We start from the raw sequence: 60,948 nt of genomic DNA on the forward strand, positions 1-60,948 counted from the left end.
AAATTGTAAATAAGGATGGTATATGATTATTAAAATCACCTAAATTAACTGTATGCGAATCATAAAGTTTAGTATTATTTGCAGCGAAATAAACAGTAGTTTTACAAACCGACTGGATGTGTTCAAGTTTACCACGTTTAAAGCCTTTAGCATAATGAAAGACACATGAATTACGTTAGTGAAATTTACTAAAGGATAAGTAGTCATGAACTCTATGCTCAACTCCGCAACCTGCTTTGCAATTCTTTGATAAATCATTTTTCCATGAGAATGGGAACCATTGTTAAACAGATGCAAGTTTGAGCGACGTCGAGAATGTACTTCATTTGAAGACTAAGCAAAGTGGTGGGGATTTTCACTGACTAGAAATCAAGCTCATTTACTGCCTCATGGTTAATACATGTTGTTTAAATTTCTTGAAATGAACTTTTTGGTTTCTGAAATTACTCTCTTTCTAAATTCGGAATATTTATCACAGCAATCAACTGACCAAAAAGTTGAGTTTCCAAAAATCGCACTTCGCAACCTGTTGGTCGTTCGAGTATAAATTCTTTAACTTTCTGATCATTTTGTCGAATCATTTGATAAAACGATGGTCTCTCTCTTCATTCAACGCTAGTACACTGCACATGACTAATTAGTAATTCCTTGAGAGATTTATGTGACAATGAAATTTGTTTTCTCCGGAAAAGCCATATTCTTTTGCAAGTTATGTTTCTTTGCTGATAAAAGTCAGGAAATAAGCCATGAATTTGTCATCTTTAATATCTTTCCTAGTCACCAACCAGATTTTCAACTGCTCCATATAGTCTTCAAAGTCATCTCCACTTGAATTAATATCCAACTGTTCAACATTTTACTGCATCGTGATTCAAATATGATAATTAGAAGTATTCGGAACAATATACTAACCAAGAATTCCCGAAATAGTGCAATTAAAGGCAGGTAGAAATAGATGAACACAAATCTGAATTACTTAATTGCAATTGTTACACTTCGTGGAAGAGCAAAAGCCACACACCTGCAGTCTCCAACCAACTCTGTCCTCCACAACACTTCCCACTTGTTTTCGGTTGTTATTCATCCTTTTCATGTTTGCTTCCGATTCTCGACGCAGTGTGTTCTTTGGTTTTCCTCTTTTCCGTTTCCCTTCAGGATTCCAAGTTAGCATTTGCATCATGATGCAGTTTGATCATTTCTTCAATGTATTTCCTATCCACCTCCAACATATTCTCCTAGTTTCTTCTTCAGTTGGTAGCTGATTTGTTCTCCACACACTAGGCTGTTGCTGATGGTGTCCGATCAACCGACATTGAGTATCTTGTGTAGACAGTTGTTTAGGAATACTTGTGCCTTTTCGATGATGGTTGTGGTAGTTCTCCACGTTTCAGCTCCATACAACAGAACTGTCTTCACGTTTGTATTGAACATTCTGATTTTGATATTGATTGACAGTGGTTTTGAGCTCCCTATGTTCTTCAGTTGTAGGAATGCTTTGCTTGCTTTGCCATTCGTTGTGTTTATGTCTGCATTAGATCCTCTTTATTCATCGATGATGCTGACCAGATACGTGAAAGTTTCCACATCTGCTCTATCCAGTGTGATTGTGTTGGTGTTCTCCATGTTGTAATTGAGGATGTTGTTTTTGTACTTTTGTAATGCCTGTCTGCTGAAGTGAAATATTTGACTTGACCTTTATAAGGGAAAGCATGATTTTATTTTTCTTGATTTGAGAATTATATAATTCAGAATCAAGTGTTATATGAATATAAAAGTCTAGTTCACAATGTATACTATCTAACCTAAGCACTAAGTCAATAAAATGTAATCTCAATAAAACGATTATATCACGATGATCCTTCTAATGCAAATCTAGTTAATTGCAAATTTTTTCCTCACCTGGACTTGACCCAAGTATTTGTTTGTGTTTTAGATACAGTGTAGAATACAGACAACTGGAAGACAGTAGTTAATCATTTTTCTGGCGTGCACAAATTTATTTCAGTTACTGAATCAACAAAACGTTTACTCACGTTTTCAAAACTGGCACTTTAATTTGAGCCTTAATAAAACATAACTCTTAATATTACTCACAATTTCTAATAGTCAGGATACTGATACCACGTTACTTACCATGTTGTTTATCACTGACCGATGTTGAATTCAAACGACGAGATGAATTACAACACTCGTGTATGATTTGTTCTATTTACTACTAACAAACTTAATAAATTTGTTCACAGTGAAACCTGAAATCACTACTCAAAATTGGCAATCCAAAACTTCACCAGTTTAGGTAACTGTTATTACTCGGTATTTATCCTAGGGTAAATTCTAATAAAGAACTATTGAGATTTTTCTAATGCGAACGGGAACTACTGTAAACTCAACAGTACGGGAAATGAACCGCACAACAATTTGACAATAATTACCAACTCAGGAAGAAGACAGGAGTTTGGTATTCAACGAAGTCAAATATGAAGTGAAAAAACTCTGTATATATAGAAACATATGGCATTAGACAACAGAAAAGTTAATAAACTAAGAGTGATAGCAACAAATCAACAAACAGCAAAAATCAGTACGGAACTGTAAATCAGAACAAATATGTTTTGGAGTTATGCTTACAGGAAGTAATTAACATTTACTAACGAAAGCCAGACAGCCTAAGATCTCCTTAGAAGTAAGGTGAAATGCAAATGACTAACTTTTTTCTGCCTGCCAAAAGTAGAATATACCATAATGAAGAAACAGAAAGTACTATCAATCACTATGAATCGTGGATACATTTCGTATTTAAATGTACCTAAAGGTTTTCCAATGGGAGGTTCTGTGGTTACTACTATTTATCTTCTGGAATCTTCTTTTCTATATTACAAATGAAGCCCTCCTAACACATATACAAAAAATACCTTCATAATTTCCACGTTTTTATATTATACATAAAAACTTTATTTGAAATAATCTCAGAGATCGAAATTTAACGTTTTGAGGAATCTTTATAGAGTACCCATACAGTCGGTATTTAAAGCGCTTTACAAACTGGGGAAAGTCGAAATGGTTGATATTTAAAAGTTTCATTTAGATTTACTATGTCGTTGTTGCTATTGTTTAGTTTCGTAAAGTACTACTTAGAGCTAATTATCAGTATAGGGTTGAGGTGATTGTTTGGTTTCACTGAGATCATGAACCGATCATTGTTAGACCATCGCTTATTGGTTCGTGATCGCACTGAAACTTGGCAATCAAAAGAAGAGTTCAGAAAGAGAGTGACCGTGAAAACAGTGAATTAAAATTACAAACCTTTGAACCGTTTTATTTTCCCAAAATGAGGCAAAATCAGTCATACTACTGAAGAGTAGTTTACCTAGTAACACAAAATAATTAATAACTAACCAGACTAGTGCAAACTGACAAAATAAAGTCCGGAATAAAAGAACACAATCGATAATAATTTAGAGTAGGTTTTCATAAACTCTGAACAATGACCAGAATTGTTAGGGACAAAAAGTTCCCGGCTTTTTTGGTTAAGGTGAAAATTCAGTCTCATTTATACTTGTTCTGATTAGGTTTAGAAATATTTTAGAGTGATGAAAACTGTTTGAAATTACGGGAATGCTTTTGGTTGTATTATGTTCTACAGGCTGAGTGGCTTAATTGAGATGCTTTGGTTGTTGTTCTGGAAACCATCACTCCTGTTTGCTTCACATCAAAGTAAGCTCGTTAATTAATCCACGAGAACCAACTCATTTTGTCTGCGAGTGATTTTGTTGGGAGGTTTTGTCATCCATGTTTGTCTTTGTGTTCCAGTCGAGTATTTTATTATGTTGGCCACCGACGACATGATTGAGTGAACTTTCCCGCATAGACTTGTAAATAGGGTCCATTTTGGTATGTCTGTTGATTAAGCATTGTCTTGAATGCTATAATTCCAGAAATTCTCTGGCATTCCTTAAATCCTTTCGATTCAGAAATTCGACTCTTTCCCAATAAAATTCGTGTCCGCAATTGTCGGAGTGAGTTGATATGAGTGATAACCTATCACATCGTTTTACTTCTAGTTTGTGTTTGTGTATATGTATATGTAATGTTCGTGGAAATTGGAACGGTTTATTTTGAAAATTATATAACATTTGTCTAATTTTCCTGTTGTATATTTTGGTGTACACAAAATGAAATAAATTGCTTTTGCTTGTAAGTGACTTTGTTCCGAAGGGTTTTAAAATCTTTTTGCTTATTTCTGAGACTTTTCACACACACCCGGTGAAGCAAATTTTTCGGATTTCTGGGGATAACTTCGTTCTGATGTGTTAGTTTCCTAGACATCTTCTGATAAATTTACAAGGATAGACATTTTGTCAGACGAACACAAGATGGGTTTCAATGATATTTGTGCGATGTCGATGCTAAATTGTGTTCTGACTCTTCTGAATGATACTTGTATATAGTTCCATTTTGGCATTGTTTAGTTGTCGCTATTGTAATTTAGTACCTTATCAGTACGGTTTTGTCCCCATTATTTATTTTAAAATGTGTTTTTAAATTTCTCATGTTTATTCTGTTGAATGATATACCCAAGAATGGAATTTTATTTGCTGATTCTTCCTCTCTTTTAAAATTCATGTCTTCGAAGATACTAATCATTTTGTGGGTGTTTTATAGTTGGTGTCTCTTGAGAATAACAAATGTGTCATCCATATGACGTACCCAAAGTTTTGATTTGATTATTAGTAGAGAGGTAGCTTCGAGTCTTCGGATAACATCTGCGATTAGTCCTGATATAGGTGATCTCAAATAGTACAACCGTATTCCGGAAATCAATCTAGAATCTTATCATCGACTATAAAATGTTAAAGGATCACTTATATATGATTTAAAAGTGTTCGCTTTACTTTATTTAGAAGAAGAGTAAACGAGAATAACTATTTTTGCAAAAACATAGTAGCAATTTTCCACTCAAAGTATTATCAAATACATCCTCACACTTACAACACATGATTACTTGAAATTGATAATATTTTCTAATGAAGTAAATATGTTAAGGAAAATAACTTCCGATTACTTAGTTGTCAATAATCTTTGGTTGAACACATATCTAAATTTAAGTCTTTGGAGATATTTTTTTTCTCGTCGTTACAAAGTACTGGTGAATGTTTGAGGAGATCCTTTAGAATAGTAAATGTCACTAATTAATGACGCCTTATTTGCGGATTACCTAGTGTTGGAGCCATTATTAAACTGAATAACTCAGAAAAACTGTCGGTTATTGGAGCTTGCGCATTTTTTTAGTAGCATATGACAAGTTCAAGGGGAAACACAGTTCCAGCATCAGATGTACAAACCTAGTAATTACGTAAAGCACTTCAAGATTATCCAAATACATTTTTTATTGGTCACTTATTCAGTAAATAGTCTTCGGATAGGGTATAAGAAACTAATTGCCTACGTACAGTTCTTTTGTTTTGTTCTCGATAATTGACCAATTAAACTCTTCTACTTACTTTATTTTGAATACAAATTTATTTGTTGATTTACTGTTTCACGAACTAACACTTTCCGAAAGAATTTAACAAATAAGACATAACTAACCGTCCAGTTAGTCTGGTTCACGTGCGAAAAACTTATTCTGACTGGGACTGAACCCCGTCCAGATCGGTGAACTTTGTTGCTACTTACAGTCAAAATATAAAACACCGAAACACAACAGTGATCACAAGTGGGATGACTTAGAATCGTTTTCAGGAAACATGATACTTTTTCATATACGAACCTCAGTAAGTCGAAACTAAAACCGTGATCAACAGGCGTAAATTTAGTCAGTCTTACCCGTTGTGATGATTAATATGATCACTAATAACAGTTTACTAGTGAAGAACTGTGTTTGGTTATATTCATCTCACTGATAAAATGAAATAACTGATGATGATTGTGTAAGCGTTAGTTTACATGACAATATCTTTAGTAAAAAGTCTCAGAAATTTGTGTTTACCACCTATCCGACGTAATACTCACGATCGTGTGAGGAATAAATAGACCATCACTGCTTTAATCGATATTTGTATGCGACATTGAAAGCATTGAATCAGAAAACGATTGCTTTCTATTAACCATTAACATTACATACTCAGAATGAATCCAATCAATCTAAGGAATTTCTAAGAAACCGTTGACGAAAATGTTGTGCAAATATACGAGCCATATGTTCAAGTTTCTTGATACTTTTTAATAAATTAGGAGTCACAAATTTCATTTCGTTGGAGTTTGAAGCTATAAAGATTGTCTTTTACATAATATCGTGTAGACTAAAGTTATACATTTGTTATAATAGCTAGATGTATAGATAAAATCAAATCAGAATGATGAACAATAACATAGAGTATCGGCTAAAATCAGAATTATGTTCAGACGTACTAAATGTTGCACGTGTACATTTTTTTAGAACAGGATTTGACCCCGATGAGAGTTACAAAACTCCTCTGAAAAGATAGAATTGGATATTGCTGTATCCACTAGCTTTCCTAATTTCCTATTTTCCTATTTTTAGTGACTCTAAGTGAATACTAACCGTCAACGTTTCTGCTCGCCAAGACGCATAGCTATTGAAATTTAAAAAGTTATTACATTCCCCCTGATAATCTGATCTAAGCTTCTTTAGAGTAGTCGAAAATGAATTAATAAAGACATATGAGACATAAGAGAACTGACGAAATTTTTCTAGTCGCATAGTTATAGTATTTAGATATGAATACAGAGACAAATATGGAAAACGACTTATTATTCTTCAGTGTTGTTAACTGTTTTCATTTTTTTTTGCTATCGTGCTCTCTCATAACTGTTCTTTATATTCTTAGATAACTATTATTAATATTCGACTTCTAAACAAAAAGAAAAAAAAATAAGCCAAAGTGTTTCTGAATTAAACATTGTCTAATCATGTTTTCTATGGACTCAAACTCCCGAGTTCTGAGAAAACTGTTTGTCTATATTTTGGCGAATATTCATATAAACGTTAATATTTATGCATAATATCAGTCATTTTTGTAGGAACTTGCAAATAAGACATCGTAAAACTTCGAAAGTTACTGTCTTTTTTTCCATGTCATTGATTTTCTCACTAAAAGTTCGTATGAATTTTGTTAACTAAACTATTTTCAGGCCGAATTATTTTTTAACCTTTTGTATTTCTATCTCTTTACTTCTTTATCCATTTATTTTTTTATCTGGGTGCTGACCTTGACCATTTCACATTTAAATGAACTCTATAAACAATGAACTAGTTTTATTTCTAATCGTCCTATGGACTTGATTAGATTGATCGGAATCCGCTTCTAGGCGAATTAGGTTAGAAATTAAAACGGTATTATTAGGTTAGGGACGAAGAAATATCTTGGTTTTTGATGTAGTACAGTATTTTAATTAGTTATCTATCCAGATTCGCTTTATCGGCTTAAAAAATAATTATTGCAAGGAATCGATTAGTCAGACGATCCTTTTCACAGGGGCCTGGTGAAAAATAGGAAATTCCATTCACTCCTGTACAAAAAACATGTTTAGAAAATACTAGACAGTCTCTTGAGCATATGTCATTCCGGATGAAGATTTATTCTCATTTACACCTTTGTAAAGGGGATACAGAAGTGAGGAAAATTCCTCTTAGAAGCGCGTTACTTTACTGTTGTATCTTTCTATTTGGGATATGAATCATTGGTAGGTTGAATTACTCAACCTAATACTTGAATAAAAAGCCCATGAATGTTGTGTCAGCCTTATGTTAATTGAAACAGATTGAAATATATACCAAACACTTCTCTCATCCCTATATTAGTTTTGGCCCTATAAAAAAGCAAAACACAAAGTTCACCTCCACATCATACATACAAAATTATCTATTTTATTTACCTAATTGGTTTGTTGATATTGGTTCTCCGAAACGCTCCCTGTGGTGGTAATTCATGATAGCTAACACATAAATAAAGTCTTTTTTCACTTAGTAAGCATCCAAGCCTATGTTTACTTAGTGTAGATCCATATGTTCTTCTGAATGGATAAACAAATTCCTATTCTTACTAAAACGTAGACTCAAAGATTATTTTAAAATTATATCGATTTTATTACCCCATACACTAAGCCTCACTTTCAACGTTACCAAATAGTTTGTTTAAGTAGTTTGTGAGAAATTGGTTAGCGTGAAGATAGTTTCTTCTATAAACATTAAAAATTCATTTTCAACATTTTAGTGAATAACAATTCGGCAATGTGAATAACTAAGTTAAATATTAATGTGAAGTTCAAAAAGTTAAATGTTTAGTGAGTGGAAACACACACGTGATATCTCTGTAGTTAGGCATTTTGAAATTTCAAGATTCAGTGGGCTAATTAAAAATGGAGTGAGTTAGTGCGTGTACTACCGTGGGATTCATTTGGTTAAACGATGGATTGGCAAGGTCCAGAAATGTATTGGATTGAGAATAATTGAGATCACGAACCGATCAATGTTAGACCACCGTTTATCGATTCATGATCACAATGAAACTTAATAACCTCCACAACCCTATACTGATAATTATCATGTGCTTGCTAGTGACTAACTGTGAGAGGTAATTTTCGAAGTTCTAGTAAGAAGCCGTGACCAGTGGAGTTCAACCTTGTTGGGTGTGAGATAGTTACCCACCGAAGACAATGGAAGAAAATTTAACATTCATCAAGTTCTATTATTCTTTACTAGAATTCTTTTTAAAATACCATTTCTGTATTGAAATACAGGTTAAATCACAAGGTAATACGGTAGAACTTCAGTCTTCTGTTAAGATAAGATATAACACGAGATCATGTCTCCTTCAGTGTGATATCGGTTCGGTATAATATTTGCATGATGTTTGTCCAGTACAGCATTCTATTAATTTAGTGTGATATTCGTTTGGTATAACATGGAGTATTTAATTTATAATAATTTTAGTGAAAAGCTCATTTTGTACTCCAATTATTTAGGTCACCTATGATATTCGTTGGTCAAACACCATATGCTGAGTATGATCAGTTACCTGGCAGTTGTCGTGTGCTTGTAATCTCCAACTCTCATCAGCTTTGTCTTCTTTTTTACTTTGTATCAGCTACCTTCTGTAACCGGTGATTAAACTGTTGTCATAAATATTGACATTTTCATTCCATTTTTTAACAGTCAACTTGAATTGTAATATTCTGAACAACTGCAATGTATTTTTTGAACTAAAGCCAACACACTTCTACCCTTAGTCGTTGCGACTTCCTTTTATTATCATAGTTTACGTCATGGATTAATCTAGTAAACTAGTAAAAAACTATATATATATATATATATATATATATATATATATATGTAACTCCGCCTGGAGTCCCTCCGGGAGCTACTGCCGGTTTCAAGCCCGGATAAAGGAGGAGGGTTGAGCATGGGGTTAGCGACCCCATCCCGTAGAAAACTAACTCGCTAAAAAACTACAACCAGAAAAAATTATTCAAACCTTTTAAACTCTGCCCTGGGAGTCAGTGTTTTCATTTAGAAGAGTTATGACGCCTCATGATGAAAACCGAGTTCCTTAGGAAGTTACGAGGCCGATGCCCCATCTGACAACCAGAGCAACCATTTATTTAGGTACATGGAAGGTTCGTACAATGTGGGACACCGGGAGAGCTTTACAAATTGCTGCAGAAATGAGAAGATACAGTCTAGAGGTGCTTGGGATCAGTGAAACACATTGGACGCAAGTTGGACAACAACGACTAACTTCAGGAGAGCTCCTGTTATACTCCGGCCATGAAGAAGAAAATGCCCCACATACACAAGGAGTTGTATTGATGCTGTCCAAACAAGCACAAAATGCACGTATAGGATGGGAATCTCATGGACCAGGGATCATCAAAGCCTCATTCAAAACAAAGAAAGAGGGCATTACAATGAACGTCATCCAATGCTATGCACCTACCAACGACCACAATGAAGACGCTAAAGATCAATTCTACAATAGGCTGCAGTCAATCATCGAGAAGTGCCCAACAAAGGACCTGACCATTCTGATGGGAGATTTAAATGCCAAGGTTGGGACGGACAACACTGGATATGAAGACATCATGGGACGACACGGATTGGGAGAAAGGGACGAAAATGGTGAGAGATTTGCAAACCTATGTGCCTTCAATAAACTGGTCATAGGCGGCACCATATTCTCACATAAACGCATACACAAAACCACATGGACTTCACCGGATCACACTACACAAAATCAAATCGACCATATCTACATCAACAAAAACTTTAGGAGGACGATGGAAGACGTGAGAACCAAGAGAGAAGCTGATATAGCATCAGATCATCACTTGCTGGTCGCCAAGATGAAATTGAAACTCAAGAAGCACTGGACAACGGGGCGGACAATATCACAAAAGTTCAATACATCCTTTCTTCGGGATACTGACAAACTCAACGAATTCAAGATAGTCCTCAGCAATAAGTTCCAGGCCTTTCATGATCTACTCAATGGAGAAGGAACTACTATGGAGAGCAACTGGAAGGGGATTGAAGAAGCAATCACTCCAACATGCCATGAGGTTCTGGGCCACAAGAAGCACCATCACAAGGAATGGGTCACTGTTGATACACTGGATATGATTCAAAAAAGGAGGAACAAGAAAACAGCAATCAGTACCAGCCGAACAAGAGCAGAAAAAGCCAAGGCACAAGCTGAATACACAAAAGTAAACAAACAAGTGAAGAGGAGCATCAGAACCGACAAACGTAAATATGTGGAAGATCTAGCAATGACGGCGGAAAAGGCTGCAAGAGAAGGAAACATGAGACAACTGTATGACATAACAAAGAAACTGTCTGGACATCGCCGCAAATCAGAACGATCAGTGAAAATCAAGGAAGGCGAGGTAATCACCAATATTGAAGAAAAACGAAACAGGTGGGTAGAACACTTCAAAGAATTCTTGAATCGACCAGCCCCACTGAACCCACCCAATATCGAAGCAGCACCCACGGACCTCCCAATCGATGTTGGCCCACTAACAATTGAAGAAATCAGCATGGCCATCAGGCAAATCAAGAGTGGCAAAGCAGCAGGACCAGACAACATTCCAGCAGAGGCACTAAAAGCAGACGTAGCGGCAACTGCAAGGATACTCCACATTCTCTTCAATAAGATTTGGGATGAGGAAGAAGTGCCAACAAACTGGAAAGAAGGACTTCTGATTAAAATACCGAAGAAAGGCGATCTCAGCAAGTGTGATAACTACAGGTGCATCACTCTTCTCTGAATACCGGAAAAGTCTTCAACAGGGTATTGTTAAACAGGATGAAGGACTGTGTAGACGCACAACTTCGTGACCAACAGGCAGGATTCCGTAAGGATAGATCGTGTACAGACCAAATCGCAACTCTACGGATCATTGTGGAACAATCAATTGGATTGAATTCATCACTCTACATCAACTTCATTGACTACGAAAAGGCATTTGATAGCGTGGACAGAACAACACTATGGAAACTTCTTCGACACCACGGCGTGCCTCAGAAGATAGTCAATATCATACAGAATTCCTATGATGGATTAAACTGCAAAATTGTGCATGGAGGACAATTGACAGACTCGTTCGAGGTAAAGACCGGTGTCAGGCAAGGTTGGTTACTCTCACCCTTTCTCTTTCTCCTGGTGGTCGACTGGATCATGAAGACATCAACATCTGAAGGGCAACACGGGATACAATGGACATCTAGGATGCAGTTGGACGATCCAGACTTTGAAGATGATCTGGCCCTCCTATCCCAAACGCAACAACAGATGCAGGAGAAGACGAACAGTGTAGCAGCAGCCTCAGCAGCAGTAGGTCTCAATATACACAAAGGGAAAAGCAAGATTCTCCGATACAGCACAGCATGCACCAATCTAATCACAATTGACGGAGAGGCTTTGGGAGATGTAAAAGCCTTTACATATTTGGGCAGCATCATTGATGAACAGGGTGGATCTGATGCAGATGTAAAAGGCGCGGATCGGAAAAGCAGGAGCAGCATATTTACAACTGAAGAACATCTGGAACTCAAAGAAACTGTCAACCAACACCAAGGTCAGGATTTTCAATACAAATGTCAAGATAGCTCTACTGTATAGAGCGGAAACCTGGAGAACTACAAAAGCCACCATCCAGAAAATACAGGTGTTTATTAACAGTTGTCTACGCAAAATACTTCGGATCTGTTGGCCGGACACTATTAGCAACAACCTACTGTTACTTACTTACTTACGCCTGTTACTCCTCGTGAAGGAACATAGGCCGCTCACCAGCATTCGCCATCCAACCCTGTCCTGGGCAATCCTTTCCAGCTCTCCAGTTGTTATTCATCTTTTTCATGTCTGCTTCTATTTCCCGACGTATTGTGTTCTTTGGCCTTCCTCTTTTCCGCTTACCTTCAGGATTCCAAATTAGGGCTTGTCTCGTGATGCAGTTTGATGATTTGCGTAATGTATGTCCTATCCATTTCCATCGTCTTTTCCTAATTTCCTTTTCAGCTGGAAGCTGGTTTGTTCTCTCCCACAAAAGGCTGTTGCTGATGGTATCCAGCCAATGGGTGTTGAGTATCTTGCGTAGACAGCTATTTATAAATACTTGTACGTTCTTGATGGTGGTTGTAGCAGTTCTCCAAGTTTCAGCTCCGTACAGTAGAACTGCCTTGACATTCGTATTGAAGATTCTCACACTGATATTGGTTGAAAGTTGTTTTGAGTTCCATATGTTCTTCAATTGTAGGAATGCGACCCTTGCTTTGCCAATCCTCGCCTTTACGTCTGCATCTGATCCTCCTTGTTCATCGATGATGCTTCCCAGGTATGTGAAGGATTCTACATCTTCCAGGGTTTCGCCAACAAGAGTGATTGGATTGCTTTTCTCCGTGTTGAATTTGAGGACCTTGGTTTTCCCCTTGTGTATGCTGAGGCCTACTGATGTAGAGATTGCTGCTACACTGGCTGTCTTTATCTGCATTTGTTCATGTGTATGAGGTAGGAGGGCCAGGTCATCTGCATACAGATTTGCAAATCTTTCTCCATTTTCGTTTCTCTCACCCAGTCCATGTCGTTCCATAATATCTTCATATCCAGTGTTGTCTATTCCGACTTTGGCATTTATATCTCCCATTAGAATGGTGGGATCCTTTCTTGGGCACTTCTCTATGATTGATTGCAGCCGCTCATAGAATTGGTCTTTAATGTCTTCGTTGCTATCATTGGTGGGTGCATAACATTGGATAATATTCATTAAGATCCCCTCCTTCTTTGTTTTGAATGATGCTTTGATGATTCTGGATCCGTGAGATTCCCATCCTACAAGTGTATTTCGTGCTACTCTGGACATCATTAGAGCAACTCCCTGGGTGTGTGGATCATTTTCCTCTTCGTGACCGGAATATAGCAGCATCTCTCCCGCAGCTAGCCTTTTCTGTCCAGCTTGAGTCCAATGGGTTTCGCCGATTCCCGGTACTGTCAATTTGTATCTCCTCATTTCCGTTGCTATTTGACTGGTCTTCTCGGTCTCCCACATTGTTCGGACGTTCCATGTACCTATAAAAATTGTTGCTCTGGTTGTTAGAAGGGGCATCGGCCTCGTGATTCCCGAAGGAACTCGGCTTTCACCATGAAGCGTCATAATTGTTCTAAATGAAGACCTAACTTTCAGGGCAGAGTTTAAATGGTTTGAATTATTTTTTCTGGTAAGCGTTTTTTAGCGAGTTAGTTTTCTACGGGATGGGGACGCTAACCCCATGCTCAACCTTCCTCCTTTATCCGGACTTGGGACAGGCAGTAACTCTGGAAGAGCTACAGGCGGAGTTAACAACAACCTACTGTGGGAGAAAACAAACCAGATCTCAGTGGAGGAAGAAATCAGGAAGAAGCGCTGGAAGCGGATAGGACACACATTGAGGAAAGCACCCACCTGCGTCACAAGACAAGCTCTCACATAGAATCCTCAGGGCCAAAGGAGAAGAGGAAGACCAAAGAACACATTACTCCGGGAAATGGAAATAGACATGAGAAAAATGAACAAGAATTGGATGGAACTAGAAAAGAAGGCCCAGTACAGAGTGGGTTGGAGAACGCTGGTCGGCGGCCTATGCCCCATTGGGAGTAACAGGCGTAAGTATATATATATATATATATATATATAATTTGATGATTATGCTTATCTGTTTTATTACTGTGATCATACAGAATAAAGGTGATATGATTCATACACACATTTAATATATTATATGATACTTAAGTTGATAAACTTCTGGAAACGATGGTGTATCGAAAAACTGTTTCTACTTATATATCCCCGAATGTACATTTGACTCTTGAAATAAGACTACGAACAGTCGAATTTCATATCCAGTATATTGTTTTTGAGTCGGATTAAAATTTATCGGCTTGGTTTCAACAATACGTATCATTCATTCTTGCCAGCCTGATATACTTTGTAGATCATTCGTGATTTCCGGAATTTTTTATTGTTAAGTCCACCTAGTGTAAGAGTTCTTACAAGTGAATTCCACTAGTCTTATTTTTAAAATCTTTTGAATTATTTCTCACGTTGTATATGAAAATGTCTTTAGCATTGAATTGCTTTACCTTCTTTACTTTACTTGCTCCGACTTTAGTAAATAGTTTCAAATAATTCTATTCTCTGTATACAATGACAAGCTGTCAGCCTCTTCCTCTTTGTCATGTAATACTTGGCGACATCATAGCAAATGGAATCAAGCTTGTTACAAACCTTATCATACATTAATCAATCGCAACTTATTTAAGGTATTTCGATATGAACGAAAACTATGAATCTGAATACGATTGTATGAACTTACCTAGAAAAGAAAAACAAATTTATTCACTGTGAATATATTGTTTCATTACCTATGTAATTCCTTTGATTACGTCATAAAACAAAACTGTATCAAATAATGAGTTTTGATGTTTAAAAATGTTAATCGTATGGTAAGTAGGTTTGAAGATTTCTGTTGGAAAATTCAAAAAATGTAAACTTCATAAATTAAACTACATTAACGATGACCAAGCTTATATTTGTAAACTAAACATATGCATAACGCCAATAATATGTAATAAGAACTAATGCAGATTAAAGACAGTCGATTTCAAAATGGTCCCCCGAAATTATCTATCTTCAATTGTTATTGTTATGACTATTAATAATACTACAACCAATCTTGTTGATTTTCGAATAAACTCTGTAAAAGAAAACTATCACAGAGAATTAAACAAAAGTGTTTTTCCATCTTGTAGTTCGATTCCTACGCAATAACTCACTTCAACTCTATTTACTAATAAAAAAATGGAACGAGTGTTCTTATGATTTGTTAAAATACATATATTTGATTTATCTATGACGTACCGCATAATTTCCTCTATCTGATTATAATGTATTTCGAATACAGAGATTAAAATCCGGGCAATAATTATATGATCAGATAGCTCAGATTGTATTCACTGTGTTGCATTTATCCACATGTCCCTGCGTGTTATAAGTGTCATAAACTAATAAACAGCTGAGTGGTGTGACGAGATAGCTGTTGGGAATGGGATGATCTGTAACTTCGGATTTCACTCTTGCTTGTATATGCTCACTTGTGATCACATGACTGTACGCAAGATTGCTTTCAATTTCTTTCATGTGTTCCATCTAAGCAACGTTGTTACAGTTTTTGAAGGAATTATGTAAAAAATGGTTACTGTGGCTGGTCAGTCTAAGAATTTGGAAAATTTGTCTACCTAATTGTATTACAATACTTTGACTAATATTCAGCCAGTATGTAAAACGAATTATATTTTGAGTTTTATTATTTTACAGAATTGTCTTTTTCCTTTTAATAAGAAAGTCAAAACAAATGAATGTTTATTGATGAAGTTATACAGATCTATTGAGATTGATACTTTCTCTTCCAGACTATATGTTAATGGACCATATTATACGTTGCGTATCGATTTGAGACCAATTCGTGTTGTTTGTTCTTCATTACCGTAAAATGAGATAAAAGTCATCACTTAATTAAATTCACATTAGAAACAAAGGTGAACGCGGAATTTCATTTTCCTGATGTGCTGTTAAAAAGGTCAGTTGGTTCCTTTTCATTTTCTCTCAACCTTATTCACAATATCTACAAATAGGCGATTTAAAATTATCACTATCCATTCATAATAATTTCTGTAACCATCAGTTTTTGTGCTCTGTCACCGTGCGGTTAAGATATATGCAAATAATTAAAATTATTTCTCATTCCCTATTTGACCCATATTTATTCTGATTATGAATCTCATAATTCTACTTGATGTATAAGCTGATTCAAATTAATATTGAATGAATCATATCAGCATTAACAATTTTATTTTAATTTTAAACCTGGCCAATTTTCAGATTACTAATTTACATATATAATTGTAAAACCTGAAGAAAATTTATTGAAAGGGATATTTTTCGTTCATACATTAGTCTTTTAATTAAAACTCAACAAACCCAGTTCCCAGCCAATTAACGTACGAATTTCACCGAAAATTGCTATTTTTATTTATAGGGAACCAACTATTGTTTTAGATTTAAAGAATTTATTATCAAGCTGCGCAATCGTATATATATTTATTTACGCCTGTTACACCTCGTGGAAGAGCAAAAGCCACACACCTGCAGTCTCCAACCAACTCTGTCCTCCACAACACTTCCCACTTGTTTTCGGTTGTTATTCATCCTTTTCATGTTTGCTTCCGATTCTCGACGCAGTGTGTTCTTTGGTTTTCCTCTTTTCCGTTTCCCTTCAGGATTCCAAGTTAGCATTTGCATCATGATGCAGTTTGATCATTTCTTCAATGTATTTCCTATCCACCTCCAACATATTCTCCTAATTCATTGTGATTCGCTCCTCCTTTGTTTTTTAAGGATCCTTTTGTGATTTTGGATCTGTGAGGTTACCATCCTATAAGTGTGTTTTGTGCTTCTTTGGACATCATCAAAGCAACTCCCTAAGTAGGTGGAGTACGTTCCTCTTCGCGACCGGAGTACAATAGCATCTCTCCCGTACCTAGCCTTTTCTGTCCAGCTCGGGTTCAATAGGTTTCACTTATTCCGAGAACAGCCTGGTTGTATTTCTTCATTTTCGTAACTATTTGACTGATCCTCCCGGTCTTCTAAGTTGTCCGAACATTCCATGTACCTATATTGACTGTTGTTCTGGTTGTTAGAAGGGGCACCGGTCTTGTGACTTATGAAGAGGTTTGACTTTCATTATATATATATATATATATATATATAAATTTTGTTAAAATATTTTTTCTTTAATATTGGATGCAACACATTTCAGTCGTACGTATATACACATACACATGGATGGTTAAAAATATCCGTATACAAATAGACAAACAAACACGTACGTTAACCACCATCTGGTTAAATAATAATTATTAGATTTACATACATATTATTTATAAATATCTTATATAAAGGCCATGACTTATTGATTGGCTCGTTTTAGGTAATGACTTAAACGACATTCATATAAGAGAGAGCGAGAGAGAAAACGAAAAACTACGGATTTTTATTTTAAAACTTACGTCTTTATGAATAAAATTGTCTTGCTTTTATCAGTAGTAAGTAACATTTTGGTTTTTACAACATAAACATGAGATTAAAATCGATCACAAACACACACACACACACACGCACACAAGAAGTGATGATTAGGGCGTACTACGAAAATCATTATTGTTTGTTGTACAACTCAAAAATATATTCATCATAATTAATATTTTGAGATCGATCAACGATTATTTAGCGTTTAAATTTATGCTTGAAAAAAAATCAATCAAGCAGTGTATGTAAATTATGCTTGATTGTTGTCGTAAAGTATAAAAATTAAAGAAACGATTTATTTATGCTTAATCGCCATAGTTTAATTGTTATGGTAAATTCTCTGTCCGTTTACAATCTGAGTTTTATTTATTTAGTTGTATGTATGACAATTCACTAACTGTTTTCATTTCATTTGTTTTTATTGAATAGGACAATAAGACAATCAAATCTTTTCAAAAATTGTTAGAAAAAATATATGTTGATATTTCATTCGAAAAGCTTGGAAAAATTAAAACACATAGGAAGACTGTGTATGATTTAGAAACTCGGCTTAAATGTTTTATTCTTTCTTATTTCATACTTTGGAGTTGAGCATTGGGCTCAGTGTTGGACCTAGTAGACTCATTTCCCTATGAGTTATAATGAAATCCTTAACTTAGCTTTATATCAAGACATTACTTCATCTGTACAAGTAGTTGAAGAATTTGCGAGTAGTGACCACTTTACTCACAAACAGTTACTTTGTCTGTTATTTAATACTGCTTATCATACATAATTTATTAGGGACAATTATGTATTTACAAAACTTATGACTATATATATATATATATATATATATATATATATATATATATATATATATATATATTCCGTCAATAATTCTGTATTTGAAAATCGCTTTGTATACACATTATTAACAAATCTGTCTCAAATGTTCATTCAGAACAATTTACCAGTTAAGTCTTTCTAAATAAGGTATCTTCTTTTTAAAAAGCGCTTCTTCTCCTTTTGTTTCATTGTGAAGATGCCTGAAAATTGGCATGGATTGTTTTAACACTTTGAAATGAATTACTGTAATAATGTCCCTTAAAAGATGATTACATGGTGATGTTTGAATAAGTTTCATGTAGCTTCCTAACTCATTCCTTTTGTGGTGATGAATTCATTTACAAAATGTACGTGGGAAATACATGATGAATAACATAACAGCATGGACACAGACTTCTATCCAACAACTTTTCTAAATAGATTTCTTTCCATTTATAGCTTATTTTCTTATCAAGAGGTTGAAAATGATTGCATTTTGACTTTTTGTTTCCTGACGCTAATTCATAATTCCGAATACCTGTTCTACATAACAGTTCATTGTCCCTAAGTTACTAGGTTTTTGTCTATTAATAATACAACACTCTTTGATGATAGTAGTTATATACGAATTTCAATGGCAACACTGATTCATTTATGAATGATCATACTGATCTAACCCATCACTATATAGATTACCCAAATTATTGAAGTGTGGTAGACTTTATACTCGTTTTTAGAATAAATATAAACCATTACTATTATAAATAGATAATGTGGGAATATGGGATAAACTGATTACCTTTCTAAGGCCCTACTGTTAGAAAACGTAACTAGCTAGTAATTCGGATAAAATGTGACTTGGATTCAAACTACTGAAGCGTTTGATATTTGAAGACTGAAAAATTGTCTAACTGACAATAGGATCTCAAAATTCATCCTACAGAACTCACAGGTGAAATGATATTCGGATGACATTTTAAATGATAACATGCGAAGCATCTTCCGATTCCAAACTTGACGATATTTCCCAATGAATAAACTAGAACACAGATACACAAGATTTTCCAAAAAATTACTACAGTGAAATGTGTCCTAACATTTATTTTACTGTAAAACCAAACTTCCGAACCATCCTCTAACTATTGATGGAAATTTTCTGGTGGAATCTTTAACATTTTAGATGGTTTAGTTATGATATCGAACATCATAATTTAGCAACTTACATTGGATACACCCATCTGGAAATTACAATGATGCTATATCACATCAAATTCGAAGTTGTTCTGGCCACTTAAATTATAGATAGAAAAAAAGTGTTGATCATTAAATTTAAAGGTTGAATGATTTTTACACATTTTCAACACCATAATTTCGTACTAAAACTAAAATCACAAAACTATACAAATAAATGAGAACAGAAGGAAATGTGTTAGAAATATTGACTATTAAATCCGGTTTCCATTAACATGTACAATAGTATGCCTGAAAGATGGAGATGAACTAAACTAATCAAATAATCTTTTGCAACACTATACAATAACAACAGAAACCAATTAGTTTATGTAACAATAATTATCTATTCTCATAGTCACGTCACCATTTCGGATATTTCAATAAGGAACGAATAACAATCTTAGTGACATAGTATGAATTGATCTATTCAGACAATTCTCTCCTTCTATTACCAATCTAAATGCAACATTATTAATTCATTCATTAAACGGATGAACTTATCTCTGATGATGTTTACGCGAAACGTTTCATCGAATTTGAGGACAACATAAAAGTGGATTAGTTAACTCTGATAAATGTAGAATAATTCTGGCAATTGTTCATCAAATCGACTATTGACAATTTCAAGTGGAGAAGGTCATGAAAATAAGCTTTAGAAAGAAAATCTATGTCCTAGATTACGTAGTAGCAATTATAAAATGGTTTGAGTTTCACAGTAAAATGAATGAGAATCCGATAATCAATGAAAGTGAATTTGTAATTGAAGGTATGAGATAATATATCAATGCAACTAATTATGAAGACTGAGATCCCAAGGTCAATAAAACACTGGTCGAAGTATCCCCTTGAATTCATAAAATTCGCTTTAATTTTATGATATTCAAGAGTTTGTAAAGTAATCCAAGTTTACTTGTGATAACAGATGATATATTTTAATTACGACAAACTTAGGGACGATTTTTTGAAAGATAAACTTCAGATCTCAGTAAACAAAAATGTTGAGAATATTTACCGTCAAACGAAACCAATGTAGGCTCTAGTTATTAGACAGATGATATAGTCCATTTGGAAAGAGACTCAACTGGTAACAGGGAGACTTCCATTTCGATCATTATAATAGAGTCAATCAGTTGTTTTTTGTTTAATTCTACGTATTTAATTTTAAAAGATTATTTCCACTCCTGTATTGTTCCCAAGTCAATAATTTGATATTCCTGTAGTTTGAGAATTGAAAGCAATATTTGAATCCCTTTCCAAGGTAACAAAACTAATCCGATTGTTCTTGGTTGGCGTTTATCAAATTTGGACTTATATATATATATATATATATATATATATATATATATATATATATATATATATATATATATATTTCTTATAGGTAATTATAAGACATGGTGCGTCTGATTAATTACTACTGTATAGATAAGCGATGAAGAATTCAGCTGAAAATCTTCATCGCCAGAATCTGTTATGGTGCATGGTTCGATTTGATCATCATACAAGTTTGATCAGGCAGGCTAATATTTTGAGAGAAGACCAAGGGTGATCTATCATGTACCGAACACATCCCGACACCACGGAACAGTGTTGAGTAGTCAAGTGAGTGGAATTTTTCATTATACATCAACTCCCTTGCCTATGAGAAGACGTTTGACAATTTGAATAGGAGAACCTCGTGAAACCTTCTCTAAAACGATGATGTATCTGAGAAGATCATCAAAAACATATGGACTGAATCGCAAAGTTGTGCATGGAGGACAACTGACAGATGCATTCCAAATCAAGACTGGTGTCAGGAAAGGTTGCTCACTTTCGCCCTTTCCGTTCTAGTTGTTGACATGACTATGAAGATCTCCACATCACAGGGGAAGGACAAAATGCAATAAACATCTAGACAATTTGGACTTCGCATATTATCTTCTATTCCACACACACCAACAAATGCAGATGAAGACAGTCAGTATGGCACCAGCCTCTGCATCAGTAGGCCTCAACATTTACAAGGGGAAAAGCAAGATCCTAAAACACGACACAGCGAGCACCAACCAAGTCACAATGAAAGAGGCGGAAGCATTTACGTACCTGCTCAGCACCATTGATAAACAAGGTGCATATGATGCAGATGTGAAGGCTCGGATTGCCAAAACAAGGGTAGCATTCCTACTATACATCTGGAACTCAAGACAACCGTCACCCGAGACCGAAGTTAGAATTTCTAACACAAGCGTTAAGACAGCTTCACTACACGGAACTGGAACTCGAAGAACTACTACAACGAACATCAACATTAATCGGTTGCGGCAGAGAACAAAATCAGCTTTCAGGTGAAGAGGGGATTAGGAAAACTCTGGATAGGACACACATTGTAGGAATCATCAGACTGCATCACAAGGTAAGCCCTAACTTGGAATCCTCAAGGCGAAAAAACAGTAAAACCAGGAAACACATTGCTCCGGGAATTAGAGCCGGACATCGAAAGAATGAATAGCAGTCTGGAACGACTATGAAGAATGGCTCTGGATGGAGTTTGTTAGAGACTCCCAGTTGGTGGCCTACGCTGCATGAGTGGTAACAGACTTCAGTAAATAATTACCAAAACTAAATGAGAAGGCTTACAACATAATTACTTATAAATGATCAGATAGTCCCAGATAACAATATAAAGTTGATCACCTTGTCTAGGTGAATTATCTGCATATTCAGAATATTCCGTTCACTTTTAGATCTGAATTATTATGAGGCTTTCCAATCATCATGTGATCTGCCTTGTTTTGAAGGGCATGTAAATAAATACGGTATAATTCTCCTTCAGGACCACCCATTACGACGACAACTGAATTGGGATATAAAATAGACAGAATCTGGTCAGTCACGATGTTGATGAGGAAAGGGTACAACCAGTTGATTAGTATGACACTAGCTCCACTGAAGATATAAAACGAATATATTTTCTTAACATACATCGTTATTTTTGATAAGTACTTTAAGATTCAAATAATTCTCAGTCGACGATATCTCACCCTTAATTCCAACCGATATACTGGGTCTATTCGGAATTACTAAACAAATAGAATGTTCGCGACGACTTGGCTTTCCTGAAGAATATTCAAATGTCTATGAAGTGATTTACAGAGATTTGGCTTCAACGTTAACAACAGACTAGTAGTAGTAAATGATTAAGTTACTCAACCCCTAAAATCCATTATTTTTCTTCTATTATATAGAGTATGTAGCGTGTGAAAATTAACATTATTTAAATGTGAGAATTTGAATCGACACTGAAATCATCAATCAGAACGATCAGATTACCTGTTAGTTCTATCTTATGAACGACACTGCAAATCATTGCGCACGACGAAATTTTTGTTAGACAGTTAATAACTAACTTAAAAGTTATCTCGTATGTCAATCAGAATTTTTGAATAACATAAGGAAGTAGCACGTGAAAACTTCCAGATATCTAACCAAAAGGTGAACTACATGAAAATGAATCCCATGTTGACAATAAGAAAAGTGTGACAACTGTTAACCCTTTATGTTATGTAAATTTCTTACTTAACAGAAAACAAACAATCTCAATAAGTTAAATTTAATTGTTTTAATATAACTTAACAATGCTTCGGAAAAATAGGCGGTGGGACACTTTATAGCCCCTCAATTTACTACCATAATCTGTAAAATCACTGCAAGTTATCGAAACCCCGTTAAATTTCGCCTTACGCATCAGGAAATAAAAGTGACAATAATCCACACATTTCAATCATAAAAACGTAACTACTGATAACTATGCAGTCTGTTTTAACACTCGACACTATTGCTTTAAATGTCAGCTACACAGAAACCACGGTTCAGTTTGATTTGGGAATCACAACAGTCAGATGAGTCTAAGGAAATGCCCTTCGAAAACACGAGTAGTCGGTCAGTCACAAGCTACGTAGAACCTGATACATATGTGCATTGGCTGAAGTCACCACTAGCATAGTGAGATACGTGATCAAGATAAATCCAAGAAAAGCAGAATTGGTAAAAGCACTGATTGTTGTACAAAACATTAGGCACGGAGAAAGAAAACTAGAAGTATCGGCACATTTTGGGACTCCGGATTTAAATAAAGACAAAGACAGAATGCACCTCATCCATCTCATTAACCATTGGTCATGATTATTAACCGGATACCAACTGGGTAATCTGCACCTTCGTACACGATTTAGAAAAAGTCAGAAACTTAGTGAACTGATGACACGTCGTGGTTTGCCTTCCCCTACCTTTCTTCTAGTCTCCTAACCACAAAACGTCGGTGTGGGCGGTGGCTAGGCAAATGCAACATATATCCAAACCAGCTTGCTATTATTACTTAGTGCTCTGCATCTAACCTCAGCATTACTCATTCAATGGTCCCAATATAAACAGGCAGTGTTTCGAGGACACCTATGGTCAAATACTTGTTATCTACGATTATTCTTTGGTTTCAAAGGTCATGTCTCACAGTCATAAGGTAGAACCAAGTGAACTGATGTCAGTATACTCGTTTTTGGTTTGCAAACGGATATCTCGCCTACGCCACAAATGATCCAAGCTGGCAATGGTTAATCGGGTTTCCTGAATTCGTGCCATGATCTCGCCAAACTCCAACCCACTAGAGCTGGTGAGACCTTCAAAATAGGTGAAATGGTCGGTCCGCTCAGCTACTTTACTTCATATAACTAATTCAGGGGCCGAAGCAGACCAGTTCTGAAGCAATATTTTTCATTTATATGCAGAAAAATATACGCACCTTAATATGTAAGAGTTGACATAGAAATTAAAAGCACAAAACCAATTTGGTTGCCACTTGATAAATCCTAGCCATCAGCACAGGCTTTGAACATAAAAACGGACATTTTGCAAGTGATAATACGAGAGAAAATGATCGGAATCAAGATGGCCGATTTCTATTAGGAGCGATTGGTTTATTGCTAATCGTATCCAAGCTGTTGTAATTGTTTAGTTCCTAATGATAATTTGAAAGTGATCTTGAAATCTATAGAATATAAGTTATCAGCCAATCACAAACTAGCTTGTAGACATTTTTAAGAAACCTGAAAAATATACTAATGAGGAGAAGTACGAATGTGCAGTATTAGAATGTCATATCTTTACACGCAAAAAGTTGAATTGTCCAAGAAATGTCCTCAGGCTGTGGAAAAACTTTGACATAACAGTATAAAAGAACTCGTCCTGACTTTAATCACTAATGCAGCAGCTAATTTCGCTGTTTCCCTCACGACTTTCATCATCTAACCACGAAACAACAAATTTACTAACAAACGTAGGATCCAGACAATGGGATGTATAACACTGAATGAGAAAACCAGAAAAAAACTACTGCGTATCACCTGACACTATTTCATAGAATCTTTGAAGTGGCAACATCTAATTATTTTCAATACAGTGAAAAGACGCCCAAGAACACGTTACCTGTCCAATAAATACGTAAAGTGGGCTCCTGTTTTTAGTTGTGGATATAGATAGGAGGGCTGGTAATTAAATTATACTTAGACGCCTACTATATTAAATCAATCCGAACTTGGTAGGGTGTCTATGTTTAGCTACTACGCACTAACGTTGAAACTACTATTATTTAGACTCTTGATGTTAGTTTCATCTTGCTGTGTCGAGGCGGTATGGCAACCGATGGAAACGCACAGTTGTGCCATGCCCCGTATTGATTTTGGTTGACTAAATCGGTACATGACTGTTAACCCGCAACAATCCACTACTGTCTACTATAAATATTTTACAATTCTTTGGCGGTAATTATCCCCTATTCTTGTAATTATATTGTGGAGGCAAGATCTTAAAGATCGAAGGATATGGAGAAGATGAAACAGGAAGTGACGAGGCAGCTGACGGGTAAACTACAATTGTGTGACCAACAAATGCATTAAAGCTCTGTTTGTGGTTATATCTACTTGATTGCCAGATACCTGATGATCTTGAAAATAACAACAAACATATATTATAAACACAACTTATTAGAAGTGCTCCAAACAACTAAGGGTTTGAAAGAACGTGATAACCAAAGGCTTATAAGAAACTGATTATAATAACTAACAAGATATCTGTAAATGAAATTAGTAATGTAATCATGCCTAGAGTACCCACAAAGTTATTTGACGGGTAATATATTTTGATAAATCAACCTCATCAAAAGTGTGTGAGTGAATAACGTAATTCGTACGCCTAAATCATCGTTGATCTACACTACTCAATATGGAGTGTATGGGGATTTTCTCTCAAATCTTTTCATTCTTGCATAATCAGGTTAACAAGCCAAGGAGGTTGTAGCAGCCACCAAAAGCCAATAAAATACTGAGAATTAGATTAGACAATGTACTATAACCTACTTACGAAACAATACAACACGTGAGAACACAATCAGATGTTTACCTCCCAATTTCTTTAAAGATGAGATATTCAGACAACCACACTGAAGTAAGTGGTTGCGACAGGTAACAGTAAACTGAATTTCGTGAACCTATGGTTCAGGGATCGTGTATAGTTAACTGAATATAGTTTCAACACACTGTTACCATTATCTGGAGTGTAACGCCGTATGATCCACTCAAGTATTTTTCAATTTGAAGTAGACTACCGACTTTGACGTTGAAATTGTCTACTAAATCCGAGCCCGTCTTTTTGAAGTCTAAGAAGTTCCTTGTAATACTTATGTTTTATTTCAACCCATCTGCGGTTGACGAAGAGACAGAAGTGCGTTCTGATCTTTTCGAGTTCTTGCTGTGCCTATGAGATCAATAGAATATAAGAGATTATCAACAGAAATCTTGTTAAGTGCTTGTCTTGACTTCAAATTTAGTGCCATAACTACACCGGTGTAGTCCTGAGTAATTGATGTTGCGTCGCCAGATGAACGAATGTTATGATTTGTTTCTCTCTCCATATTGGTTAGGTGAAGTCAAGCGGATGACCATAATAGGATTCTGTACGAGTGTTTCGGAGAGAGTATACATCAATAGCATAAGATCCTATAGTCTTAGCTAGTGAAAACTTACCGCTCTCCAACCGAACTGGCTGGGGTGGTTGGAGATTAAAAAAAGGAATGTTCTAGCCAATATGGATAGACTTGGCTATCACGATATGCAAGACTAACTTCCATATCAAGGTGGAATTTCATACAATGATCTCATTCAAAGTATTAGAACTATATATTGAGTTTAGTTTACCAATAGTATTTACGTTATCTTTAATATTTTGTTCGTATTTTCATTAATTTTTGTTCGATCAGTCGATCTGAAGTGTGACTTTGGTTGATGCAATTCTATATGCCTTGTTGAAGATTATAAATTTGTAACTTGTCTTAATATTCTTAATTTAAAAAATTCAGGTGATAAACGCCAGTACAATTCAGAAGAAACATATTCCAAAGCGAACATTTATTATCAAAACATCATTTGTATGGTTCAGAAGATCCATATTTGTAAATAAACTTGATAAACATCATCGAGAAGAAATTGCTACTTGTTCGGAAGGGATATTGTTATAATAGTAATAGGATGAGGAACAAGTATTTCAGGTACAAAGATTTTGAAGAGTGTGCACTCGTTATTTCCTGCATAGATGTCAAAAGAATCAAAAGGAATGCATAAATACGCTGGCCTGAGTAATTGCATGAATATATTTCAACATTCTACTTTTGGGTCTAGTTAATTCTCTGGAATATCTTGAACATTTTTTATTCAGGATAGAAAAAAGTGGGTGACTAAAAAACGCCGCAAATAGAGGGGAGTTCTATCCAGAAGTCAAAGAGCCAACAATCATGACTAAGAAAAAACGTCAATAAAAAATTGTACGAAATAACATACATTTTGTTTACAATCACTTGCACGTAACTACGTGTCGTAAGTCACAGATTCAATCATAATTTAGCAAGAATACATTCATTCAAAGTAGTGGTCACTAAGATACATATTCGTACACAAAATCCAACTACAGAAATTTTTAAATTCACTAAATAGTCAATAAAAACACTACTAGGGGTTATTTAAAAATAGGCCAGATTTGTTCTACGAAGTCAATTAGCAAATTTAATGGTAATATCATAATAACACTAACAAGAACAGTGATGTAGTTGATCATAAAAAGTATTGTACAACGTTAAACGTTGGATTATTAATTATACAAAATATTAAATGAAATCCAATCTTTAGTCATGATATCAAAACAATAGATGATAAGTTACCCAATAGAAAAGATTGATAAACAAGATTCTTACTTTGCGGTATGCAACCCATAATGGAAAATATATATGTATATATCAAGGGAAATTTTAGACAAAATATATTTATTTCAGAATCCGAACTGCAGATTTTCACAGTTGGTTTTATACTGTAAGGCACTATTGTAAATATGGCGAAATTCAATCGCTAATGACAATAGCAATAATAATATTATTAATAATAATATCAACTAGGAAGATGATTCTGAATTACGGTTCTTGTGAAACTAAGCATACACACATCGACTGAGATATAATTGGACTACTACCATTTACAGGCAGACGATACATAAACAGTGGAAAAGGCAAAAAAACCGAAAGCCCAAAGTAAAAATATGAAACGGTCAATTCTTTATCGTTCTTCCCTTTGTGAAACAAGTTTAGGATGAATTTTCAACAAACAACAAGTGTAGGAATGTAGGAGAGGGTGCATTTTGATCACTGAACGACAGTGAACTAGTGTTATACGAATAGCTTCACCCGGTATTAGATGATGAAGTGTCTACACTGGAACCGTTCACTACAGATTGCGAATCACTAGTAACAGATGAACCGATACCAACCTGTGACGACAAACTGTTAGTAAAACATGATACAGCTGCAGCGACAGCATTTGCATGCTCTGGACCAAGTTCTGAAATTGGCGTTGCAAGTAGGCTTTTACGTAAAGCTTGAATAGCAGTAGATACTTTTACAGCAGGACCCAGTTTCATACCTAATATATGCATCAGATCGTGTTGTTCAAGGCACAATAAAGCAGCTCCATCTATTTCCTAAAAAAGCAATGAGAATAACATGGTAAGTATGGGCTTTAATATTCTAAGAGTACCAGAATATATGGATACTTAATTATGTGAAAAAACGTTCCCCTATAACACAGTGAAATTTTTGTTCGATTATATATCAACTCCTGTATTCTCAGACTATTTGATGACTGTGATGTTGGAATCACGTCAAATCCAGCAGCTTAACAGGACTTCCAGAACATGTAACTAAATGTATTAATGGAGGACACTGTTGATTACCAGTTTTTTTAAGGGAACTAGAAGTAGCTCTGTCGGATGCCTCAACCAATGAAGAACGGTTGATATACTTAAAAGGGTAGTGTACACGGGTCGCTGATGCTAATGCGATTTAATGCTGCAAAACCCTCCCATTCTCGATAGCTTATGCAAAGTGAGATGAGCACTCAAACAGGGGTGAGAGACTGTTAGAGATCTAAAACCTAAAAACAATCAGATGTTATATATAGTGGGACACCTTAATTAAACAACGAACAAATGGAAAGATGACATGGGTGGTCGAGTCTGTAACTGCAAATCAAGTTGATGCTGTAAGAAATAGGTAGTAGCAGATCTAAAGATGTAAGTGTGGATTTTACTGGTGAAATGTCTCGTAAAACTAAAAAATATATCTATTTTGCTATAACATAACACTAGTGTTTTAACATTGGTTTTATTCAATTGTACATCTAGTGCTTGTAATAAAATTGGCAGGAGTAACAATTATTATTTATTGTATACCTTTGGTGAAGCTAGAGTTTACTCAGTATTCTGACTTTATAACTGGTTCCATTACACCAACCGTCTGTTTAATTGGATTGATGTCACACCTTGATCTGACCATTCCCAGTTTCTTCAACCTACTTCTTTGTAAGCCAATGATTAAATGTCGGGTTAAGCAGAGGTAAGGCATTCATATTGAATGTCATAGCCAAACCCGTCGATGAAGGAACGTAGTCTCATAAATAGAATGAGCCTTTCCATCTAGTATCAGTAGAGCGATCAACGCGTTTCACTTCTCCACTCCCTACCGTTAAACTAGACACAGACCAATGTTGGATAAATATTTAGCACATGAAGGGTGAGAAACGGATTCAAAACATGCTTTCGTTGTTACTTAAAGTGAATAGAAGACTCTGTATTTGTCAGTCTTTACGAAACAAGAGGATTCCATTTGTGTATTCCAGATCGACAAATGAATTTTCTGACAGGAAGTTAGTCCCTAAAAAGTCAGATAAAGAAAGCACTACTGGGAAATATCTACAAAAAAACCAAACAGAAATGAGATAGGTTGTCTTGATGAATACCACTTGACAGAGTCAGTTCAAAAAATAGCCACAATTTTCAATTTGATTAACAGTGTCCGAGCAAAGAGGCTGTAGAAGGTTTATGTGCCCCATAATAGTACGTCTTAAAATAACAGACTACCGTAAGATCTCTCGACTAATGGAATAAAGTTATGGGAAATTATAGATAAGTATCTCTATGTTGTTTGATGAGTCTATGTAACTGTTAAGTGTTATCTATCGCTGCTGCCTTCTTCATTTCCAGTCACTTAGATTGACGATCAAGCTAAAGAACAAAACAATTCTTACCGTGGAAGACTCAATATATTTTTCATCTAAAAATCCCGTACAGTAATTGGAAAGAAAAGAGGCTTTATCTATAAATATTTTGAAACTACAAACTTTCATTATCATAAGTATTTGTACTCTTTAGTAGTTGATTAGCAAGACCGAATTAATTAAGAAACTTGGAAATTATTAAATGGATGCTTGAACATTGATTACGTTGGCATCAGGATCAAACACTTAGCAATATAATCCAGATAGCATATTTCCCACAAGTTACAACTTTTCACTGAACACTTCAGCAAAGGAAAGTGTTTTGATTGAGATTTGAACACAACGAGTACATCTAGTCGACAAGACCTGGATTTTACTACTAGTTACTAACAAATATGTAATCACTCTCTCTGTTATTAGTACATAGAGTTGTTTTCCGACAGTAACAAACAGAAAAACTATCACACAAATATACGTAACTGAAATATTTAGACTCTAAAAAAAATATTGTGGTACATAGCGTATTTAAGACTACTGAATAAAAATGTTAAGACTGATGTCGTAAACTATGTCAATGCATGATGATAAGAAATGAGTATACATTTTACAGCAAACATTAAACTCGACTGATGACCAACACTTATTGCGGATTGGAAAATGTGAGTGACGGATGATGACAATGAAAGTGAAGATGGGAAGACAATGAGGACTAGATGTAGAAGTTAACGTACCACCAGTCCTGAATTCAATCCGTTCCACAAATTATCTATGGTAAATCTGCTTGATTACACGAATAAAGGTAGAGCATTGTGACCACAGTGAAATGATTATCATATTTATAAAGCGAAATCAGTAGACTTTTGTTAGAGAAATGAAAAGTTAGAAAACTAACCACGTTAATAGAAATGTGATTTTCTAATCAAAAGGTAAAAGAACAAAGCACACTGAAGTAAAATAAGAACTCGTTTTTGCACACATCATACTTGAAAAAATAAATTTTAAAGAAGGAACAACTAAAAACCAAGAAAATCTTTGCGTATTAGCTTCTGAGAACGATATCTATTACATCTAAATTAGCATGGTATTGTAAGCCAATTTAAGCGGAATCTAGTAAACAAACAGTATGAACCACATCCTCATGATTATTTTTTAATCACCTCCCATCACATTTCGGCAGAGAACGAACTGAGAGATCACTTCATTTCATCACTCTAGTAAAAAGAGCGAATGTAATTGTCAAAGATTGGAAAGTTTATGTAAGAAAAGTCTGGTGTGAGGCTAGTTTCTAAAAACGGGAAACACCCAACTTATCAATAAAAGGAATATGAAATGCCTATTTTAATATAATTAATTCAAAAATTGCTTTTTGCTTCGAAATTGCTGCGATATATCTCCTCTATGGAAACAAATTACCCTTCAAACCCACAACATACTACTACGCTTATGAAAAAATCGATAATCGGTTAAATCAAAAAATAGTTGACAAAGGGCAATATATAATTGTCTATCACTAAAATTAGTGACTTAATTTCAAAAAGTCACTAACGATTCGAGTCACTCACTGATGTTAGAAATATACTTATTGTTGGCTTTTAACTCATTACACACTAGAGATCTAGAAAGCATCAACCAGTTCTCAGGTACACGCTGGAGAAGTATGTACGATAAGTCTGTTTAGTCTCAAACAAAAGAGAAATTAAGAGAATTAACTTATGTGGGACTCGGCTTCTAATCAATAGGTCATTGATTCCAAACCCATACTATCTACTTCAAGTTTCGGCAGCCGAGTATATGAACGTGGAGAATGAATTACACTACTATTATTTCTACTTTTATGAGACCAATGTAACTCAGTAATCAATTACATCTTTGTGGATTAGGTTTTAAACCATGGCTAATTGATGGAAAAACCACATAGCGACTTGAACTAAATTAGACAGAAATTAGAACTTGCGACAGAATCAGTATGGCCAAAGGTCTAAAGCACTGGAAAAAAGCTTCATCATTTTACAAGAACATTGTTAAGGTATAGTAAGTTAACTGCAAGACAAAGAATTCATGAAGAACAATACTATTTGAAGCAATAATAAATTGATTATGACAAAACAAACACACCTAGTTTGGATTTTATTTCAAATGGTGAAGATTGTTCCCACTATCTCTTTTTTATTTTTATCCCCAAGGCAATGTTGGCAATCTTCACCTTTTAGTTTAATTTTTCCCACTAATCTGCTGCGAATCAAAGCAGTAACACAGCTTTTAAATTTTCCAGTTTAGACGGTCAACAGCAACAAAAAGAAAGATAACTGAAATTTCTCATTTGTATGACTTATAACTACTAAGTCTACGTCGCTTCTCAACATCTGCTGAATAAGGCTTTGCATTTTATAGAAGAAAAAAGATGATGAATTGATTGACCTGAGTAAAAATAAGAGTCTTTCTAATAACATTGTAAGTACCAAAATCTAAAATGAACCACAGTATTTTTTGCAAACTTGTTGTCTACGGAGACGACGCATATCAAATAATTCAAAAAAATATTGACGATTTTCTATTCATAACTGCGGTACAATAAATATTCCGAAATGATCGTTCAAAGAAACAAATTTGATAAATCTAAACAACGAGCTGAGTAGAATCTTGGTAGTGATATTGATTACATGAAATAAAATGAAAGATGAGTCAATAACCAGAAATCAAGTAAAAAAAGTATTTGACTTACATTTTCAATGAATTTACAAGCGAATTGCTTGCATCCTGGCAGTGTAGAAATAAAATTAGCTACAACATTTGGATTCCACGAGTGAGGTCCAGGAAGGCCAGCAACTTTGGCTGCACGGATAGCCGCCCCTGCCTGTGGTAATAAACGACCCATTAAATCAAAGTCCCTCAACGAGGGATTATTCAAGCTACTGACGGTAGCATTTATATAACTTGAAGAGGATAGATCAAAAGATGGTAATAGACATGATGACCTTGCTGTATCAATATAGAATGGAGAAGATAAGACAGGATTAGGACATATAGGAGGCATGAATGACCCGTTAGTCACATCAGGATACCATCCAGTATTTGATGTCTCGATCAAAGATTGAGGAGGAAGACTGTTACTAGCGTTGATGATCATACCTGAGGTATTCATAACCGTTAGGTGCTGAGTGCGATTAGAACACAGGTCAACAGGAGTGATTTCTTGAGTCAACCTGGCATGTATAGGATAGCCCGTAGTCGGATCATTTATTGCAGCTAAGGTAGAAGTGTGCTGCCCAGGAATTTCATAACCAGAAGATGATCTTAAGCGGTCTACATCCATGTAACCCATGTTAGTATTGATGCAAGCATTAGTTAAAACACTGTCAGCGGGACTTGGTTCTGAACTGCATGTGACAGACTTAAGTACATCGATGTTTTTGAGGTTATTAGATTCCATATTATGGGGGAGGTAACTATCACTTTGACAATCCGTTGGTGGGTGAGAACTGGTAGTTACATTCATACTGCTACAAAGTGACAATGTAGATGTAATCGATAACGAAGAAATCGGAACTGCAGCAGATGAAAGAGTATGATGTTGAGTTGATACACTAGCTGGATATGAGTGTCGTCCAGTAGACGTAGTATATGATTGTGGTAGAGATGTCAAGGAAGTGAAATGAACAGGACGTGACTGTTGTAAGGATGGATGGAGAACATGTACAGAAGTGTATTTCCTAGGCCGACCTCGTTTACGTTTAATAGGTATAGGGGATATGCCAAGATTCTTTGTATATTCATCAGATTGGTCAGCAGTATGAGACAGAAGGTTGGAAGGAGACACGCTGTCCGGGTTAGGTTCTAATTTGCTTAATTTCTGTGGTCTAACTGAGTCATTAGAATTCATGTTTGATTTTGTGCTTGAAGACGCAACATTAATAGAGGATTCATTTGATAAGACTATTACATTGGCTGCGATTTCAGAAGATAAATTTGAGTTTTCACATTGAGGCACGGCACTAATATTAAGAATTTTGAAAAAGGAAAAGTGAGGGTCATGTTTATTTATGCACAGTACCGGAAAGCAATGTATAAATGTAAACATCCTGAGAACTAACAAAAACATAGTCTGGCAAGAAAATTTATCGACAACACAGTTAGATGAAGCCAAATTAAGTTAAGATGGTGGGCAAATATTTTACTTACTTCTCAACAAGCCTAGTACAATCAAACAGGCTATTAACATTAACGTGAATAGAAATTTAACAGGGATATTTTATTTGACAATTAATTAACTACAAAAAGGAAATTAGCGGAAGAGATATATTATAAAAATGAATACCAACTATGGGGTTAGATACGTATACTGAAACAAAAAAGTGCGACTGCATTATTTCGATATGTTCTGAATATTTAAACTACATCAGAAAACCTTTAATTTAAAATAAATGGTATTGAACATTGAACTCAGACACAGAAACAATTAACAAGTAAAGCAATAGCACAATAATCATAAATGAATATTAAAGTGATTGTCGTAATTATCGAGAATATGGATTTTCGACTTTTTATTAGTTAACAGTAGAATATACTTTTTGGGAAAGAAATCATGGTGAATGAAGAGTCCATACATGACCAGGTTAAAATATGAAGACCAGCTTCCAATGTCCAGATGTAGAAAATGAAGGAAAATGTACAAATGAAAATGGCCAGTCATTGTGTTAAGAATATCATTCTCATTGAAATTCCCCACATTAAACATTGAAGCGAGAAAATGAGGAAAAAGTTTCCACTCACAAACGAGATACGAAAAAAACAGAGAAGTCTGGCAAACGATTTACTGTGTTGTCTGATGCATTAAAAAAGAATTCGAAGACAACCACTTAATAGTAAAACTATCAAACAAAAATGAACTCACTATAGAGCAATAAACAACCCTTCTTGGTTCATGGTTATAATACGATAAAAGTTCACGTACATACTGTGTTATTGAAACGACCGTTGATTGAGACACAGGTAACTATCTTACAGTTATCACATAGCAAACATACGTTGAAGTGACCAATATTTATTATTGACTATTCTACTACTGGCTGGAAAACTCATACGATTATGACGCACAACATATACATAATAAATACAGAAATCAAAGTTGGATTATTCAGCTTGCAAAGTGAAAAGTAATTTGAGTGAAATGTGAACCCTAAATACGTTGGAGTCATGTACAAGAATTCTCAGAAATAATCCACGAAAACAAAACCACAGGTTTCTCACAACACATAAAAAGAGTTTGAATACTGCTGCTGTTAACATTAAAAAGTCACACAACTATTTTAGGCGTGGGAAATTATCCATTGTCTCCTTTGTAGCAGTAAGTAAAAACCGACTAAGTTTATTCATTCATGGTGACTTATACAAAGAGATTAGTTCAACACGAAAAGTTATTCAACAGGCAACAGTTCAAAACATTTACTCGCCTACTGCTAACATATTAGATGAAACAATCAGGAGGATGAGATCAAATAACTCACCATAAAGAACGACCCCGTCTATTTAGTAAACATTCGTCTGGTGACTCTGACCGAAGAATGGCAATCTTATGACTGTCTCACACCCATGACCAGAAAAACAATCCCAGTCCCTTTATGGTACATTCCCTGTTTGTGCAAGATAAAGATAGCAACCAACAACTATATTATGGAGAGTAATTTATGTTTCGGTGATTATCATGCATCAGAAAGGTAGACTAATTTCAGATGTCATTCTCAATAAGATGGCATGCATTTATTTGTATACTTAATTTCATATTCGTTTTTTGACGGCGAAGTAGCACTGACGCTCACACAAAACATATTATGCTGTATTTTTCTGAAACACAGTGGCATCAAAGCATACTTTACTTATCCTCTGTAACCCAGTATCTTATGGAAAAATACTGTTTGTCAACTGGGAAAATTATAATCGCGTTTGGAAACAAAGGGAGTTACACTCTTATATACTCTATACAATATTCATCAAACTAAGTTTACTTCTGTACTATAATAATTATTATTTGTAAGGATTACCGTTATCTGGTTGATGTTACGGACTGCAATTGATCAGTTTCATATCAGTATCCTAAGTAGATGGTCTCGATATTGCCGTCCATTTACAAGTTTCAATTGATATTTGATAGTGGTTAGTAATGGAATCTAGAATGTGTGTTTGGCAATATCTAGCACTCGTCAGTTGGATGTACCGGGATCGTATTCTTGATCCTCACACTGACGCTTGGACTGTTAGATTGAAGAGGAAGACACTAAGTTGAAGGAATATCCAGCTGACAAATCATAAATAGGACGAAACAGATACGTAAATCGTACTGCTATACAGTATCCACATTCAATAATAACTGCTATCTTAAGCCTTTAGGCTATCGATTTCGTGCAGAGTACAAGGACTATTAAATTGCAAAATGTTGAATAGATGAAGTGTTTGAAAAATTCTGTAGTCATAAAGCGAAAGTGTTTCGTTTGAGGATAATTTTGATTGAGTAAGAAAGTGTTGAGCTAATGAAAAACTTGCTCTTTCCCTTATATATATATATATATACTCTAGAAGAGCATTGCATGAGAAGCGGCATAACAGACTAGTAAAAATTGTGTGAGAAAAAGTGAATAAAACCATACTCTAAAATCTATTTGTACGATTGATAGTGACGAAGAATACAGTTATCTTGCCTACATAATATTTGACATTCATAGTATTAGATAAAAATGATCAAAAAGAATACAATGTTCCAATGGATTCAGTCGTTTGTTGCATTGACGTAAATTTTAAAATGAGGAAAGTATACTTTCTAAAAGTACAGAAAATATCCAATAAAAACAACCAAACATGATCCAGTAAAGACATCAATAAGTATGAGCCAAAAGGTTTGAGAAAACCGAACACAAACATTTGGTCCTCAAGTTTTAAATTTCACTAGAGATATAACTGATAAATATTGTCACATACGTAAGCCATATAGCAAATCAATCTCGGTACTTGAAAGACGATTACGAAGACAAATGTATACGATATTATTTGAAGACAGACTTTTATCAACATTTTATGCATGTAAAAAATCGTACGATTTGGTAAATACATAACTCGATGAACAATCGTAATTCAATAAGTTTAAGAGAATTATTCATGAGTCAGTCAACTCATATGTTAAATGAATGTACTCAAAACAAAGAAAATTAACGACGATGATTTACATTATGAATTAGGTAAGTATAATGAAACTCCACTAGATTTACATTGTTCTGAGGAATAAAATAACCGGGATTTACATTATGAGTTTATGTTGAGAAGAGAATACAGAAAAATAGAAAACAATTGTGATGTTTTGTGACTACATTAAAAACACACGAGCTAAATTATCAGGGTCAATAACGATTGACAAAACATTCTTCAAGAACAGGTTTAAAATAATTTATTTTGAAACGCTATCAATAAAGTGTACTAAATTGGAATAATTCACTTATTTAAAGAAAGGATTTATTATAAGATGTCAGGCAATCACATCGCTGCAGATACATAAGCTAAAATATGTTCAGAATATACACAAAATCTTGGTTTAATGCATCACCTGCTTTATTATGTGTAATTAGTTGACAAAAAATTATTCACACTGAAATGAATGTAAAACATTTCGATTTGGTTGATATTTTAATCTTCATAATCTTTATACGGAAAATAAAGCGGAAAACATTAACGATCTGAGTGTTAGTGCTACCCAGATTTTTCATGAGTAGAAGCTGAACTTGCGAATTATTAAACAAAGTGGAAAGCGCAGGAAAATGATTTTTCTGTTGCCCAATATAAACACAGCACCCAAATATAACTCCAGAGTACTTTTGACGCTATGGATGGAAGTTGATAACAAAGGATCGTTAGAAATGTAGATACAAGATACAAAAGGCAAAATTCTATTGGTCAGTTGGCGATGGATAATCTTTTACTTGACAACTGATCATGAAGGTGACTTCAAATTATTGGGACAATAATAGACTATTAATTACTAGAAACAATGTAATTAAGAAAGTATGTAGTAAGCTTTCTATTACATCAACCACGTCTATGTTTAAATAAACTGACAACTTTTTAGTATAGGATTTCATATGTAAATTAGACCAGTGAAGCAAAACTTCGTAATCTTTGAGTGAGAGATGCAAAATAATAAAAATTCAGATATCTCATCAGTCCCTTTTTAAGTAATGGGTTAAGAGTTCAAAAAAGGATGAGAAGCATGAGATAGAACAGTGTTAAAAGATTACGCGAAAAACGAACAAATCATCAGGAAAAAATAACCTACCCAATAGCGATTGCTGGAGAAAAGGAGTTTGAAATTTCAGTTCTTAAAGGCACTTCTTTAGGTGAGAAACCAGGCAACTTTTCAAGTGTTAAGTTTAAAGGCAACACATTAGATTGAGGGGATTCATTTGGGAGTGAACTCTGGACAGAAACAGCTGGGCTACTGGTTGAATGGAGGTTGCTTATCACAGGTGAAAAACCAGGTGAAGTTGTGACAACGCTATCCGCAATAGAAAATTGCAGTGTAACTGAATTACCTGATACAGAGTCTGGAACTTTGGTATCTAAATATGGACATGCTATGAGAGAATAAGATGTAACAACAGTGGGTGTGTTATTTGAAGAGAATTCACTTTTGACAGTAGAATCCGGAGAAAGACGTTGACCTGAGTTACGATTAGGAGGATTGTAAGCAGAAACCGAGGCCATTGTAGCACTAGAATCGGGGTTTTCTGAATCAACAGAAAAAGGAGAACTGGACGTTAATATATTAGTTGAACTTAGACGTTCGTGTGCTCTAATAGCATCTTTCTTAAGATTACTATCAGCATATGGGCATCCCGAAATGCGCTGATGGGAAAAATAACGAGGTCCTTTGATATGCCCGTAGCCTTTGCAACCGGGAGTTGGGCACCCACCAAATGGGTTGGCAGTCCCACTACAGCTGAGTGAACTGGCAGAAGAATTAGAATAAGAATCCATTAAATTTCCATTTAAATCCAATTCAGAATCATCTATAAAAATAAAATAAATGAATCAGATATTATGATTTTAAATGAGTTATTATTTAGAGACTTCTTCTCAAGGTCAACGAAACAGAACAAAGATATAGAATTTACAAAGAAAACATTGAAAAAACTCTTAGAAAGGTTATGATGAAACCAAAAAAATACCAAAAATTAACACAATATAAAATGCTTCCCTGTTTAAGTCCACTGAATAAAGACACCATTTCGATATTCATCTCAAGAAATAATTCGTCAACAAAAGCTGAATAGGTATAAAAAAGGCATAACGAAAAAATTAAACAGAAGTAAGTAGTAATAAAATTAATGTCAAGTTTTCATCTTTATTTTTCACATAAGGATTAGTTCTGTGGCACCAGGGAAATGAGATTCTATCTAACAGAATATAAAAACGTCCGTCTTTTTTTAATTAGTGGAAAATTATGTGAGGGGAGGAAAAGAGTGAAAGGTATTTGGCATTTAATTGATAGAAAAAAGTTGAAGATATTGAAAAAATTATTCTGGACAAACAATATGATGACCTTCACAAAAGTTGCTTTTAAAAAATTGAAACATAAACCACTAATCTAGTCCAGTGGGAAAAAAGTGAATACGCTAGATCAAGTTCCTGTAATAAGTAATAATTGTCTTGGAAAGGGAAGATTAGATAATATCGTAAGGACCGTCCTGGGGTTAGGCTTAGTCGCGACTAAGATATCAACAGATGCATGGAAAATTAAAATGTTATGTTAATATAAACAGGAGTCAAAATCGGTCGTAATATATATATATATATATATATATATATATGTCTTGTTTTATGGTCAATTTTAAACTATTTTTCCAATTTAGAATTTACAAGCTAGCAACAAATAAGAAATGTTAGGCTTTTACTAGGTGGTGGTTAGCGAATCACACGATAAGGTTTTACAATGATAAGAAACAACAGTTAGAGATCTACCAATGAAAACACGATAAAAGTTGGAGAAAAATAAAATTTTTATAATCAATACATTTAATAATTCGTTTATCCTTTTTCCTGATACACAACGTACCTATACCGATTTAGGAGTGTGGGTTTTTAAAATTTTTTAGGATGGTTTCGATTATAGTTTGCTTTGATTTTAAAGTGATGTGAAGTTTAGCTCTCAAAACACTGATAATAATTATTAGTCGAAAATTAGAAACTTACATCCCGGTGGGACTTGTAGAGGATGTCCAGAAGCATGACAATAACCAACAGGAAATAAATCAAGGGACGACACCTCTATACGTATGTTGTATTTATCAGGCCAACCATCATATCCTAGGGTGAGAAATCCAGGAGGGGTGTTATCTACAACATTGGCAACGCGAACCAATGAAGGGCACCGTTTATCCACAGCCTCTAGACGTTGGTTTATTAGAAACTGTTGGGATGATTTAGCGAATTTGGTTATCTACATTGTAGATAATAAAAATACTATTAAAAAGTAATGATACTCTTGTATAAACATTTTAAAAATAGGGGCCAGAAATACTCATCCTCCCTCTTAGTTCACCATCATAAAAGTCAGATTATTGGAGATTAACATTAATAAAATATATCAAGTAGAATGTTTTGTGTTTTTTGCGTATACGATCTATGTAACAAAAGACAGACTAGTAAAAAAAAGCTTAGTGAATAAAGTAATCGCTAGATTTTAATTTAACTGATAAATTAACAGTAAACGAACAAGTGATGGTTGAATGAGAGAAATTTTGAGGTTATTTTCAGCTCATGACTATTGCATTCCCACTGATCTTGAGACTGAGGAAAGCTAGTAATCCATTGATTTATAGATAAATGTACAGGGATAGATTGGATAATGCTCCTCTGCTGAAGGCTTTATTCCCATATGATGGACTATAAGATACAGAAGAAAACTACTCTTTGGATTCATGGTATTGTTTGTTTCAATTAATAGTATTGAAACTATGAAACTTGATAATCTATCAAATTTCACGCTATTTCCACAGAGTCTTTAACTGATTTAGTACGAGAAAAACCGTGAATCAGACAACGCAAGTAGGAAAACGGTGATAAGGATTTATTTGACTACCAAAATAAATCAAAAGAATACATGAATACACAACTTTTACGATTTATTTAGCCAGATTGTCATTCATATAAGCATAGATTGAACTGAGTAGTATAACACCAATTAATCAATTACCTACTTTGTAAACAATTATTTACAATTAAATACAATTAGACGTTTATAACCAGCAGATATAACCAATTCACAAAGTTATGTGATTACATGTCACAGAAGATTGGAAATCTCACGTGTCATTCGCACTCCAATCGATTTACATACTGCTCACCATATCACTTTATATAACATAAAGGTGATGATACAGATACAAATAGGAATTATTTCCTTTCGTAACACGTATTACGTCATGAAACCCTATTTTTCGTACATGATTATTTTTCTGAAAAACTTCAACGAGACAGTTAGTACAAATATAATATATATTGACAGGACAGGTAAAGTTTACTTTGACGACCCTATAAGACAAACAACACCAAAAAATATACATCGAAAAACATGAAGGAAGCCCCAGTAATAACAGAGAAGTTTCACGATAAATGAGAAATGAAGAGTTCATAGATCGTATAATAACGAAATTCATAACTCACGAAACATGTGGACAAGTATAGAGAATGTCTGATCAGGTGATACAGAAAACCATAAATACAAAAACACGATTATCGGCAATTTAATTTCTGTTGTTTGATCAAATCAGTGCGAAAGGTATTTTTTTGTATCTTTTGGATCTAAGTAATCATGTACGTTTTTCATGATAGATTTAATTATCAAGGTAGTTTGTAAAGACTTATTTCATCCGTAGATTGGGTTTGTCACGAGCTGGTATTGACTAAAAAAGGTTGAACCGGTTATTTATTCTGTCCTTGTTTGAGGCTTTAACTGATTTCAGTTCGTAATGATAACTAATTTTATAACGTGTTAAACAATATCTAGTAAACATCCTATACTAGTACAGAATAATAGATGATATATGTAACTGACTTGATTAGCTTCGTTCAACCAACCAATAAAAGCTAGAAACCAAAATACAATACGATCCACGCATTTTTACTTAAACACATGTGTACCAATAATGCATTTTACAGTTAGATTATAATTTTACAATCAGACTAATTAGAATTTTATGAGCATTTAACAAATAAACCAGACCAAGAACCTAAGGATATGAATCAAAAGCGAATTTAGAACTGACCAATATTACCTCATCAAATGCTTCTTTAGGTACAGGCTTTGAATTTGTCTCTTTCAGGTAAAGTTTCCAACTAAAGCCATTACGATGGTTGCTCCAATCTATCAAGAAAATGAAATGTTATAGATAAAAAAAAGTTCTATAGTTACTTAGTGCTCCTAAACTGGTGAGACTAAGTTTTTCCTTAGGCTTGGGTTTAAGTTCATGTTTATTATCTGCAGAAATATTTTTGACGCCTGTTTCTACGAAATAAAAAACCAATTAAGGTTATTTGTCATAAAAGAATTATGACCATTAATGCAAAGCCATCTAATGGACACGACATAAACCTCATCGCATTATATATCTAAATAGATTAACAAGAGCTGAAGCATAAATTGAATATGCTTCATGTGTACACTTCTTAACGGCTTTGATCCATGAATATCCCAAAACCAATCGTTTGATATGGTGAAAAACTATTTCTAGGATGTAAATATGTCTACGGAAATGTTTGTCAAACGTAAAACTCTCAGTTCACTATAATGGTTTATGAAATCCGTATTGAAAATAAAATAAATCTAAGTCTTCTTTTAACATTCTCCCCTAAAGTTGATAGGTTCATTAAAATTAGAATTTGATACATGAATACCAGCTTAAATCTCTAATTAGCCTGCACATATAATGAAAAAAGGAAATTACCACACAAAGAATAAAATTTCTACAGAACGGCACTGTGCTGCTATTATTAACCTAACTGTATAAGAATATTCGAATCCACTGACTTCGTTAATTATGGAAAAAATTCAGTATACTGGTAACCACCACTTGGACTGCAGTTGTTCTTATCTGAATTAGACGTATCGATAAAACAAGAACGGGATTTAAAAGTTTGCAGACAGGAACCTATATGGTCTTGAGTGGTTGAGTTTTAGCAACTGACTGTGATTCATAGTGCTCCACTGATTGTATACATAAAAAGTGGTCCAAAAGTTTTTTTTCTTTTCCTATCATCCGCTTCTACTTGGTACTGGGACAAGAACATATCAAAGATGAACATCGGACTCGATTTGTGCAGATGACTGGATTTAAATTTAGGTATGACACAAAAAAGTCATTTTATTTTTTCGTGAAATTAGTAAGGTTCTTAGAAATTAGGCCTCACACTCAGGTCTTAGTTGATTGGAGGGTGAGTAAACTATGAATTCATTTCCGCTAATCGCCCATGTCATTTTACCGTGTTTATTTAGTGTTTACATTTTGTATATAAGCATGTTATTTTATTGCATGATATTCTAGTCACCTAACTAGTACTTTTGTCTTTGGTTTCCAATCATTTGAATCAATAATACGTTCTTGTGAGCATCCATCACTCGACCACATTACATAATTGTATTCATTTGTCGATTAGGATTTCATTCATCGGTTCGGACAATCGAAAATTTTATTCAGTAATCATTAAAAACCGCCTCTATAACAGAAACTTAATTATTGTTAACATGTAAACACGAAGTTTAAGCTTAGTGAACTGTGTACATTTATTAGGATGCAATGGTATAGATCCCAACATTCTACACACATACCAGACACATCGTTTATTCTCGCTAAACGTTTACTAGGTCAGTATATTTACAATTCTTTCGCTTAGCATTCTTACCTACTATTTACAGTTGTATAGACAAAAACTAGTACGTTCCAAGGAATTTGATGATTTTCAAAAGACTCGTAATGTAATTAGGTATTCATTAAATTAAATTTGTCAGTAACAATGAAGTTAAGATATAGTAGTTAGCCGCAGAAACAAATTCAGTCTTATTAGATGATCTGTTCTGTGGTGATTGAATAAAGTTCCGCATGTGTTGGTGGTTATTTAAAATCAACCATGTAAAGCGTTTTAACTTGTTTCCACGTTCACCAAATTAACACTCAAAACTTCAGTCTCTTTAGAGAATCGCCAGATGAACAGCATCAGTGTAGAATCTCAGTATAGAGGTTTGTACAATCTACTCCTAGTAAATGGATCAAGGGTTTCTATCACGAGATTCAAATTGTTAAATGGTATCATCACCTCAACCACTACAGTATGATTTCTAGCTTTATATATGGTATTGTCAAGCATTACATCATCTGTACAGGAGCCGTGAAAGCTCATATTTTGTCACCTGACATAAAATAATGATTTCACAGGTTGAAATCATGAGTCGATTGAAGCTAGACCACCATGGAAAACCTGGAAGCACTAGACGGCCGTTTCGTCCTAGTATGGGACTCCTCAGCAGTGCGCATCAACCAGGTCTGTCGTGAGATAGTAACTCACTGAAGACAATGGTGTACGGTGGCGCAACTTCGTGGATTGGTTGAAGTTAGACATTAACACCGTTGGATGCCGGCTCAGTGGTCTAGTGGTTAAGTGCTCGCGCGCGAAGCCAGTAGGTCCTGGGTTCGAGCCCTGCGTGGTGCGGGAACGTGGGTGCGCACTGCTGAGGAGTCCCGTACTAGGACGAAACGGCCGTCCAGTGCTTCCAAGTTTTCCATGGTGGTCTAGCTTCAATCGACTCATGATTTCAACCTGTGAAACTTCTAAAAACTCTCCAAAAACCCATTCTGATAATAAAATAATGATATTGAATTGGATAAAATTTAGTCATCAAATAGCTCAGTGCCTTGTTTTTTTTCAGCTACAAATAAACAATTGAATTTATGTTGCTTTCTTAATAAGTTGATGGTACAAAATAATACATTTACGAATGACAGCCTTATGGTACGGCTATCAAGAATGTTCGTTTCAACTTCTTATATATTGCTGTACTAAGGAGGTTTAGGAGAAAAGATTAAACAGGGACGGTGAAGTGTAGGATTTTCAAAAAATATAACTTCTAAACTAAGAAATCTGAGTGGTCAGTGGTTCGCAATTTACCTTAGTAACACGGGTCATAGCACAAATTAGGAAGGAACGAATCGAGAGAAGAAATTTGTTTTCAATTAGTTTTTCATTATGGCTCTACGCTTATATATATATATATATATATATATATATATATATATATATATACCGAATATCAAAATGCGAATTTTCACTAAATTTACAAATTAGCAATACATACCACTGGGGATTGATAAAACTTGTTCATGATCCTCGCAATACCCAACAGGACGTAAAAGCTCAGATGATATGTGAGCCCACTGATCAAACCCTGAGTCCCAACCATCAAAATGAATCAATATATAATCACCGATACAGTCTTTTATAGTGGCAACGCAGGCCAAAGAGGGATTCCGTTTATCTATAGCCTCAAGTTTAAGTCCAACAGCAAACATATGCGGTGGAGATGCATCAACAGGCTAAAATATAAGAAAAACTTCAAATCAACAAACTACGTTGATGAAGAACAAGATAAAACTGGAAAATGTGTACTCGCTTGTAATTCAGCAACTGAATTTAGGTACTGTTTATTATCTATTTTGCAGTCAGTAGGTTTTATAAGCAGTTAGTATATGAAGTATTCCAACAGCACTCAGCATAGGGGAAATACACAAAGTGTATTGGATCCCATTGAGAATGTAAAATTAAAGATCATTTGCAACTACATTTACTCATTCAGAAAGTATCGGCTTAATAATATATATATATATATATATATACCGATGAACATAAGTAAGATTAAAATATAGTTCATTGTTAGTTGTAGTTACTCAAATTTTTGAGGCCTAACGCAGGTTGGTAAGGCGTTTTCATCTCAACGTCTTCAGAGTACAGTTGCCTTTGATGAAACCAGTGATTATCTTAGATCCAATAAACAAAACCCGTCAATACATTAATTTGGATATGTGACGGTAATGGTGTATTTTAGGACTACCTTAGCAACAATATGTATAGCCAGCTTTTCACACCTTTAGCATCGGTGCAAATGAGGCTAACGCATTCAGGTAATACCATACTAATAGCTTTGTGGTTTAAAACACGTAAGCCAGACCAAGAAAATTGTATACTAACTACTAAATTTAAGACACGTTACAACTATGAATTTTTGTGTGGTAATATTTTAAATGATCACACTGGAGGGCAAAGAAGCCCTAAGGCCATATGCCAGCTATTTAGACTTACTAGGTATATTACGAACGAGAAAGCATTTACTTGAATTTCAGGTAACAAGATTCATTTATTATTTAAATGACACAATTGGATTCGGTATGTAAAATGGGATGTTTAAGTGAATAAATATTAATTGATTTTTGACTAATGTTTCACCTTTGATGAATCATTTTAACTGACAATTAACCTATAATCACGGCTAAATATTTTTTTGCATACGAATGATAATTTTAATTTTTCAAAATGTACTTATAGGTAAACGCAAAGTTGTTTCATTTTTTTAAATGTAACAAGCTCGGGTCTGGAGGTCATTACAATGAGTGAATTACTGGTTTATCTCAGTTGTTTAGGTACTCAATTAAATCGCTTGATTTGTCAGAAAAAAACTATTAGATTTATTCATTCATTAGGTACTTAGGTATGAACCATACTAAGTAGGAGGAACGGGGTTCGGACATGGAACTTAGTAGTCGTGGGCCAAACACCCTAACCACTAAGCCACCGTTTCAGTAGACACTATGTTATTTTAAGAGCTGTCATATCATAACAGTTACCGGATCTACGTAGTCTCTCTATGTAAGAAAACAATGAGTGGGGAAATAACTACAATACCCAGTCAGTCAAACATGAGCAACATACATATGCACATCGGTTCAAGTTCTTAGACCATATTAGTACAATAAAAGGAAGCTATCACGACGAATCCTAGAGTAGTAAGAGTAGTAATGGTATCAGCGAAAGTAGAAAACATCAGAGATAGATAATATAATTCGATTAAAAAGGAATGGATTCGCGTAATAAAAAAGTGTAAAATAATTTTGAAATTCGAGATGTGAGAGGAGACAAAAATTGAATGCACCTGAGCAAGTGCGACTGATTCTAAGCTATCCCACTCAGGATGTAACTTCAGGATTAATGTAATCGACATTTAATCACTGAGTCAAAGGACTGAATCCCGATAAATCTTCTTCCGTTTGAACGATCGGACTTCCACACAAGTGACGCTGTAAGTCGAGAGCATAAACCTGTTTTTGGTAAGGTACGTCTTACTCAAATTTATGGTGTAAACAACAAAACCGAACAAACTGGTTTCAAAAATTCATGTTTATGGTAGCATAACTTTGACATCACAGCTTACAGAATCCCATGGTACTTTAAATGAATGGCGAGGAACTGGTTTGGCTCCAAGTTTAGCCAAAAAGCTTGTCCAATTAAATGGATGATAAGATTCTTCGAGATATTCCTTGGGGGGTTGAAGTTGACGGTTGTTATGTGCACACCATCCAACAGGAAACAAAAAAGGAGAGTCTATTGTCGTCCAGAAGTCATACTTCTCCGGGTAACTAGCAAAATGAAGCTTGACACGCCGTCCTATCAATTCAGAAACGCAGAGAACACAAATTAAGCTTTCATTATGAGGATCAATACCCTCTAAATACTGACCAGGCTTGAAATTTCCCTCAGGGGCTACATTTTGTCCAGGAAGAATTGATGGTGATGGGACCTTGTTAAAAAGTAATAAGAATGAGTGAAAACATGAAACACACATACGAAATCGGTTAATAATCAGTAATATTTTATTAACTGGACTGAATGATTAGGACTAGATGTTGATAAACAAGTGGTGATCTTAATCCAATTTAAGTATACCTAAAGAAGTGAATAAACAGATTAGTGACTGGATGGAAATGCAACCTGAATCCTACATTCTACTAACTCACTCTTAATGGCTTTATGGAACTGATACATATAGAACAAAGATAATCAGACAATACTATACCAGATGAAGACAATAATAATCACCAACAAGAATGGTTGGTCAAATTAACATGTCGCAGAAAAGAAACAATAATTCAAGATTACTATACTTCTAAATAGCACAAGATTTTTCGGTTCCAGGAACCTACGAAAAGGTCTTTCTACAATACTCTAAACATGTAAAGGAATAACTGGATTTGTTTAAGGAATCGAGACGACGTTAATGACTACAATACAGTTACATGGTTGAGGCATGAATGATAACTAGCCCTGATGCGTCCACACGTACGATACTCATTTTCCAACTCAGTATAATTCACCGTTGTCTCATCCAATCAACAATTAAGACTATATATATATATATATATATATATATATATATATATATATACTAGTGGAGAGTCGGTACATATAAATAATTGAGGTTATCAGCAAAACGACTATGTGAACCGTAGACATGAACTTGAAGGATCTCTTTTACAAACCACTAACCAAACGTATGTAGATGCTCTTGAAATAGTTTACATAAACTTTCAACATTAGTATATGCAATCAATAAATGACATACCTGAACTTCAAACGGAACATGAAAAAAGAGAGAAGACTGAACAGGATCTGCATCAATTTCTCTAAGATAATGTGCCCAATCGAAAGGCCCGGGTTCTGGAAAAACAACGATGTAAAGATTGAAATGATTTAGTTGCTAATAGACCTGAAAAACTATCTAAACTATAAAGTACCTAGGAAAAATGGAGCAACAGCATATTCTACAAGCAAGTTATTAAAACGTCAGAATACCACCGTAAAGTAAGTACTGAACAATATTTGATCCGAATTTTAGACGTTGCATTAGTTCTTGTAAGTTAGAATTTCTTCTCAAGTCACTCTAAAACAACTACATAGGGACTTAACACCTAATCAAGATGAAGAACGATTATAGCGAGAAATTTTGTCAAACAGTTAATAACTAACTTAAAAGTTATCTCGTATGTCAATCAGAATTTTTGAATAACATAAGGAAGTAGCACGTGAAAACTTCCAGATATCTAACCAAAAGGTGAACTACATGAAAATGAATCCCATGTTGACAATAAGAAAAGTGTGACAACTGTTAACCCTTTATGTTATGTAAATTTCTTACTTAACAGAAAACAAACAATCTCAATAAGTTAAATTTAATTGTTTTAATATAACTTAACAATGCTTCGGAAAAATAGGCGGTGGGACACTTTATAGCCCCTCAATTTACTACCATAATCTGTAAAATCACTGCAAGTTATCGAAACCCCGTTAAATTTCGCCTTACGCATCAGGAAATAAAAGTGACAATAATCCACACATTTCAATCATAAAAACGTAACTACTGATAACTATGCAGTCTGTTTTAACACTCGACACTATTGCTTTAAATGTCAGCTACACAGAAACCACGGTTCAGTTTGATTTGGGAATCACAACAGTCAGATGAGTCTAAGGAAATGCCCTTCGAAAACACGAGTAGTCGGTCAGTCACAAGCTACGTAGAACCTGATACATATGTGCATTGGCTGAAGTCACCACTAGCATAGTGAGATACGTGATCAAGATAAATCCAAGAAAAGCAGAATTGGTAAAAGCACTGATTGTTGTACAAAACATTAGGCACGGAGAAAGAAAACTAGAAGTATCGGCACATTTTGGGACTCCGGATTTAAATAAAGACAAAGACAGAATGCACCTCATCCATCTCATTAACCATTGGTCATGATTATTAACCGGATACCAACTGGGTAATCTGCACCTTCGTACACGATTTAGAAAAAGTCAGAAACTTAGTGAACTGATGACACGTCGTGGTTTGCCTTCCCCTACCTTTCTTCTAGTCTCCTAACCACAAAACGTCGGTGTGGGCGGTGGCTAGGCAAATGCAACATATATCCAAACCAGCTTGCTATTATTACTTAGTGCTCTGCATCTAACCTCAGCATTACTCATTCAATGGTCCCAATATAAACAGGCAGTGTTTCGAGGACACCTATGGTCAAATACTTGTTATCTACGATTATTCTTTGGTTTCAAAGGTCATGTCTCACAGTCATAAGGTAGAACCAAGTGAACTGATGTCAGTATACTCGTTTTTGGTTTGCAAACGGATATCTCGCCTACGCCACAAATGATCCAAGCTGGCAATGGTTAATCGGGTTTCCTGAATTCGTGCCATGATCTCGCCAAACTCCAACCCACTAGAGCTGGTGAGACCTTCAAAATAGGTGAAATGGTCGGTCCGCTCAGCTACTTTACTTCATATAACTAATTCAGGGGCCGAAGCAGACCAGTTCTGAAGCAATATTTTTCATTTATATGCAGAAAAATATACGCACCTTAATATGTAAGAGTTGACATAGAAATTAAAAGCACAAAACCAATTTGGTTGCCACTTGATAAATCCTAGCCATCAGCACAGGCTTTGAACATAAAAACGGACATTTTGCAAGTGATAATACGAGAGAAAATGATCGGAATCAAGATGGCCGATTTCTATTAGGAGCGATTGGTTTATTGCTAATCGTATCCAAGCTGTTGTAATTGTTTAGTTCCTAATGATAATTTGAAAGTGATCTTGAAATCTATAGAATATAAGTTATCAGCCAATCACAAACTAGCTTGTAGACATTTTTTAAGAAACCTGAAAAATATACTAATGAGGAGAAGTACGAATGTGCAGTATTAGAATGTCATATCTTTACACGCAAAAAGTTGAATTGTCCAAGAAATGTCCTCAGGCTGTGGAAAAACTTTGACATAACAGTATAAAAGAACTCGTCCTGACTTTAATCACTAATGCAGCAGCTAATTTCGCTGTTTCCCTCACGACTTTCATCATCTAACCACGAAACAACAAATTTACTAACAAACGTAGGATCCAGACAATGGGATGTATAACACTGAATGAGAAAACCAGAAAAAACTACTGCGTATCACCTGACACTATTTCATAGAATCTTTGAAGTGGCAACATCTAATTATTTTCAATACAGTGAAAAGACGCCCAAGAACACGTTACCTGTCCAATAAATACGTAAAGTGGGCTCCTGTTTTTAGTTGTGGATATAGATAGGAGGGCTGGTAATTAAATTATACTTAGACGCCTACTATATTAAATCAATCCGAACTTGGTAGGGTGTCTATGTTTAGCTACTACGCACTAACGTTGAAACTACTATTATTTAGACTCTTGATGTTAGTTTCATCTTGCTGTGTCGAGGCGGTATGGCAACCGATGGAAACGCACAGTTGTGCCATGCCCCGTATTGATTTTGGTTGACTAAATCGGTACATGACTGTTAACCCGCAACAATCCACTACTGTCTACTATAAATATTTTACAATTCTTTGGCGGTAATTATCCCCTATTCTTGTAATTATATTGTGGAGGCAAGATCTTAAAGATCGAAGGATATGGAGAAGATGAAACAGGAAGTGACGAGGCAGCTGACGGGTAAACTACAATTGTGTGACCAACAAATGCATTAAAGCTCTGTTTGTGGTTATATCTACTTGATTGCCAGATACCTGATGATCTTGAAAATAACAACAAACATATATTATAAACACAACTTATTAGAAGTGCTCCAAACAACTAAGGGTTTGAAAGAACGTGATAACCAAAGGCTTATAAGAAACTGATTATAATAACTAACAAGATATCTGTAAATGAAATTAGTAATGTAATCATGCCTAGAGTACCCACAAAGTTATTTGACGGGTAAGCCACTGTATGTGGGAGAATATATTTTGATAAATCAACCTCATCAAAAGTGAGTTTAACGCGCGCTATATAAAAAGGACAGTGGTATTGTTTCTCGTTGAATTAGTAAATTGTTTTGATCGTAAATTACGTATCAAAACTACGATTTACACTTTAATTGAATCTAATACAGTTAAAGTGATATTCTGTTGAGTTTTTTTTTTGGCTTTTGTGTATTTATTACGTTCGAAGCATTCTTGGTCTGTGTCAAAGTACTTTCGTTAAGGTTTGAAATCTTGCTAAAGTTTTTCTTGTGGTAACCTTTTATTCGTTGACTGACATTTGTGTTCATACTGTGATCATATTGTGTATTACACTTTGATCAGACTAAAATGGTTGGTAGTACTCACAAATGTGGACAACCAAACTGTTTGTTCCCTGTGGAGGAGGGAATGCAGTGTGACGAATGTCATAAGTGGTTCCACAAAATGTGCACCCGCTTAAGTCCCACCGCATACAAAAGATGCTCGAAGCCTAACTCACATTGGCTTTGCATGTTTTGCTGTGCCAACAAGGCATTACTAATACAGGAGGCTATGAGCCTGTTGGCTTTGGCCTGTAAAAAGAAGGATGGAATATGCGCTGACAACACGGGCACTGACAGTGACGAATGTGTCAGTGTAGTACCTGCTGTTACGCGACGCCTCAAACAACCGACTCTGACCGACGTAAAAGTGGAATCTTCGTTGACATTAACAGGGGGAGTAGTACCACCTGGTACTGACATTGTTAATAATGCACCTTTAATGGGAACCGAAGATCTGGATAAAACAGTCACCGTTCCAAATAGTCACAGTGTTATGAGGGATGAAAAATGGACTACGGTACGTAGGAAACGAAACGAAAAGAAAGAAGCTGTAAGCAGTACACAGGTAGTTAGTAACTCACTGGTGGACTCAAATTGTGAGCCACAAATTGCACTACCAAGATCTGATGGTAAGAGTGAAACCCATCCTGGCGTGACTGAGAAGAAAAATCTAATAACATCGAATATTATTGTGAGCAAATTGCGGGAGTCAAACGACCTCGATCCGAAAATTAGACACGCGCATGACTTAGAAAAGCTAGGAGAATACATTCGTAGTATTTTACCAGATAACTCCAAAGGAGTTCAGGTCAAAAAATTGGTAAGAATAGGCAAGAGGACTGAGGACAATGTTGAACCCCGTCCATGCAGACTCCTTAAGGTAATCCTAGGATCGGAGAAGCAACGGGATCTCTTGTTAAGTAGCGCTCGTTGTCACGACAATCCTGACATGTCTCTCGAAGATAGAATAAAAAGGAAGAAAGCACTAGCTGAGCTTGAAACCCGTCGGCAAAACGGCGAGGAAAATCTCCGACTAGTGGGTTTTCGGATAGTCAGGTCTTGGAAGCGAATGCTACCAAGGCCTGTGTGGATAGGCTGTTCTACTTAGGAGTTTTATATGCCAACGCTCGTAGTTTACGAAATAAGTTCTATGAACTAGAAGCACTAGTAGACAGGTTAAAGCCACTCATAGTAGCAGTGACAGAAACTTGGTTAGTCCATGACTTAGACATTACTCCAGAATTATCCGGATACCATTGCATCAGGAGTGATAGACATAGATGTAGAAAAGGAGGCGGCGTCCTGTTATATATAGCCAATGGCATAAATATCCGCTCCTCTACTAGCGAATCCCATGATAGCGGCACTTGTGAAGTCATTAGCTGTAAGTTGGCTATAGGATGTAGTACATTTATGCTAGGTGTCATCTATCGGAGCCCAATCTGCTTAACTGATAACTTTGTTTTAGAGCACATTCATCTTTGGAGTGATAATACCAGGTGCTTGATAATAGGAGACTTTAATGCACCTGATATTAGTTGGACTGATGACCACAGAAGGATCTATAAACTCCTTTGATAGTAGGTTACTGACAACAATAATGGAGCATGCACTAGTGCAGCATGTATCCCAACCCACACGTTTTGGTGTTAACCAGGGTTCTTCTCTGCTGGATTTGGTAATCACTCATGAGACTGAGGATATTGTCGACTTAAATATTCTTCCACCGTTAGTAAACAGCGATCACGCTGTTTTGTCATTCGCGTTTAGAACTAGGGACATGTTATACGATCAGGTTACACCGCGCCCAAATGTATGGAAAGCTAACATATCAGCCATTCAGGAATGCGCTGCTAAGACAGATTGGTTAGTAGATACTAGCATATCAGTTGAAGAAGCATGGTCTGTATTTAAAGGTACGTTTAGTTTAGTTACGTCCTCGTTCATAACATACCTGGTACCGCGAAGACCGAATAACAGTCCACCACGGATAACTATAATAGTCAGGAAGCTCCTTAGAAAAAGGAAGAAGCACTGGAATATGTTCATCTCTACTGGCTTAGAACAATACAGATCCAGTTATTGTCAGATTAGGAATGCCTGTAAAGCGTTAATAAGTAAGACTAGACGATATGAAAAAACAATTGATTAGGGATCCTAGATATAGTCCAAAACGGTTATTCTCGTACATAAAAAGGCGAACTAAGAGAAGCGATGGAATTCCATCACTTTTGATACGAGACAATCCGTTAATCTTAGCAGAGAATGATGCCGAAAAAGCTGAAGCTTTATCGGAATATTTTAGTAAAGTGTTTTCTATCGGTAATGAGGAACGACCAATGATTCATCGTGACCGTGACGGCTCGCTGATGGATCCTGTAGTCATTGAGAAAGATACTGTTTTAAGGCTACTTCAGCATCTCAAACCTGATAAGTCCAGTGGTCCCGATGATATTCATCCTAGGATTATGAAAGCCATATCAGATGAAATTGCTGAACCATTAGCGATACTATTCGACATGTCTCTGAGACAGTCCAGACTTCCTAGAGACTGGAAAGACGCCATAATAAGTCCGGTGTATAAGGCTGGGAGTAGGGATTTAGTTAGTAACTATAGACCCGTTAGCTTAACTAGTGCAGTTGTGAAACTGATGGAGAAAATCATTCGGATAGCTGTTATAAACTATGTTGAAGGGCAAAATCTTTTCTCCAAGGCACAACATGGTTTTCGTTTTGGAATCCATAACACAGTCGTCGATTGGATAAGTAACTTTCTCCATGACAGGAGACAAAGGGTAAGGGTTAATGGGGCTCTCTCCTCGTGGGTACCTGTAAAAAGTGGGGTTCCCCAAGGCACAATCCTAGGTCCTCTTCTCTTTTTACTTTATGTAAATGAATTGCCAACTGTAGCAAAATCATCCGTTCTACTCTTCGCTGATGACATAAAGATTTGGAGACCCATACATAGTATGTCGGATAGAATAGTATTACAGGACGATCTTAGCTCATTGGTGGCATGGTTAGACAGGTGGTCACTAGAAGTAAATCCTAATAAGAGTGTAGTGATGCAGTTAAATAACTCTGATGAATCGTATGACTATACACTACGTGGATTCGTGCTACCCAAAGCAAGAAACTATAAAGACTTAGGAGTTATATTAAGCAATGATCTCAAAACGACTAGTCACTGTAAGGCTGCTGCTGCAAAAGGCTATAGGGTATTATGGTCAATTCGTAGGTCTTTTCAGTATTTAGATGATGAAATGTTTGGATTACTATACCCGATTTATGTGCGACCACATTTAGAATACGGGATTCAAGCAGCGAGTCCTTGTTTCAAATATGAAGCAGATATGCTAGAAAGAGTCCAACGACGAGCTACTAAAATGGTACAAGGTCTAGCTGGCCTATCTTATGAAGACAGACTGAGACACCTTAACTTATTTCCGTTATCTTACCGTAGAGTACGGGGTGATCTAATATTGGCTTATCGTATACTGAACGATGACCTTGGTATTAACATGTCTTATCTTTTGCTTCCGTCTAGAACCGATCATTTGAGAGGACATTCGAAGAAAGTTCAAAAACCGAGATCAAACCGTTTACGTCTGGAGTTCCATTTCTCGCACCGAGTAGTGAATTATAGGAATTCTCTACCGAAACACGTAATATCAGCACCGTCTGTTAATATATTCAAAACGAGATTGGACCTCCACAGTATTACAAACTGCAAGGATTAATATAGGTCGACAGACCTCCTATCCTTATTACTGAAGACTGAATAACGTAATTCGTACGTCTAAATCATCGTTGATCTACACTACTCAATATGGAGTGTATGGGGATTTTCTCTCAAATCTTTTCATTCTTGCATAATCAGGTTAACAAGCCAAGGAGGTTGTAGCAGCCACCAAAAGCCAATAAAATACTGAGAATTAGATTAGACAATGTACTATAACCTACTTACGAAACAATACAACACGTGAGAACACAATCAGATGTTTACCTCTCAATTTCTTTGAAGATGAGATATTCAGACAACCACACTGAAGTAAGTGGTTGCGACAGGTAACAGTAAACTGAATTTCGTGAACCTTTTTTTACGTGAACCAGTTCAACGATCGTGTACAGTTACAGTTACTACAAATATTGATGACACGTAAGTCCTCTGGTTATCATATTACGATAATTTATTGGTTTCGATTCCATAACTTTCAGTGGTATAACAAAATATGGTATAAGCTTCTGAGTGATGTACACCAGCGAACCGAACGCGTTTTAAAGTTATCATTGTTTGGATACAACTAAGTTACCAAGAAATATTATGGTATGATTAAGATAATACAAATAATTTGAACATCATCGTCATTAATACCAGTAAATGAAGTAGTATGAATTAAGTATGGACTTACACACTTGTTACTCTATGCCTAGAGGATACTTCTAATTAACATAGACTGATATCTATAGATATGAAGTGGATTCTTTTTTGATAAGTATAATAAAGTAGGTGATTGTGTAAATAGTTACGGGTTCGGTAGAAAGTTCACCTAACTTGCATTTAAACATAAATATTATTATTCCTAAAATGGTGTTTGATTGAAAGGTAAAGAATACGCTGGTGATGGAAATACATACTCAACAACTAAATTCGGATTAAGAAAAACTCACTTGTGTGTACTGATGATGAACCACTCTTCTTTGCCACAGACAAATTTTGAGATGGCTGGTCTGTGCCACGTTGACTAACCTGACGTGAAAAAATTTTGCCTTTTAGTGGCACTGAGTTTAATCGAGTATCACAAGACGTATCAGAAAAGCGTTTTTTACTGCTGTTCACATTGGCTACAAGTGGTCTATATCTGGCTACCATACCAGGCTGAGATTGCACTCGGCCTACAACACAGAATGATACAAAAACATTGGAGGCAAGTCAAGTGCTGAATATCAACGATAATCTAACTTCTAATGTCTTTATTTTTGCAACAAAACTTACGATACATCAGGACTGATGTTCTGTCAGATTTCCGCATCTTCAGGAAAGCAAATAACTGGACATTTTAATTACAGCATGAATCATGCGAAACTAATTGACAACCTTTTATTTTGGAGTGATTTTGGGTATTATGTGTTTAATTTAATTATGTTTTGAATAAACCACGGCAGTCGTAGTACTAACAGGTACCAACAGGTATACACTATTACAACAAATTTTAGTCAACTCAATAGATTAATATATCATGACAGTAAAATAGTCCAGAAACTTGCCTTTCTAACAACCAGAGTCCAAAGGAATGAGATCTCAACGAAACCACACTGCAAGTTAGGCGTGCGATCAATAGATCGGTCCGCACCATTAACATTCAATAGAAACGACAGCAAACACACGTGTACATGTCCGTCATTCAAATATCCAATATTGATCAAGTAGCCAATTACAGAGTAATTGAGCGATCAATAGATTAGCGGTCAGCCTGTCTAAATTCATCACCAGATTTAAATTCCACACACTGACACAAATTAAGTGGCTATTATTTAAGGCACATACATTGGGCCAATCAAAATTCAGTAATGGCGAGTAGTGAGCCCGTGTGTCTAGTTCACACTCCTTGAGATCGTGTAACCCAATAGTTGCTGTAGTTGTCTGGGCTTTTCTGTCATTGAATCTCGTGGTTGTGTATATTAACTGCTATTGAGACACGTCAATGACCATTGCAGTAATTGGGATGCATGGCTATATAGGATTTCCGCTAGCTGTCGAGTGAAGACATCATCCAATCACGCGACTGGTGAGAAGCCATGCTGCACGTCTGAATTTATTTATTTTTCTCAACCTGGATGAAATCACCAACGGATTTACCGTAAATTAGTTGTTTCTGTATCAACATTCGCGTGGTACTAAATCATCCAGCCTTTTGCAGCTGGCAGGGTATCTGGGGCAGGTGGTTTACACATCACAGAGATAGCGATTGCAAACCAGTTATACGGAAGCTGTCGGAAAATAAGTAATTGAGTTAAGGCATTTTAGGGTACTTGTTTTCGGCGTGTCAATCAAATTTCAGTTTCTGAAATCACATTTTTAGTAGTCCAGGATATTTTTGAGACTTGTCTTCAACTGAACACTAATTGCCCTGGAAAATTCGAGGAATTCAAAGTCGGACGAGGTGTTTATGACGTGAACCCAGGACGCTTTCAAGAAATAAAATGAGTTTGTATAAACATCGTGTATACTAGGATTGTGACGTAATAACTTTGTTAACTGATTCCATTGGGTGTCGTCTAATCTTCAGGACATGATCTAACTGGCGGGTTACTTATCAAACAGAGAATCTGCTTGTAACTTTGAGCACCAGTTTTTTGAGATTAATCTGTTTGATGAATACAATCCAGACCAAATAACCTTTCATCCATAAAAAGTTACTAATTATGCTATTATATTGCGTAATCGGATAAGATAACTTGCCATAGGATTTTTTAAAACACGGATTTACAGATCTCCAGTTAGTTATCAACAACTTAGAGCCTACCATATATGTGCATCAACTCAAATTGCAACAACATAGCGACATGAAATTGTCAAGAGCAATACCAAAGCAGTAGAAGTAATTGTAATATCAGTGGTGGTAAAGAGGATTGGGTTAGATCATATGAGCAGAAAATAATTGGTTTGTGGAATAAAGAGTAAAAACAATTCCGAAGCTTAAGATTTGAGCCAAGACAAAGGCTGAATGCGCTTGTCTCACTGTAAATGATTTTTAGTTATGTCACCCAACGTCCCCAAGTAGTGATTTCGGTTATCAAGCGGATATCAGCTAGGTAATCCGCACCTTCGTACACGATTTAGAAAAAGTCAGAAACTTAGTGAACTGATGACACGTCGTGGTTTGCCTTCCCCTACCTTTCTTCTAGTCTCCTAACCACAAAACGTCGGTGTGGGCGGTGGCTAGGCAAATGCAACATATATCCAAACCAGCTTGCTATTATTACTTAGTGCTCTGCATCTAACCTCAGCATTACTCATTCAATGGTCCCAATATAAACAGGCAGTGTTTCGAGGACACCTATGGTCAAATACTTGTTATCTACGATTATTCTTTGGTTTCAAAGGTCATGTCTCACAGTCATAAGGTAGAACCAAGTGAACTGATGTCAGTATACTCGTTTTTTGGTTTGCAAACGGATATCTCGCCTACGCCACAAATGATCCAAGCTGGCAATGGTTAATCGGGTTTCCTGAATTCGTGCCATGATCTCGCCAAACTCCAACCCACTAGAGCTGGTGAGACCTTCAAAATAGGTGAAATGGTCGGTCCGCTCAGCTACTTCACTCCTTATCGTCAGTTTAGGTGTTAATATAAAGTTGTTTTGGTAATAGAAGCGAAATGCATCCTGAAAACGCTTGTATTGCGGATCAATGGAATCAAAGGACTGAATTTTGTCAGCATCTCCAGTAAACTGTACTGTGTCTTCTGAGTATTCTACCTTGACATTTGAGTCTCCTAACAGTAGATTATTCCTACAATCAGTTAGTGAGATTCAATGAGTTGAACTAGTGATTTAGTGTAAAGGTCAAATAAGCCATACATCGAATGAGAATTTTCTGAGAAACGAAATTCATTCATTTAGGAAGTTCATAAGCAGAGAATATGTCACGGAATTAAGCGTCAACATGATTTCTTCATTGAGTCCAATTAACTTTCTTAACTACTGTTTGTTATATCTGTTATAGATTAGTCACCTTTCCGTAGATAGCAATCAAAATCAAAAACTGAGAATGTGAAAACATTACTAAATATCCATTTTAACGATCAATACCAATTTCCTATTGTATAATAACTTAGATTGTTGCCTAATTGTTATAACTAAAACCACTATATGGATAAAGCTAGAATATATTCTTGAGGAATACTTAGTTATCCTCATCAACGATATTCATTTCTGTTTCGAAATGGAGTTAACTACTTAAAGGATAGAATTATTTACAGTGTCACATCAAATACATTGCGGTTACCATCAAACTGCATCACAAGGCAAGCCTCAACTTGAAATTTTGAAGGTAGAAGGTAAAGAGGAAGATGAATGAACACATTGCGTTGGGAGTTGGAAGCAGATATCAAAAGAATGGATTGCACCTGGAAAGGATTTCTCAGAACAGAGTTGGTTTGAGAATGCTGGTGGGCGGTAAATGCTCCTTCACGAGGAGTAACAGGCGTAAGTAAGTGATCTACATTGGTTGACTTCAATTGTTCGCCTGCATACTAGTTTCTCTTTTGACGGGTTTTCATACCAAAAGTTAGGGAGTCGCATTCATACTTGATTTTTCATCTTGAAGCCTTTTCTTTCTTCTGGATATTCTTATTATGCTGTACTTATTATACAACCCATCGTTACAGATGCTAAACTCATTATTG

The 60,948-nt window shown here is 35.4% G+C and overlaps 1 protein-coding gene across 3 annotated transcripts; it reads right to left on the minus strand.

Moving 5' to 3' along the window:
• Window positions 1-23,086: 23,086 nt before the first annotated feature.
• L3MBTL4_1 (Lethal(3)malignant brain tumor-like protein 4) lies at window positions 23,087-58,005 on the minus strand. Of its 3 annotated transcripts, none has more exons than XM_051211335.1 (10): window positions 57,534-58,005; window positions 57,209-57,433; window positions 49,012-49,106; window positions 47,824-48,189; window positions 45,697-45,934; window positions 42,626-42,714; window positions 40,542-40,788; window positions 38,626-39,358; window positions 33,034-34,303; window positions 27,108-28,737 (listed from the first exon to the last, which is right to left on the minus strand). In XM_051211335.1, exons 1-10 carry the CDS (start codon window positions 57,568-57,570, stop codon window positions 28,441-28,443), a joined length of 3,597 nt encoding a protein of 1,198 aa, XP_051071382.1. In that variant the 5' UTR covers window positions 57,571-58,005; the 3' UTR covers window positions 27,108-28,440. The 3 variants fall into 3 exon arrangements, with proteins under 3 accessions (XP_051071380.1, XP_051071382.1, XP_051071381.1); XM_051211334.1 differs by having other exon boundaries at window positions 57,209-57,495; XM_051211333.1 differs by having other exon boundaries at window positions 23,087-39,358; window positions 40,542-42,714; window positions 45,697-48,189; window positions 57,209-58,005.
• Window positions 58,006-60,948: the final 2,943 nt, after the last annotated feature.

The sequence above is a fragment of the Schistosoma haematobium genome, chromosome ZW (genome assembly GCF_000699445.3).
Source record: "Schistosoma haematobium chromosome ZW, whole genome shotgun sequence".
Taxonomy (NCBI): domain Eukaryota; kingdom Metazoa; phylum Platyhelminthes; class Trematoda; order Strigeidida; family Schistosomatidae; genus Schistosoma; species Schistosoma haematobium.

What these genes read in the sequence shown, in the direction of transcription:
- L3MBTL4_1 (XM_051211335.1), bottom strand. Translation starts at nt 57,570, where the DNA reads ATGCGGAAATCTGACAGAACATCAGTCCTGATGTATC. An exon ending in TTCATCATCAGTACACACAA is followed by an intron (nt 49,107 to 57,208) that starts GTGAGTTTTTCT and finishes TTGTTTTTCCAG; the next exon opens with AACCCGGGCCTTTCGATTGG. An exon ending in TTAAAGTACCATGGGATTCT is followed by an intron (nt 45,935 to 47,823) that starts GTAAGCTGTGAT and finishes CTTATATTTTAG; the next exon opens with CCTGTTGATGCATCTCCACC.